At 40.7% G+C, this 72,089-nt stretch overlaps 1 protein-coding gene across 2 annotated transcripts; it reads left to right on the forward strand.

Annotated features, from left to right (window-relative positions):
• Positions 1–5,338: 5,338 nt before the first annotated feature.
• ZIC3 (Zic family member 3) lies at positions 5,339–16,257 on the forward strand (the record flags this gene model as incomplete). Of its 2 annotated transcripts, none has more annotated exons than XM_080653497.1 (3): positions 5,339–6,398; positions 7,479–7,642; positions 15,704–16,257. In XM_080653497.1, the coding sequence occupies 3 exons, from the start codon at positions 5,339–5,341 to the stop codon at positions 15,851–15,853; spliced, it is 1,374 nt and encodes a 457-aa protein (XP_080509623.1). The 2 variants fall into 2 exon arrangements, with proteins under 2 accessions (XP_080509623.1, XP_080509622.1); XM_080653496.1 differs by lacking the exon at positions 15,704–16,257 and adding an exon at positions 8,469–8,648.
• Between the last annotated feature and the right edge of the window lie 55,832 nt (positions 16,258–72,089).

Here is a 72,089-nt window from a genome sequence, read left to right on the forward strand (position 1 = left end):
ACTGCCAGTGTTCTTTAGACCCTGGAGGCTAACATCTAGGCACTCCCAAAGTAGTAAAGGTACCCACTAGTAGCAGGACCTGGCTGGCCAGGACCACACCTCACCATGAGCCTGGCACTCAGACTTGGCTGGTTACTGAGCTCTGTCCACCTCCTAGGGTTTCGCTCCATTTTCTGTGTTTCCAGGTTTCTCTTCATAATCCCAAACTGTATTCTGGTAACTCTAGTTCAACCCCTGCCTTTCTTCTCCAGATTTAACCTTATTTACTTCATATATATATATATATATATATATATATATATATATGTCTAAATATACACAGCCTTAATTGACAAGTACAATGAAAATGTCTCATTCCTATTCGGTTTGCATTTCATTACATTGGGCAGCGATATACCTTGGACTGCAGAAGACAAAGGCAAAACAGACTTTTAAAAAAATTATTTCAAGTATTACATGTCTCCTTTTTTTCCTGATTGACCCCCCAAAAACAGACTTTTTAAAAGAGTTGATTAACAATATCTATTTGTTTATTCTATATTGAATTTTAAAGGTATTTAGAACTTATAAAATATTTGTCAAATGATAGGGTTACGGTGAAAACTCTGATGTAGTAGATAAAGCCTAGAGCCCAAACGAGCGGTCGGCGAGTATGTTCCAAGGTCCCTGAGCTCCAGAGAGAGTTCAGCTCAGCCCCTGAAACCAATTAAGAGCTTTATCTTAGCATAAAAATAAAGAGGAGTTAAAAATGCATTCCTTTCCCAGTTTTCTTCCCCTTTCATTTTTTAATGCGATTTGCAGTTTTTCCTTTTAAAAAGGATCTGTGACTCTGAAGAGAGGGTGGGAATTTATGTAAAGAAAGTGTGGTTTATCATTTTAAAAGTTGGCAATAATGATGAGTTTCAAGGACCTGTTTCAACGAGAAACACTTTGTGCTACCCAAAGAGGAGGCAGGGGCACCAAATTCAGTGTATTGGAATAATTCCCTTCCTGGATTCAAAGATTCATTTATTGAAATAAATCAGGAAGCATTGGCAGAGCGGAAATCCGCTTGCTGGGTTTAAAGGGTCTTTAAAATGTTGCAAGTGTTAGATTGCAAGTCTTTTCTAAATACAAAACAGAAGAAAAGACCGCAGTGTTTCCCTTGGACTTAAAGAAAATTGCCAGGTCTCCGATTTAGAATAATTTCATGTCCGCCACAGAAAATGTGTTTAGAAAGAAATCCTGCATGATAACACAACGTGCTGAATGTGTTTTGGTTTTTCGGAGGCTGGAGTGAAGAGAAAAGTGATGCAGAGTGGGGTACTGTGTTATACAGAGAAACTGTCTCTCCTGCCGCTTTGGACGTTCTGCTTCCCTCCAGCTTCTCTAAGATTAATCTCAAAATTCGGGCTCAAAAGCTTTGCTTATTTGGCAATGATCAGTTTCTCTTATTTTATTTATTGCTTCAGATTTGGGTATGAAAATAAATCATTTTTTTCCTATTTACTGTTTGAACTCAGTGTGAGGGAAAGATCCCATTATATTTCCTATCCATACTGACATGTGGATATTTAGACCAGACCACATACAACTGAGGGATGCATAAAACAGATTTATTAGTTAATTTATCCTGCCTAATACACATGCAAACCCCAGTAAGCCAAAGCTGCCAAGAGAGTGTGGGTTATAGCATAAAATAAGAACCAGGACCCGGGGGTTCAAGCTGTCCAGCTCTGCCCAGCTCTGCCCAGCCCAGCCCAGTGAGTCTTTTCCCCACCTGAGAAACGAAGAAACTGGAGCGCTCTTCTGCCTTGCTCCAGCTTGTGTGCAGGAAAAACTTTTCTGTGCTCTCCTCTTTCAGGCACCAATCTGCTCTCAGATTCAGCTCCCTAAAGCCCCCCGTCCCCCGAAGTTGTTCCTAGGGTCTCTTCCGAAAATCGAGTAACGGGTGGGGGCTGCAGGTAATCAGGGAAACTTCCCATTGTTATTCTTGACTCACGGGAGTGGTTTGCGGGCAGCTGCTTTGTTTTCACACGTGATAACTTGCTGTATCTGGAGATATTTCGCTTTCTATCGTGTTTCAAGGGTCAGGGTTCTCCCTCCTCCAAAAGGAAATCTCCACCCAAACCAACCGAAATAGAATTCCAAATGGCCTGCCTCTGCCTAACTGTTCACAAAGCCACCCGACTCGTCCTTTTATGGGCATCTGGGGTCCCTGCGACCCACGGAACGATGACACCCCCTCAGGGTAGCAACCTCTGGCTGGGTCGGGCTGCCCCTGGAAGGGCTCCCCGCCCGGGGTTTTGGCTTGACTGAACTGCCTCAGATCGGCCCCTTAACAAGCATATCCCCTCCCCACTTCTCGGTTGATGATCTAATTGAATTATGCCTTTTTTGTTCCAGTGACTACAGAGCACGTGTTGGAGGCAATTAATTATCGGAATGTGGCCATATCAAAACGGACACTGGACAACCAGTAGGTCTGCGGCGGCAACATCCCCCTGCACAGCGCTCGGGACCCCTCCCCACAAAGGAGCAAACTGGGCTCCATGGGCCGCACTATTTCCTCAGTTCCCTCTTTTCTCGCCTGACTGCCCGCCCTGACTCCCAAAAGGCACAAGGCCCATGGTTCTCGGGATACCAGGCAGTGCTCCCCGGAAACCCTTGGGCCAGCTAGGACTCGACAGCCACCGCCTCCCCGCCCCGAGCCTTGAGAATCGCTGTCCTCAGGATTGGCACTGTGAGGAAATTCATACTTTTCAAACCAACCACCGTCCCAGGGTTCACGCGGGTAGATGGGAGGTGAAGAAAGGTAAAGGAAAGAAGATAAAGGGGGAAGTGAAAAGAAAGGAGAAAAAGAAAGAAAAGCGACTCTCCCTTTTTGTAAAACTGACTCCAGGGAATTCATTTGCATGATTTAAGCGTATTTGTTCTTCTGTGAACCCCACTCCCTCTCCCCACCCAAAAAACCCTCTGCTGAGCGGCACTGAAACCATTCTTGGTGAGCCAGTTCTCAGTAAACGTAATAATTTCAGTTAGCAGTGAACTCACCTTCCAACCTCAGGAGAGAGCTCTGGATGTAGAGGGAGAACTGGGGCGAGTTTGATGGGAGGGGGTTACTACGGTAAGTGTGCAACCAGCATGGTCTCCCCCAGCAAACGGGCTAAGAAAGGTAAAGTGTTGGCCGGGCCAGGCGGATTGGCAGGGGGGGGGGGACGGGGGGGGCAGGAAGTGAAAGGCTGCAGTTTATAAAGCGCTGCTTGAGGCGGCCTCTCCAAGCGCCTCTGAACTTGATCAGATGTTGTTTCCTACAGAGAGATGGCGGCCAGGCTGCGAGGCAACCTCAAGGTTCAGACTTTGGGGCTTGGCCCTGTTAGGGATGTGACAATCACAGCCATCGTTTTTTCGGCCTTTTCTTTCCACTCTCACTCTCCTGCATTCTTTGCAAATGCCCTGCGAGACCAAAAAAAAAAAAAAAAAAAAAGAGTGGATTTATAGCCTTGTCTGAACTGGTCATTATGTCCAGAAAGACCTTGCACCAGACAGAAGGGGGTAGTGATCCCACATACAACCCTGGAAAGTAAATCCCTAAAGGATAAGAAGTCCACTTGCTGCTCCGGGTAGAAGTAAAAGAGAGCAAAGTCTTAGCTCTTCCAAGTGGGTAAATTTTTACCTCACAGTCTTCATTCTGGCCCCCAACGTTTGCTTTTGAAAATGCTGAGAATTCGAAACTAATTAGTCCTGTGGTTTGAGAACTGCACGGATCCTGTTTGTGTTTAGTGATTTTGCAATGTGTGCATTTACTTTCTTGTGTGCATGTTTTGTGTACATCGGCTAAATGTATTCTGTGCATATTTAACATTTGTGTGTGCATTTGCTGTGTTAAATGCGTGTATTTACTTTGTTGTGTGTCTGTTTACTGTTTTGTGTGTAGCTTGTTTTACTGGGTTGTGAGCTTATTGTTTAGTTGTGTGTGTGTTTAGTGTGGTGTGTTCGTGTTTACTGTGTTGCGTGCATGTTTCTGGCTGTGTGCGTGTGTTTATTGTGTTATATGTGCTTGCTGTGTTTGTCTGGTGTCTCGTGGGGGGAAGGGGGGAAGCGGCAAATATAGCCATTACGCACAAACTAAAGACTCAACACTAGGTTCAGAGGGAAGAGAATCAGTTGTAATTGTAATCGTTTCTCCTTGTTTGGAGGCAACAGCAGCTTAGGGCACAGACGGCGAGCTGGACAGCCTCAGTCCGCAGTCTCCATCAAAGTCCATAGTGGCGTGTGGGGAGGGCGCAGCTAGTGGGCCTTGAGCCTGGAACTGCTGCGCTCGCTTCGGGATAGGCGCCCTGCGGCCTATGAGCAGACGCAATCTCGGGGTGGTGAGGGACCGCTCGGACGGAGAAACAATCCTCGAGGGGCAAAGAGTTCATTTGGTCAAAGCGGGTACAGCGCGCGAGAGGGGTGCTTGCCCGCTTCAGGACGGAGTGAAGAAGAGGAGAGGCCAGGCTCCGCCCCGCCGGTCGTCGGCTGGAGCCTGGTTCCAGTTCCCTACAGCAGCGCAAGCCTGGCCAAGCCCACTCGCGGGCGCCCGGTAGCAGCCGCCTCACCTGCCAAGCGCCGGGCCGTGGCCCAATCAGAGGCGGTCGCTTGGAGGAGGCTGCCATGTTCCCCACTCCGCGCTGCCAATCAGTGTGGCGGCGGCCAATGGGCTGCAGGGCCGGGGGTCAGGTGACCGGGAGCCAGCTGGTTCCCCATTGGCTCGCGCCTCGCGGTCTCCCGCTTGGTTTATGTGAAAGGAGTGAGTGATTGACTTTATCAGTCCAAGGACATTACTCTGGAGGCGAAGAGGCTGGGACTCGCGCAGCGAGCAGTGCGGACCGAGCCTGCCTCCTGCCCGCTGCCGCCCGCTGGCCGTGAGCCGGCTCTGCTATTTGGCGCAGCCCAGCCCGGAGGCCCGTGTGGAGGAAGCCTCCTGGCCCCTCGGTTGTGCTCTCCGGGAGAGGAGGGGTGCCTGGGACAGGATTAGAAAACTCCGCCCTCCACTTGTTATTTTGCTTATTTTTCTTTGTGCGCGCCTGTTAGTTTGTTAAACCAGATCTAGTCCCAGAATCTTTCTCCTCACTTCCCCTCCCCCTCTCTTCCCCACTCCAGCTCCCTCTACTTCCCTTCCTCCCTCCTATCCTTCTGCAGGAGACTCGCAGCGACGGAAAAGTTGCAGCCCCTGGTACTGCCTTGGGGGTCTCCCGGCTGTGTCCAACTGCCGCCACCCCTCTCCGACTACAGCACTTCGGAGATCTCCTCTGCCCGCCCCGTCGCTCATTGCAGCCGGATCGCCAGTGCCCAGAACGCCCCCCCCCCCCCACCCATGACGATGCTCCTGGACGGAGGCCCACAGTTCCCCGGTCTGGGAGTAGGCAGCTTCGGCGCGCCGCGCCACCACGAGATGCCCAACCGCGAGCCGGCGAGCATGGGGCTGAGTCCTTTCGGGGACTCTCCCCACGCCGCCGCCGCAGCCGCTGCTGCTGCCTTCAAACTGAGCCCCGCCGCGGCTCACGATCTATCTTCTGGCCAGAGTTCTGCATTCATGCCACAGGGTTCGGGTTACGCCAACGCCCTGAGCCATCACCACCACCACCACCACCATCACCATCACCACACCAGCCAGGTGCCCAGCTATGGGGGTGCCGCCTCCGCCGCCTTCAATTCCACGCGTGACTTTCTGTTCCGCCAGCGCAGCTCCGGGCTCGGCGAGGCTGCCTCGGGTGGCGGGCAGCACGCGCTCTTCGCTGGTTCGGCGAGTGGTCTGCACGCTCCAGCTGGCATTCCCGAACCACCAAGTTACCTGCTCTTTCCCGGGCTGCATGAGCAGACCACCGGGCACCCGTCGCCTACCGGGCACATGGACAACAATCAAGTACACCTGGGGCTGCGCGGGGAGCTGTTTGGCCGTGCGGACTCGTACCGCACGGTAGCCAGCCCGCGCACGGACCCCTACACGGCCGGCGCGCAGTTCCCTAACTACAGCCCCATGAACATGAACATGGGCGTGAACGTGGCGGCCCACCATGGGCCTGGCGCCTTCTTCCGTTATATGCGGCAGCCCATCAAGCAGGAGCTGTCGTGCAAGTGGGTCGACGAAGCTCAGCTAAACCGGCCCAAGAAGAGCTGCGACCGGACCTTCAGCACCATGCACGAGCTGGTGACACATGTCACCATGGAGCATGTGGGGGGCCCGGAGCAGAACAACCACATCTGCTACTGGGAGGAGTGTCCACGCGAGGGAAAGTCCTTCAAGGCGAAGTACAAACTGGTCAACCACATTCGAGTGCACACGGGCGAGAAGCCCTTCCCATGCCCCTTCCCGGGCTGCGGAAAAATCTTTGCCCGCTCCGAGAACCTCAAGATCCACAAGAGGACCCATACAGGTAAGGGTAAAGGGAGGCGGACGCAGGATTCATCGCCGCACTGTGCCATGGAGTCGATGTACAGCGAGAGGGGTGATGGCCAAATAGGGCCTTTGGGAAAGGAAGGGTTGTCAGTGTCCCTCCATCTCTCGCCTTTCACGCCCCACGGCGCTTTTGCCTACTTCTAACTTCCCGGGCAGACGGCTCTGTGGTCTTTGGAACTAATTGGAACCTTCTCGCGCCCAGGGACAAACTGGCGCCGCCTCTTTTTGTCTCCCTTTCTGGGTTACTAGGAAGGGACTACGAATGTGTTGAGAGCCTATTGCTTACAAGCAATTTAGCTTTCGGCACACATTCGGGAAAAGCAACCATAGAAATGCTAATGAAAGCTAACTTTCGGTTACTTCCGCTCTTTTTTACCCGTGATTGGCACATCTCCTAATTAAATGACTGATACTTTTGTCAAACTATTTTTATTTGGAGTTCCAGGTTCAATTAAGTCCTACGGGAGGAAACCTAACATAGAAAAGGCATCACGGTTTCGTGGCTTGCTCAGAACATCTTGTAAACTGTCTGGAGTCCCTGGATTTATATAGTTTTCTTTTTGAACGTTAAGTACGACGAACCAAGCTTTTTAATACTGAGTTTAGCAAAATCGCTGCATTTGAAAAAGGCAAATTAACAGGTACAAAGAAGGAACTGAATGGGATTGTCCGTCCTGGTTCATTGTCCCGCCCGGGATTGGTTACATCCACTAGGCAGTGGCAGAATTTGGCCGCGCGTTGGGAACCCTGGGCTGGGTAGGGTAGAACCACAACTTAGGGAAAACTTTGGAGGAGCCTGGTGCTTTCCTATCCTGAGAGAGAACAAAGGGATCCGCAAGTTCTGGGCCAGCCCTGCCCCACCCCGCGCACCACTCCCAAACCAGTAGGCTTAACCAGCACTCTCCGTTTTTCTCCAGGGAAAAGAGATGCTACAGCCTCCCCCAGTCGGCGCTCCCTCTCCTGGAAGATCGCGGGGCGCTCGGTCTCCTGCTGCTCCGCTCCAGGAAGCTCCTGGCCTGACCATATTCCCCCCCCTTTGCATTTTTGCCTTTTGCAGGTGAGAAACCTTTCAAATGTGAATTTGAAGGATGTGACAGGCGCTTTGCCAACAGCAGCGACCGCAAGAAGCACATGCACGTGCACACCTCGGACAAGCCCTATATCTGCAAAGTGTGCGACAAGTCCTACACGCACCCTAGCTCCCTGCGAAAGCACATGAAGGTAATTACCTCTTTATTAGCGGTCGGCGGTTTATAAACACTAGGCCCAACACCCTACCGCGGAATGGAAGCGCCCGCGCTGCCAACCCTGTATCCTCCACGTTAAATCCCGTTTGCTCCAGCGATGACACCTTGAACCCATATTTAGGAACCCGGAGTGGGCGGGGAAGAGCACTGTGGGGAGGAGGAGGGAGCGGGGCGGGGGGGGTGGACAATCAGTTGTTTACTGAGAAGCTCTAAACGAGCTCGCCAGGACTTGAGGTTGCGGCCGTCAGTCGCCTCTTCCCCGCTCAGCCCGCATTGGGAAACTAGAGTGGTAGAGTGCCGGCGCCGAACCCGGGGGTGGGTGGTTCATTGGCTTTCCATAAAACTATAGGGCTCAGAAGCAAGGTCTGATTTCTATGAAGTTGTTTGAGACCTTGCAGCGCCTAGGGCGCCTGTGCCACTTTTCTCTGTACCTGCTTTCCCAAGCCAAACTGGGCTTGGTGAAATCTGGGCCCGGAATATTTTTTGTGGCCCCCAAAGACCAAGTGCTTATCCCACTCCATCCGCGGAGAAAGCACTTTTGAAGGAGAGTAAATAATATAGAGCTTTGTCCCTTTTCCACATGCCAATATTAGGAATAAAACTGTTGGTGAACATCCCCGGGGTTTCTGGACATCGGTAATATGGAAATTAAAAACAAGCCAACGAAATCAGCAGCGTTTCTCTTTTAAGAGGGACACTGGGCGGTCTTGCTCTTACTGTGCTCGAATTCTGCTCTTGTATATGCTTGCACAATACCGGTTGGAATGATATTCATTGTAATATATACATGTTAATTTTAGGTTCATGAATCTCAAGGGTCAGATTCCTCCCCTGCTGCCAGTTCAGGCTATGAATCTTCCACTCCACCCGCTATAGCTTCTGCAAACAGTAAAGATACCACTAAACCCCCTTCTGCAGTTCAAACTAGCACCAGCCACAACCCTGGACTTCCTCCCAATTTTAACGAATGGTACGTCTGAGGACAAACACAAACCCTGTTAACCATAAAATGGACCAAATGAATTTTAAAAAGAAAACTGAGGCCAATCAAACGGAAATGGAGTTTTAAGGCAAGAGGCCATATATAAGGCAACATCTTGTTAATTGTAATTGTCTAGGAAGGTTTCTGGGTAAGATCCAAAAGTAGGCATGCCCTTTCTCAGGATTAGGAAATATGTTTTGGCATTTGAAAGATTAAAAAAATTTTTTTTCACTGCTTTTTCTCTCCTTTCTCTTGCTCTCTGCATACCCCATCCCTAAACTCTTTCAGTTCATTTTAACACTTGTCCTGTTTTTTGAGAGGAAGTTATAGAAGGCTTGGTAGTGGTGATGTTAAGCTGATTCTTCGCCTTAGTGGTGATTGTTTAAATTTTCACAGTCTTAAACTGTGCCAAAGTCCTGTTATGTCTTGAACTTTTTCTCAAAGCATTACTCTTGTGAATGTATTTTTGTCTAATGGGGTCAAAACTGTTGGTCAGTATTTTTTTCAGGCTGAGGATGTGATGTTACTCTACACAGTTGTGACATTTAGTATACAGTTGCCTTTTGTAATAACTTTTTTTTGTAAATACATACCCACTGATGCCATATTTATCGTTGTAATTTAATTATTGCTACAAGTGCCGGGAACTGAACAATATTTATGGATAAGTGTTTTCTAACAAATTCTGTACAGCTGTTGATTATAACTGCTTTAGCATTAAATTTTATTGTTTTGAAAGAAGAACAAAATTTACAATTTTTGAACCACTGACTCCTTTCTCTTGTTTTGTAACAGCCTCCTAAAAAGAGGAGATGCAAGCAAATTAATCTTGTCTGTTGGTATTTATAACTCAGATCCCTTTTTTAATTGTTAAATTATTTTTCTACTGCAGTATGGATTACTTACAGTGTCAGTTTCCATCTGGTAATATCGTCCTTTCTTTATCTCTAGCTCAGATGGTTCTTTAACTACGAGTTTAAATGTGCTTGTCCCCAATTTTCAGCATGCAAGTCAAATATTACTGATCAATTCAGTTAGTGGCCATGACATCTCAATCTTGTACTTCAAAGACTGAGAAGCTGGATTTAATCATCCCTGCCCTATATATGTAAACATGAGGTAACCTAATGAGTTTTATGTCCCTTACTTTTTTATTACCTTACATAAAAATGAACATCTCGGCAGGATGCATGTCCATCTATTCTATTGAGAGATTACCCATATACCTATATATGTTTGTATCTATGACTTACCTAATCTGCCTATCAAATCTATCTAGCTATCTATAAATTTTTAAAAGTAAGCACATCTGAAACAGTGGTGATGAGTAAGGCCAGTTGAGCCTGCTTACTTATGGTTAAAGTGCTTCTTAAAAAATAAACCATAGTCCATTTACAATTTGGGAAGGCAAAGTCTGATTTGTTTTGCTGTATATAGTTCAATTCATAATTTTCACAATTATTCATAACCTTTTTATAGTGGTATAATAATTGCAGCAGTTCTGAAATTATATTATGGAAAGAAAAATCATTTGCAAAATGTGTATTTTTAAAGTTCATGGTTTGTAGGCAAAGATGTTAAAAGCATTGTTACCATTAAAATCAATAATAATGAAAAATGGTTGTTTGCTTTGTAATAAAATATTAACAATCCATTTAATCTTTAGTGAAGCAACTCATTTGGACAATTTTCACAATTATATAAAAAGGAAACTGCTTACTATTTGGGGGGGGGGTTGGAGTGGGTAGAGAATTAAGACTTCTTTTACTAACTTAGGGGGCTGTTTAATATTGAGAGCCCAATCTCTGCAAGAATAACCAGCTTGCAAATCAGTAAATAGAATGGTGGAGATAAGGAATGGTAAAGAATTTAGAAATGTAATGAATAGGCTTAAGTACCCTCCTTCTCTTGAAGGGGAAATGATCTAGGTTTTTTGGTGGCAGTCAATTTGGTATTATACATAATCATTTTGAATTCTAGAATTTTGTTTATTGTTATTTTTAAAGAAATAAAGTCTTGGCACATCTTATTTATGTTATAACATTTTTGTATTTGGTGCCTGAATTTTTAAATGTTTAAATAAATTAACCTTAAATTGAAATGCTCAGAACTGATGATTAAAAGAAATTTTGATTCCCTGGATACAGGTTGAAGCAGTCTATTTTAAGTTATCTACTGATGTTTATCAACAGACAATTAATTATTCATAGTTTCTAATTGCAAATTGCTTTGGGTGTGATTTTTGTTTGTTTGTGGAAAGAAGGTTTTTTTTTTTTTTTTTTTTTTTTTTTTTTTTCACTTTCCTCCACCAGTAGAGAAGGCAAGGGCCTGAATGCCATGAACAGAGATTGGGATGACTTCACAAATAATGAGCAGGTAACCTGGTCAGTATACCATACAACTCCTACCCCAGACATTCCAGTCTTGACCTTGACATTGAGAGTGCTGGATCAAATTCCTATTTCAGGATTTTTCTTTTACTCCAAATCAAAGAGTGTGTTAAATGCTCAGCAAATTTTCAGAAAGTGTATATTCATAAGATTGAAAATATATTCAAACTGAAGTCTAAATAGTGTTTTTATTCTGAAATATTCAGTGAACTTTAACAGTTTACTGTTTTCTTCATGAATTACTTTTCTACCCTCACCCAAACTTAAACCTAATCTTAAATGGGAGTGGAGTGATGGGTTCAAATCAAGATTCTCTCAGAAACTAGCTTATTCTCCCTCCTTACATATATTAAATATCTCTTTAGGAGGCATACATAAGAGTTTCATCTTTCCTGAGTAAGCTTGAAATTATTCTACCAAAAACTTTACAATAAAGCATTGTGTTCTAAGTGAAAAAAATTGGCAATTAACAATGATGATAACCAATATTAAGATAATGTGAAAGTTTTACCCCTATACACAATTTCCTCTAATTTGGATATAGCATCATATTTGTCAAATAGTCTATGTCCTTTGCTCTTGTCATTTTTTGCAAAGAAAAGTTTATTTTAGTAGAAAACTTTTCAAAAATTTTCTTCCTATAATTTGACTCTGGGCATGCACATTTACACTCTTGAATTTTCAGGAAATATCTTTAAAGAATAAGCACCCCCTCCAAACAAAACCTTGCAACCTTAAAGATGGATCAGCTGGAAAACATGAATGTCATTAGGCCTCTAATTATTACATACCAATAATTTCATTCTTGTTATGGTAAGATCTTTGTTAAAAGTCCATTACCTTGCAAAATGGGTGGTTTAGCTTAAGATTTCCACTGTTGGGCCGGGAAGGGGGAAGTGTATGTTTCCACGCAAACAGAAAATTGGCCTTTATTCAGTTTGGAAGGTTAAAGATCAGGATCCAGGCTAAGCTAGGCAGGCAGTCTTAGCAACTTCGAGGGTTTGGGAGCCAGCGGGGACAGCCTCTGCTCACTAAGCCTTCCAGGAAAGTTGTGTTCAGGATTCCTTGCCCCTCCCCCCTTCTCGCTGCCTGCTGTCTTATCCCCTGGCTCCCTCTCCTCCCCCCCCCACACCCTCCCCCCAAACAAACAAAAAAAAGTCTAAGGGCCTCTTTCCACTTAAGTTTCTCAAAGAATCGCCACTGCCCTGTCCATCCCCTGAAGAGATGTTTTCTGTTTGGCAGCTAGGGTGGTTTTCTCTCGGGCTGTCTGACTGAAGGCTCAAGTCTCTAGTCGGGATTTGCCCCGCGATGAGACCAAGCGTTCTGGAAGTCGGAGCACCCAGGTTCCCTATCCGGACTAAGTTCTTGCAAATCCCAGCCGAAGCTCGGAGGGGCGGGGGGGGGGGGGGGAAGGGGACCTCATTTCCTCCGGTCAATTTTCTTGCGGTCTTGGCCCGCTGACCCTTTGACCTCCACCTACAGGGCCCTTGGCGGCCGTAAGCCGGCGGTCGCCCCGGCTTCGAGGACGCTTCGCGCCCCATCGCCTCCCGGCCTCATTAGGCTGACGGGGCTGTAAAGCAGGAATCAGTCGCTGCCTAATCCGGACCTGGGGTCAATACGAGCCCAAACAATGGTGAGCTCCGAAGGCCACTGCGTAGCGTTGGCCACAAACTTTGTGATCCATTGGTTTTCTTAAAGTGGGGGTGGGAGGCGGCGACAGAGGGAGGTACTTGTACACCCGAAAACTGCTGCTAGTTCCCTGGGCTCTTAAACGAATGTCCTCTCCCTTGGCCTTCCAATCTCTTAGCAGTGCTAGGGATTGGAAGGGGTGTAGAGGTCCGGTTCTGGTTGGCAGCCCGTACGAAGGGCTGTCCCCGCGCGGGGAACAGACTTTGAAGTGAGTTTTTAGCGCACACATGTGAGAGTCAGGCCAGGGCCGGAGCCAGGACCTGCTGGGAGGAAAGAGGAGGCTCAGCCCGGGCCCGGACCCCTCCCCCGCTCCCTGTCGCTCTTGCCTTTTCTAGCCGCTGCTGGGGGCCCGCCACCCCCTCACCACTCCCGGGCCCTCCCCCGGCGCAGGCGCATACTCCCCAGCCGTTAGGTTGGATTTTGCTGGGAGGTGATGGGGGCCAGAGTTGAAAGCGCATTTGCAGAGACGTGGCCTCCACTGACCCAGGAGGGAAGAGAAGAGAGGCGTGTGGGAAAAGGGGGATTGGTTTGGGGGCGGCTCTCGAGTCGTGAACGTGGCGGCCTTATGCGAGCCCCCGCGGAGCGCAGCAAAGCTCAGACTGCGGGCTGAAAAACTGTCTTCTGGTTTAAAATCCCTTGTTATTTCCCAGCTCTGAGGCCTCACGGGAGAATGTGGGTCGTGGCGGCCAAACGCAAAATTGTTAAAAAAAAAAAAAAAAAAAGAAGCAAAGAAGTTCTTCCAAGGCATTCTGGGAGGTAGAAGTTGGGAGCCTTCTGGGGGTTGGGTTTCCCAGGGAGACTTGGATGTGAAACCTGCCAGAGGTCGCCCCACCCTGCAGTCCCCACTTAAAAACCTCCGGACCCCCATGGGTGGGGGGATGCCATTTTGAGTTATAGTGCAAGGGTCGGGATTCCACAGCACCTTCCAGCCCCTAAAAATGTCAATGACTGGACAGACACTATGTTCTCTTCTAGGACAATGGAGAGGCCCATGAACGGATCACATAGGCACCTTTGCCAAAACCTGTTTTCTGCATATCTCATTTAAACGTGGGCCTATGAAAAATGGAACTGTCGAAGCTCATGTGTGTGCTCTAACAGCTGGTGGTCTTAACAAGAAAAATAAAGAGGCCACAATCCCGAAACTTTCATTCAACTTTGCTTAACTAACTGCCTTAATGCGAAGTGTGAAAGAACCTTTCTGATTGCTCTGGGATCTTGAGTTTATCTTTTCTCCGCAGAAAAATGCTGCAGATTCACTAAAATGTAGGATTAAAAATTGTAGGTATCAACCTTCTGGCTCCTCTAGGAAAATAAGAAGCACGAATTATTTCAGGTTGGGTGTTCTTGAAGGCCAGCAGCTACACGAAAAAGCAACCTTCTTGGGCTGATCCCTGTCAAGCTTTTGGGCTTCTGAAGGTGTGGGGCAGTTCCTGTAGGGCACTTTGGAGAGGACCCCAGGTGGGTGGGCAGGTCATTAGTAATGCTGGCCCAGATCTGGGGAAAATCTACAAAACAGTGCCTTTATCTCCAGAGAACAATTGATGGGGTTGTCTTTCCTCCTTTTCAGTGCACAAAGAATAAGGCTTTGGAGCAAGAATTTGGAATATGCATTTAAGTTGTCGTACTTTACTGGAAACCCATGGGCAATTAAAATAAGCATGCTCTGTAGTATTTTCTGCCCTTTTCTTATGTGTGATTCCTTCAAGTCAAGGGTGCTGCAGACAGTTTGGAAACTTGTTTTGAAATTGTCATCAAATAGATTTTACCCCTTTTCCCCCCTTGTGTAAAGTTTCCTTTCTGGTTTCAGCCACTCCCCTCAATTCCCTCAATGGACCATGGTACTGACATCTTGAGATCAAAGGAGGTAGATGGTGCTTGCTGTATACTTTATTTTTCCATGCTGTAGCTTGAACCCTGAGGTCTGAGATTTTTCCTGGTTAAAACTCTTGGTACCAAAAGTGTGAAAAGTGAAAAGTTCATTCACTTGAAAAAGCTTTAGCTAATGGTTAGGCAGTTTGTCTCTTTAAGAACTAAAATGCCAGATTGTCTCTTAAATTGACTTTAAAATCAAGCTAAGCCCTGGCCAGGTAGCTCAGTTGGTTAGAGCATCTTTCTGAAACACCAAGGTTTCAGGTCCCATCTCCTATCATGACACATAGAAGAAGCAACCAGTGAGTACATGGGTAGGTCATAATAGATTGATGCATCTCTCTCTCTCTTTCACCAATAAAAAAAAATAAAATCAAGCTAAAGATGCACTGGTGAACTGTCTCCCCTGGATTCCTGTGGTGTTCTTTGGATCATTTGATATGATAAAAGTCTGGTCAAATTTTAGAGGAGTTAATTGAATGGAATTTCTGCAAAACTGGATGAATGATAAGTTGGTAGAAATCATAGTAGTTTGAATGATTATTTCAAAGGGCACTGCTTTTCCCACTGAGGTTTGGTTTCTACAAAACTATTGAAATTTACATCTTGAAAAACACTTAGTTTGCAGAAAGCATTTAAATGAGCGAGTGTTCAGAGCATTTGAACTAATAGTAACTTAACACAAGATCAAAAATTCTTTGAATAAGATTAGAGAAATTCATGTTTTTAAAAAAATCTGTTAAAACTAAAGAAATATCTTTCTTTAAAAATCATCTACCAAAGCAAACAATTTTGTGATGGCAGTTCTACCTGTTTACAAATCTGATGAATGTGAGCTTTACAGCAACTATAAAAATAACCTTCACCAGATGGCAAGTTTATGATATTTGATCTTTAATAGAATGTTATCTAATGTGTTTTATTAAAACCCAGCCTATGAAAGACCATTTGAAATATAAAGTGTCAAAAATAACAGATTCCATCATGTTTTATTATAAACTACCATTTGAAACAACATCCAGTAACATTTTATTAAAATTTTTTAAGAGTAAATGTAGCCTGTTTTGAGCTATCTGCAGTTCACTTTTTGTTCTTTTGCCAGTGTTGTCCTGCTTGGTATCCGGGACAGTCTCTAATTCCTGATGAAGAACTTGATACTGATGTTGGCATGCAGCAGCCAGCCCTCCATAACACTACCTATGCTAAATGCAGGGTTAATGCCGAACCTACTGTGCAAGAAATGATTTACTGATGAGGTTTAAAAGAAAACCACATCAATTTGATTGTCTGTTACCTTGAAGTCATAATTTTAAGAGTAGTAGCTTCTTCCTTAGATATAAAAAGACTATTTTCTTCTTTTGGTATATTCAGTCTGTGTTGAGCAATCATTTGTGAAATGAAAAGCAAAACAGCCCCCACCCTGTATTATGAATTGGACAATGGAGTTGAAGACTGGTCTGTTTCATTACCCAGTATGTATTATCTCATGCATTGTGTTGACCTTGTTGAAATTCTCTCAAATAATCTGCACTCCACACATGTTGAAAACTAGCAATATGAATGCTTGTTTTATTAATTTAATATGTTTGTGTTCAAAAAGCAATACCCAGGATCCCTACAACTGTTGTTTGACCTAAATAAAACATTTAAATTATTTTTGTGATTATTGTTTTATTACAGTGACAATTATAGCTCCTAAATAACTTTGATTAATCTGTTGAATGACAACAATTTATATTTTATTCACATTTCTCATAATATAGCTGGGCTTTCACTGAGCAATAAACTTAGGGTGGGGGATAACCCACACATCAAATCCCAATCAACTGTTTTGAGCTCTCACTATTTTCCTGGAGGGACTCAACCAGGTGCTAGGGAAGTCAGGGGAAGAATTCAGAGTCAAGGATTGATTAGGGTGATTAGAAGGAAGAACTGGAGGAAAGAGTTTGGAGAGGAAAAAAACAACATTTAAACACCACTATTTGGGTGAGAAAGAGAGGGAAAGACAAAGATGAAGATTACCTCACAGGAGAAAGGAAGGCCTCTGGAGAGGAGATACATTGCAGCATAGCACATTAAATGTACATTATCCAGAAGCCTCAAAGTGGTTCATGGGGCAGACAACCTTCAACCATTGATTAGAACACTCATAAAATCATGGAATATAGGTGTTATTAAAACACAAGTTGTTATTAATTAACTGTAATGTTAGACAAGATGAAGACACTTCAGAGAGAAATTCTTGAAACACTAGATACTTGAGTTCTCGTTTTAAATTTAACATCTATAATCTAATCTAATCTGTGAGTGGCCATCATTGTATTTATTTGACATGATTATTCCATGATGAGTTATAAAATTGCAGCCTGATAGAATATATTGCGATTGATTCTTTTGATCCAGTTTTATTAAAATTTTTGCTAAGTAGACTGATGATACTGTAATTTTTAAGTAAAGGAAAAACTACTCATCTCCCTCTGATTTTTTATGTTAATTTATTTTGAGAGTATGAATACAGGCCAGTCAAGAAAGATTGTGATTCTTTGAGTCTTAGCTCCCTAAAACTTGACACTTTTGAATCCCCCATAACAATGTTCGTAGAATTTTTTGTTTTTAAGAAAAAGAACTAAAAACAAAACAAAACAAAAAAAAAACACAAAAACTGTTCTTTCAGACAGACAGTGTAGTATTGTAAAAGGATTATTTTTAAAGGTCCTTAAAAAAGTAAACTACAAATTTGTGTATGGGTCAGCTGCACCATGAAAATAATATCTCCTAGGTTTATTCTAAGAATAAACAAGAAAATGTCCATAAAGAGCCTGGTACAGAGTCAAATGTTAATTCCCTTCTTTTTTTCTTTCAGGTAGCTTTTGTTTTGTTGCTTTGGGGAAGTTTCTTAATTTTTATGTCATGGAACATTTTACTAAAAACATATAGTGATTTATACTGGGGTGCAAATTAATGCAGTTTTCAGAAAATGTATAGAGACTTAAGGACATATAAGAAATACAGCATTTCATAAGCATAATCACTAGATATGAGTATTTTAACAAAATTAAAATGTTATTAAATGCATGTTCATTATCTTCCATTGAATACACGTATTAGTAGATAAAAATAAGTTGTGTACTTAAAAATCTGTAAACAGTACTTTAATAGTTTACTTTTAATTGGATAAAACTTTTACTTTAGTCAACAGACTTATTCTTACTATATTTAAATTAGATGACAATTTTACAACATGAAAATTGGCATCTGCATTTAACAAAAAGATTAAGTTTTATGATATCTTAAATTATTCAATTTCCCACTACTAAATTTATGTTAGCATTAAGCAGGTGAGACCATAGAGTAATGAAACTGACTTTCTTGTGAGGCTTGGAAGCTAGTTCTTGAAAGCCATTCCCAAATAGAAGTCCCTGAAATGTTTTGACCAATGTCAGCATCTTTAGAATAAATTTATGGACTCCCTATGTGATTGCCTCACTTAAGATAAAAACCAGAACAAACAACAGCTAACAGTCTTATTACTTTATAACCATACTTTTGTTTTTATTATGTTTTAAAAGGATACCCTGATTATTTTCTCTATATATAAAAGCCTAAGCGACCTTTTGACCATTAGACTGTTTGACTGGTAGCTATGATGCACACTGACCACCAGGGGGCAGATGCTCAATGCACAAGCATGGAAACAGAACAGACTGATGAATCTCAGAGGGAAGAGGGTAGGGGGGGAGGGTGGGAAGAGATTAACCAAAGATCTTATACGCATACTAGAGGCCCATGTACTTGCAAAGTCCCTCGGCCTGGCCTGCGGGGATGGGGCCAAATCCGTGCACCAGGCCTCCGACATCCCCTGAGGGGTCCTGGTTTGCGAGAGGGCGCAGGCATGGGGCTTCTAGTATGTTAATAAAATTGAGGCTTCACTGAAAGTATAGAAATGATGTATTACAGCATTATGAAATGTATTTTTTTTCAGTTATAGGCATATTTATGTAGTAAAACAAAACAAAAACAGCAACACACTAAGTGGAGAGCATTTCTTTCCTTCCCACTGACTTTTGGGACCTGGAGTTTCCCAGAGTCTATATTGCTGAACGATAATGACTTTTGTACAGAGGAGACTTTTTTTTCATTATTCCTTTCTTCACTGGTTTATCACCTTTATCTTTCTGATCCTACCCTATTAAATGTGGGAGCCAGCTGTATTAAACTTAAATTTTTATTATTGATTGTTTGTTACCTACTAAAGTAAACTTGGTTAAGCAAGGTTATATTAAATGACCAATTTTAAAATTGATGTCTAGTGCAGTGCTGTAGTGCCTCCCATGGCCATATTCTCATTCTATAGTCCAAAGGATCAAGTCAGTAAGCACAGTTTTCCCATAGAACAGGTAGGGGGATTTGGGGTGGGGACAGAAGAGATTTGTAGATTCTCAGAGAAGTCTTCCTGCTCCTGTTGCTTTTTATTTAACTTTCTGTAAGGGAAAAATACTTTTTTTTTTTTTTTTAATCAGGTAATCAGGAACTTCCTTCTGTAAATGGCCCAGAGTCAATAATAGGAGGCTATTTGTGGTACAGATAAATAAATGCATTTTAACATTTTGATGTAAATCTAGTGCATAAAAGTCATTTACAAATAATTCATTAATTTTACCCAGTCGGAACGTACACAGAAAAACTACACTCATATTTTTGCATCAAATCATCAATAAAATTTGTAATTGATTGGCCAGCTGATAACATTTCTTTGAAGACTTCAGTATTCTTTACAAAAAATATTTAGCCAGGGTATCCACTGAGATGTGACATCTTATTGGTTGTGATAAGCCCAAACAGAAGGTGTTTCATTAACTTCTGACCAATGACATATTAAATGAAGATGTTCAGTTGTGCAACATCAGTAATTTCAATTGAGTCATCAATCACCAGTATCTAGCAGCCATCATGTTTCACTTTGCTAACAAGCTGATATCCCACATCTGATGCCAACAACCCTGTTCTTTCAAACAAATGACATGTTTGATAAAGAAATCTTTTCAGAATCATTATGCACTTCAGCATTTGTCTTTTCTTCCAGCACAACATCTGTGCATCTGCTCCATCACATGTCTATTCCTTGATCATTTCTGAACCTTCCATGGTTTTTGAAACTGATTTGTGGGTATATCAAGGATATGAAATGGAGCTTCATCTATTGAATGTTATGTTATTGAACACTGAAACTCAATGTTTATGTCCAAGGCACTAGATTTAATCTTGTGAATGAGACTGCCAGGAAGTGTTCTCACAAAACTTTCTGGTAAGACTTTATTTTGAAAGAAATTGAATGGGGGAGGAAAAAGAAGCTCTAATTAAGGAAAACCTTAAGGACATCTTTTTTGGGGGGTTGTTGTCTTTGCTATGGGTACTTGAACTCACACCACCTTTACAGTGCTGAAAAGTTTCAGAGCTTTAAGGCATCTCTCTGAACTGTTGAAATAAAAATTCACTAGTCCAACTGGTTTAAAATGCTCCAGTGGGGTCCCTCAGCCTGGCAATTCATACTTTAGTGAGCCCTGTTTAACTGGATAATTTGCTTATAAACATAAAACTGAGGAAGTCCTAATCTCTAGTTTGCATATGTCTGGATTGCTTGCATCTGGTTCCAGTAGATTTCCTGTAATTGCACATTGACTAATTGCATAATACAGCTATTTGAACACTGAATTTAAGTACCAATGCTTCTATTAACACTGTAATCACTTTGGATAAGTGAGTGAATATTTGGAATATAGTACTTGAAAATCAGAACACAGTGAAATAAGCACTTCCTTATTTTAAAAAACAAAAATCTAGAAAAAAAACTTTGAATTTATAATTAACCAGTATGGTTTTCTATTGGGCAAATATTAAATCAGAAAATCAATTGGTAGTTGATAAATGCAAAAACTTGATACACAATAAATATTTTATTAATTCTTCTACACTTGCTTCTTTTAAGTGTTTTAAATTGAACATCTATATAACATAAATATGTTAATTAAGATTAAATTATTTTGAAAGGGTAATTATGCATTTGTTTTCAATTTGCAGTCATTTCTTAAAATGTGTGGCCTCAGGCATTTTTTGTTGGGGTGGGGAAAGATTACTTCTGTAAATTGAAATGTATTTGATGCATATGTGGTGTTTAATAAAAGAATCATGGCTATGTGTACACACATATATATTCATTTGGATTAAAAGTATGTGTTCACAGTAGTTTGGTGTTCAAAACTGAAATTCCTGGTAGAATCAGAAGAGATCAGTGTATAAAATAGATGATATAACTCATTTCTTCAGTGCTATAAAAACATTACAATTGCTGTGCTAACTGTAAACTGAGTGGCTTGAATATTTATGTTTGATTTTTAAATGTATTGTCTAGAATGAAAGAAGTGGGGAACCTCACTGATCCTCAGGTTGAGCATTAACCTCAAGCATATGTTGTGTGTCTCAATCTTTTCCCCTTCTTCTTCTTCTTCTTCTTCTTCTTCTTCTTCTTCTTCTTCTTCTTCTTCTTTTTTTTTTTTTTGTTAATCCTCACCCAAGATACTTTTCCCATTGATTTTTTGAGAGAGTGGAAGAGATGGGGAGAGACAGAGAGAGAAACATTGATGTGAGAGAGACATATCAATTAGTTGCCTCCCACACAGGCCAACCAGGGGAATGAGCCTACAACTGAGGTATGTGACCTTGACTGGAATCAAACCCTAGACCCATCAGTCAGAGGGACCATGCTTTATCTAATGATTCAAACTGGCTAGGGCTTCCCCCACCTTAAATGGTTAAATTCAAGACACAATCTGAGGATCACTTCAGGAACTTTTCTACTTTAAGCATTCTAAAGTGCAGAGAGTGGCTGTATCTAACTGAAACCAAAATTTCAGTTTTTTAAAAATATATTCAATATTAATTGTGAAGTTATTGTGTTTATTTAAATTGGTTGATTCATTAAATCAACTGGATGTTCTAGAGTTGTGCAGGGACAACTGTGTTTATACAAACAAAATGACATGGAAAGTCAGGAAATTATATATAGATAGCTGAGTGTTAAAGAAACTGACTTTTGTTCCTACCATGTCCCTGGCTTGGCACAGTGTCCACCAATAAATGAGCATTGGATAACTAAAAGTTTGTTTACATGATTTAATCAACATTTTATTTTTTTTTGTTTATTTACATATTTCCACAGAATCATAGGATAAAGAGGCTACCTGGTGTGTGGCTTGTGAGTCACTGGTATTAGCATTTCTCAGACCCAACTCAGATAAACGTAATCAAACTTATCAATGTCAGAATCTGGGGTTATGCCTTTGAAACAAGTGTTCTAGGTGAATCTGATATATATGGAAGTTTTAGAATTTCAGAGAATTTCAAAACTGTTTTACAGAGATTGTCAAAGCTCTCTATTACCAATTTATCTACTTGTTCCCCGGTGGTTTTTAAGAGTCAGTATATCAAAATGGCCTGCTTAATTAATAAACTTCAAAATGACTTTTGTCTGAGGCAATATTTTCCCAGTGTGGACAATTGTCTCAATTCTCTCTTTTTCATTTTGCCAACATAGAACTGCCAACCATTCAGAGATAGAGATGTAGCTCTGAGGACAAATAGGTATCTAAAAGCAGGGGGTAGATTCCGCAGCATGTCTTTGTTTGATTTAATGTTTAATTTAAATGCCAAACTCAAGTCTTTTTGTATTTCTGATCATTTCCTGTACTTTATGCAAAAAATCCTCCTCCAGATTTCTGCAACTTTGTATGTCAATTATCATGATATATTAAAAATGGTAACCATATAAGTACTGTGCTGTCTTAAGAATTCTAGCACTTCCTAAATAGGAAATTAATGCCTTTGCTTTTTCTGTAATGAATAAGAACAATAATTTTTTCCTTTTTATTAAATTTATTGGGGTGACACTGGTTAATAAAATTATACAGGTTTCAATTCCACAACACTTCATCTATACACTGTATTGTGTGTTCATCACCCCAAGTCTCCTTCCATCATCATTTATGCTCCCTATACCCTTCTCCACCTCCCTCCCAATCACCACACTGTTGTCTCTGTCCTTGAGTATTTTCTTTTTGCTCAATCTTTCCCCAACCCAGGCTCCCAACCACCTCCCACAGCTGTCAGCCTGCTCTACATCTATGAGTCCAAAGAACAATAATTCTTTCACCTTCCCTATACTTCTATTAGACAGACATTACAACAGTTTTAGTTGGAAGGAAACACTAACTATAAGTTAACTTTTATCATTATGGATGCTAAAGGATTTTTTTTTCATTATAGAAAAGAAAATACCTGTTTGAATAAAGCAAGTAGAGGCATTTAGCTTATCTACATTTTTAAAAAAATATATATTTTTATTGATGTTTTACAGAGAGGAAGGGAGAGGGATAGAGAGTTAAAAACATCGATGAGAGAGAAACATCGATCAGCTTGCCTCCTGCACACCCCCTACTGGGGGTGTGCCCGCAACCAAGGTACATGCCCTTGACCTGAATAAAACCTGGGACCCTTCAGTCTGTAGGCGGAAGCTCTATCCACTGAGCCAAACCGGTTAGGGTTTATCTACATTTTTTTAAGCCACAGAGTGCTCTCCACTGAGTCTTTTTAATACAGGCAGTTCCAACAAATAATAAGTTATGTTCCAAAATTTGCTTTTGAAGTTTTGAGTTATTTTAAACTCACAATTTATTTCTACCTACAATCACTGATAGAGTCCCTGCACTACCTCACAGATTCTTAAAAAAATTTCTTCAACTTGAACATTAACTCACAATGGAACCGTAATAGTTAATGCTTGGTGACTCAACTACAGATGTCAAAGGCACCCTTTTGCTCTCCTTCCCAAGCTGCCTAGATGAAATGGGGGCAGTAATGGTGGAGGTAGGAAAAGAGGAGAGCATTATTTTCTTTTGTATCATTCCCTTGTGGTTTGGGTAGGGCTGAGGAAAGTTCTAGAACTGGAGTGTGCATTGAACTGGGTTTCTGATGTAGGATCCAGCCTTTAACTGCAGATAAGGAATGGACAATGGGAACAAATTGGAATTTGCAAAGCAGGCGCTTTGTAAGGCAGCATCTTCCCTTTTTTTAGAACCACCCCTTCACAGCTACCCTCCCACCCCCAACCCCTGCTCTTTTTCCTATTCTGCTTTGCAAAGCTCTCCTTTATCTCGGTTAAAAGGTTTGGTTTCCAGTCAGAGGAAAAGTAAACTAACTAACTGAATCTACCCAAATGAGAGAAAAAATGAAAGAATGAAGGAAAATGACTTTAGCAGTAATAGATTATTTTTCACCTCAAAAAAGCACTGTACCCTTGATTTAACTTTAATATTTTTGTTTTATCAGTAAACAATTATTTCTCATTCCAAAAACAAAATCACATTTTCAACTTTGTGTGTGTCTTTTTTTGTCTCATGTGCTCTCAAAACATGCACATATCCTCAAAACAGTACATTAATTCATATCAAGCCTCTTATATCTTGAGGACAAACTACAATAATGTTTATATAAATAGTGTTTGCAGAAAAGGATTGTATAAAATCAGAAAAAAGCCATATTTTTGTCTGTGGCTTCTGAATTGTTTTTAGCTTTTTTCCCCCTAAGTTACAATTTCCTGCGAACTTTTTGAGTGCACTATTTACTTAAATGTCAAGTTTGCTAAATTCAACTTATCTTAAAAAATAAAGTAGCTCAACCTGTAAAATTTTGGTTGGGTGGTTCCTAATTTTATGCTAATTTGTAATCCAATTCCTTACATTTTTAGTAATGATTTTTTTTTATTTTCAATGTCAAATTTTCTGCTAAAGGTGTAGAACAATTTTTAGTGAGACAAATAATGAAATAGATGTAATTAATTTAAAATAAGTTGCAATAAATGTTTGTCATTTAACTCCAACCTGATATTAAAAAGAACCCAAGTATGATAAACCAGGATAATTCTAGCTTTGGAACTCATCTCTAAATTCCTACATATTAAGAAATGTAATTGAAAAGGCGTCCTTACAGCACTCTTATGAAATGTCCTTATTCTTTCTTATCCCTTGGATTCTGGAGAGGATTAGGGAGGTAGCTGATTGCTAATGTTGTATACTCAGTAAAGGGCTCCCTTCTTGGTGGTGCTGCCTCCAAGTAGTTTTCATTGGCAGTTTGTGAACTTCCCTGGATTTTTAAAGACTCTCCTTATTGTACCATAAAATGCAATTTCCTTTGTCTTTTCAGTTCCATTTCTAGTTTTTTGAATAGGGCTTAAAAGTAAGATAACAGGCCTGATACTTACCATCATAAAAAGTTGTAATGGCAGGTCTCACTAATTAAACTGTAACAATGGGAAGATTAGCCTTTCAGTTAGCTTTGTGTTGAATATATACAGTATTGTCAAAAGCCTTAACTCAGAACACATTAGAGCACATCTTTAAAATATAAACACTCTCATATGGATTTTATTATAATATGCACACCAAATAGTGGCACAGGACAGTAAAGCTTTCAGAATGCAGTAAATAAGAGAACTTCCCATTTTGGTGTAAACCTTTTTGGTACTAACCATTCTACTACTAAAATGAGAAAGACCATTGGGAGAGTTGGAGGGGCACACTGTGGAGCAAGGCTGTGTGCTAATTTTGTAAGATGAGGTTTCTTCTGGATTCCTTGGTATCAGAGAGGTTGAGCATATGTTCTTTTTACTGTGTGTTTCCTTCCCTCAATGAATGAGCACATCTTCAACCCTGTATTAATAAAGTAATCCTTTCTTGTGGCTTCAGTACCACCACAATGTGCCTAATGTATTATTGCAACATCAGTAATCCCAAATATTTGAAGCTAAGGAAAGATATTTGATGCATAAAACATGGTGCACAGTGGGTCACCATCATTGTGGGTAATAGGATAATATTTGTCTGAGTAGCATCTAACCATGTACTTTTCTGGAGATATAAAAATAAAATAATCAAAAGAGATACAGAAAAATCCTATTGAAGAAGGTCTGATAGGAAAGGTCAGAAAGTAAGTAGGAGAAAAAAAATAATGTTTACATCAGGCTTTGAAAAAAGTTTAATTTAGTTTTTTTTTAATCTTTATTGTTGACCTCTTCTGGACACCCCCCCCCACCCCACCCCCGCCCTAGTCCCTGCCTTAGGCCTTCATCACCCTATTGTCAGTGTTCATGTGTTATGCATATTCTCTTTAAATATTTTTAAAATTAGTAATTAGGTCCTCATTAACAAAAAACATACATGTAATTTTAAGCTTCTAGAGTTGATACAAATTCCTGACTTTAATACAAGTTAATATTGCTTGTTTTCTATAACATACTGTTTTAAATAGAGGCTCCTGATTTACACTTTTGTGCCGCGCCAGCACAGCCAAGGGTTCGGCGAGCCTGAGGGAGGGCCGGTGAAGGATGAAGAAAAAGACAGACAAAGAGAATAAGCTGGGTCCAGGGGGATCTTCTGTGCCTTGCTGAGGCCACAGAACAGATCCAGACTGCAAAGCTGATGCTTTATTTATAGTCAGGGGCAAACAAGGTAATTTACAATGTTCTTGTAAGTTTCACTTGTTTTGGCAGCACTTGCTGCCCCTCCCACAGCCCATTAGCTACCCAGGAAAGATCTAGGGAGCAGTCATAAGATCAAGCTTAATTATGCTTAGAGGACTGTGCCCTCCAAGCTGGGACTTGTTTGCGACTTTGCCAGCAGGTCAGTCCGAGGCTTAACCCTATAACTGCTCCCTACATCTCGCCCTTCTTTTAATTTTAAGCTACTAATAATGGAAGTAGAACTTAAACATCAAGAACAAAGTTCTGACTATCAAAACATTAACAAAACAATGCTAATGAAAAACCCAGACATGGCTATTAATAAAACAATGCCAATGCAACACAACAATAATAGAGAAATCAAACTACAGTAACATTTTTCTACTAAATGAAAGTTTCTTTTGCTGATTTACTCAAGAGTCCTCGGACTTGGCTGCACAAGAGTTTGCAGAAGACTGGCAGCTAACCAATGCTAGCATGGCCAGAAACATGGCTGAGGGAGTAGCTTCCACTTCTTGCTTTTCTGCCATCTGCTGGGCCTCAGTTGTTAACTTCTTCAGCTGACCCCATGTTGGCACCTCGGTCTCTTGCATAGCCTTCATCATCTTCTTTTTCTGCTTTGCTGTCATTGGGGCAACACTCAGTCTTTTGAACGATGGGACAAGGAACTTCTCTGGGTTCATTGTGGTGATGTACGTAATGCTCTGGCACCCAAATTGGCTGTGCTGCTCCTTCTGGAAAGATACAAACACAACATCTTCCCCACATCATTACTGGATCTGGTCCAAACCACTGTCCAGTTTGTGCATCCTTCCATCGGTCTAACCCCGCGGATGCTATTGTACAAGAGGCTCGATGACTTTAGGCTGCTGTATGACCCTCTGCATCGCAATTCAAAAAATTTAAAGTATAAAGAACATGACTGAGTTTGTTCTGAGGTGACACACATCTGTCTCCCCCTTTCTGTTTTAGTAATTGCATTTTAAGAGTACGATTTGCTCTTTCCACTATTGCTTGACCTTGAGGGTTGTAAGGGATACCAGTTTTATGACAAATTTGATATTGCTGACAAAAATGTTGAAAAGCAGAACTAGTGTATGTGGTTCCATTGTCTGTCTTTAGCTCTAAGGGAGGACCTAGTACCGCAAAGGCAGCTAGGCAATGATTAATTACATGCTTGGCACTCTCTCCTGTTTGGGGAGTCGCAAAGATAAAGAGCGAGCAAGTATCTACATTAACATGTACCCATCTATGCTTATTTAAATGTTAAATATATTTTAACAGTTAAAATATATTTATTAATTTTTATTTGATAAGGCTTTCCATGCAATTTCAAGTATATTAGATCTGTTAAATTTAAAAAGATTTCCTTTAAGAAAAGAGAATAAATTTCTTGTATTACTCCGGGCCCTTGGAACTTTCCAAGAATCATCTCTGTTAAAGCCTTGAAATTTTAACATGGGAAAAAACCATCAAACAAATATCTATATATGATTTAAATATTATAATACTTTTTATAATTACCTTAAGATATCAATTAGATTCTAAACTAGTTTTTGCAAAGAAAAATTTTGGTTAGGATCACAGAATTAATCCTCTTTTTTAATTAGACCAATAATAAGCAACTTATCTTGCCTAATTATTAGAGAAAACACAACATTTTATTTTCTCAAAAATAAGTTCTTATACTTTAGGCATTTAATTACCACAACTATAATTTCTCCCAATTTAATTTGCACTTTGAACTTTTAAAGCTGGCATGTCAAATATATTTAGCATTTCCTAGATTAATAACACTACATTTCGAAGAAAAATACAAGACATAATCAATTAATAGCTTCAATTCTGTCCTCTAGGTTTTTTATGAGGCAAATTTAAACTTTAATTTTTATTTGCCAGTGGCTCTGGAAAACCAGGTTTGGTTTATTCGAATATAAATTACCTCATTTTTCAAAGATGGTTCCTGGCAGGAAACTAGATTACCTGTCTGCTGGGGGAAGGGCATCTACCCCTTCCTCCATTAACAAAGGGCGTAGCCAGTTACCTGGGCTATTTAGATCTTTATAATTAATACATTTTTTGTCTATATTTCAACAATTTCTTGAGATTCAAATCCAATTCCAATTATTTTAAGGCATTTACTTTGGATAAATTCTATAACAGACAAATTTACTTATTTTCTTGAAGGCCTTAAAAATTAACTTTTTTAACAAGTTTCATTAGCATTTTGAAAACTACTCTTTATTATGGAAATGTGAATCCTGTTGCTGGAATTAGCTTGAATTTCTTTCAAGAAGACTTTTTCGCCGTTTTTCTTAGGAAAAAGAACCAGTTCTGGGTTTCTCATTTTCTACGGCTTTTGCAGAGAGATTCCAGCTGAAGACAATCTAAATGTCTGAAATCAAACCATGCGCGCATTCTGTCTTACAGCTAGGTTCTCTCCCCATGAGCACAGAAATTCCAGATACATTTCTAAATTTTTAAGACTTTTTAATGGCGAGAAAGGAAACTTTAAATTAGCATACTGGGAGAGTGGGCTTCCATATTGGCTCTCCATATGTTTCCCTTCCCCCACATCCTGCTTACTTCGGGGGAAGTTTCAGCAACAGATCTGGCTGAATTTCTTTTCATGCTTAATAGATAAAGACAGATCTTAAATTTTGTCTTTCTTTTTCGCTTTCCAAAGTAATAACTAACACCCAATTTGGCCACTAACACCCAATTTGGCCAAGATTTGCATTTCCCTGCCACATTCCTCCACTCCTCTTCTGGAGTGGGCTCTAGGCAGTCCCAAATCAGGGACCACAGACTGAAAGTAGAGGCAGGCATTTCCTCTGGACCTTCAGCTATATAATGATCATGAAGTTGTTTTTCTACCTTCTCCCATGCCTCTATATTTACCTTTTCTTCCTCAGAAAACCATGGGCAGGTTTTACTCACAAAATCCAAAAACTCGAAAAGCTGTTCATACCTCACAGAACAGCTGCTTGCTTGGAGCATAGCCTTAAGCATGGATATGCATACATTCTTTCCCTGCGATCCTGAATTTCCCATGTTTTACACCTAGCTAGTACTACACCCCTACCTTACTTACTGCGTGCACACGCCTTGGGGCCTCCTTTCACCTGACAATTGCAGTTCCCTCACACTCAGGTCCGCATTGAGTGCCACTTGGGCCAAACTCAGCCCCGTGTTGGGTGCCACTTGAGCCACGTCAGCACAGCCAAGGGTTCAGTGAGCCTGAGGGAGGGCTGGTGAAGGATGAAGAAAAAGACAAACAAAGAGAATAAGGTGGATCTTCTGTGCCTTGCTGAGGCCACAGAACAGATCCAGACTGCAAAGCTGATGCTTTATTTATAGTCAGGGGCAAACAAGGTAATCCTATAATAAAAGAGCAATATGCAAATTAACCATCACTCTGCTACACCCACCAGCCATGCCCACAAGCCAATGAGAAGCGAATATGCAAATAAACCCAACCAAGATGGCTACAGCCACAGAGAGCAGGAGGGAGGCTTGGGTTTCCCTGGCAATGGAGGAAGCCAAGCTTTCCGCCTGCCCTTGCCGGCCTAGGCCTCCACTCAAGGCTACAAAGTTTCAATGATAGAAGATACATAAACCCAAACAGAAATGGCGGCAACCACGGAGCTGGAAAGAACAGGAGGCTAGGGTTGCCTCTGGCGATGGAGGAAGCCAAGCTTTCCACACACCCTGGCTGGCCCAGGCCTCCGCTTAAGGCTACAAAGTTTTAATTATAGAAGATACATAAATCCCCCCCAAAATGGCCGCCCCCACAGAGCAAGCAGAAGGCTTGGCTCCACTCCAGGCTACAAAGTTTCAATTGTAGAAGATAAATAAACCCCAGATACCAGGGCCTCCGCTTGGATCACCAGGGGGCATGGCCAGCCTGCAAACCACCACAGGCCCCTTGCCCAGGCCGCCCCATGCCCCAAGGGAACCCCCACCCTGATCCAGGACACCCTTCAGGGCAAACCAGCTGGCCCCCACCCGTGCACCAGGCCTCTATCTTATCTAATAAAAGAGTAATATGCAGATTGACCATCACTCCAGCATACAAGATGGCTGCCCCCATGTGGTCAAAGATCCTGCCCCCATGTGGACACAAGATGGCCACCACAAGATGGCCAGCAGGGGAGGGGAGTTGGGAGGGACCAGGCCTGCAGGGGAGAGCAGTTGGGGGAGACCAGGCCTGCAGGGGAGAGCAGTTGGGGGGGACCAGGCCTGCAGGGGAGGGCAGTTAGGGGTGACCAGGCTTGCAGGGGAGGGCAGTTAGGGGCAAACAGGCTGGCAGTGGAGCAGTTAGGCATCAATCAGGCTGGCAGGGGAGTGGTTAGGGGGTGATCAGGCTGGCAGGCAGAAGCGGTTAGGGACAATCAGGAAGGCAGGCAGGCGAGCAGTTGGGAGCCAGCAGTCCTGGATTGTGAGAGGGATGTCCAACTGCCTGTTTAAGCCCGTTCCCTGTGGGATCAGGCTTAAACAGGCCGTCAGACATCCCTTGAGGGGTCCCAGATTGGAGAAGGTGCAGGCTGGACTGAGGGACATCCTCCTCCCCCGTGCACGAATTTCGTGCACTGGGCCTCTAGTTTACAATATTCTTGTAAGTTTCACTTGTTTTGGCAGCACTTGCTGCCCCTCCCATAGCCCATTAGTTACCCAGAAAAGATCTAGGGAGCAGTCACAAGATCAAGCTTAATTATGCTTAGAGGACTGTGCCCTCCAAGCTGGGACTTGTTTGCGACTTTGCCAGCAGGTCAGTCCGAGGCTTAACCCTATAACCGCTCCCTACACACTTTGTCATCTTTAATTTCAATGTGTTAGTCTGAAACATTATTCAAGCTGAAGTGTCTGAATCAGGCACAAACACTGAGCATATTTTAATACATTTCTGCCCTGAAGATTTAATATTGTGGCTCTGCTCCAAGGTGGAATAATCACAATTCTAACTTTTAAATCTTTGTGTTCCTTAGAAATATTTATGTCCCCAGTAAGGTGACTGTAGCCAAATTACAAGGCAAGAAAGGAGACAAGAATCACAACAGACAAGAGAAAAGGGGTGTCAAATAAAACTAGGCTTATTTTGTATAATATTGAGAGATTGCCCTTTTCTTTACTTCTTTGGTTATAGAAACATTCCTTCTTAATGTTTTATTTATTTTATTTTATTTATTAAATTGATTGGGGTGACATTGGTCAAAATGAACATATAAGTTTCATGTGTGGGTTTCCATGTTACTATCTGTATATTACACCGTGTGCCCACCACCCAAAGTCAAATCTTCTCCTGTCACCTTTTATAATCATCCCCTCTGTCTTGCACATTTACCTTCTTCCTTCAAGTTCTAATTGCTCTTTCACTTGGACTATTGCCTTTACTTACTAACTGGTCTTCCCCCTTCAGATTCTCACCACTCTCATTTTACACCCTACTGTCAGATTGATCTTCCTAATACCTAACACTGATCCTGTCATTTCTGTGTTCAAGAGCCTTAAATAGCACCCCATTGCTTATCAAACTAAATACAGATTTCACAGCCTAACCTTTTTTTTTTTTTTTTTTCAAATTTTTATTAAGGTATTATATGTGTACATATCTTACCATTGCCCCCCACCCCCACCTCACTCCCATACATGCCCTCACCCCCCAATGTTTTGCATCCGTTGGTTACTCTTATATACATGCATATAAGTCCTTCAGTTGATCTCTTATTTCCCCCACCTCTCCCTAACCTTACCACTGTAATTTGACAGTCTGTTTGATGCTTTACTGCCTCTGTAACTATCTTTTTGTTCATCAGTTTATAATGTTTTTCATTATCCCCAAATGAGTGGGATCATGTGGTATTTTTCTTTCATTGACTGGCTTATTTCACTTAGCATAATGTTCTCTAATTCCATCCAAGTGCCTACAAATGGTAGTAATTCCTTGTTTTTTACGGCAGCATAGTATTCCATTGTGTAGATGTACCATAGTTTTCTGATCCAGTCATCTGCTGATGGGCACCTAGGCTGTTTCCAAATCTTAGCTATTGTAAATTGTGCTGCTATGAACATACGGGTGCATATATCCTTTCTGATTGGTGTTTCTGGTTTCTTAGGATATATTCCTAGGAGTGGGATTACTGGGTCAAATGGGAGTTCCATTTTCAGTTTTTTGAGGAAACTCCATACTGTTCTCCACAGTGGCTGCACCAGTCTGCATTCCCACCAGCAGTGCACGAGGGTTCCTTTTTCTCCGCATCCTCGCCAACACTTGTCGTTTGTTGATTTGTTGATGATAGCCATTCTGACAGGTGTGAGATGGTATCGCATTGTTGTTTTGATTTGCATCTCTCGGATAATTAGTGACTTTGAGCATGTTTTCATGTGTCTCTTGGCCTTCCTTCTGTCTTCTTTCGAAAAGCTTCTATTTAGGTCCGTTGCCCATTTTTTTATTGGATCATTTATCTTCCTTTTATTAAGTTGTATAAGCTGCCTGTAGATGTTGGAAATTAAACCTTTATCAGTGATACCATTTGCAAATATGTTCTCCCATACAGTGGGGTTTCTTGTTGTTTTGTTGATGGTTTCTTTTGCTGTGCAAAAGCTTTTTATTTTGATGTAGTCCCATTTGTTTATTTTCTGTTTGGCTTCCATTGCCCTAGGGGCAGTATCACTGAAAAAGTTCTTTTGGCATATGTCTGAGATTTTGCTGCCTGTGGATTCCTCTAGTATTTTTATGGTTTCCCGTCTTATATTTAAGTCCTGTACCCATTTTGAGTTTATTTTTGTGTATGGTGTAAGTTGGTGATCTAGTTTCATTTTTTTGCATGTATCTGTCCAATTTTCCCAACACCATTTATTAAAGAGACTGTCTTGACTCCATTGTATGTTCATGCCTCCTTTGTCAAATATTAAATGCGCATATTGGTTTGGGTCGATATCTGGATTCTCTATTCTGTTCCATTGATCTATATGTCTGTTCTTGTGCCAGTACCAGGCTGTTTTGATGACAGTGGCTTTGTAATACAGCTTGAAATCTGGTATTGAGATCCCTCCTACTTTATTCTTCTTTCTCAGGATTGCTGTGGCTATTCGGGGTCTTTTTTTATTCCAGATGAATTTTTGGAGAGTTCTTTCTAGGTCTGTGAAATACGCCGTTGGTATTTTAATATGGAGTGCATTGAATCTATAGATTGCTTTGGGTAGTATGGACATTTTAATGATGTTGATTCTACCAATCCATGAACATGGTATGTTCTTCCATCTGTTTACATCTTCCTCTATCTCTTTTTTCAGTGTCCTGTAGTTTTCCGCATATAGGTCTTTTACCTCCTTGGTTAGGTTTATTCCTAAGTATCTTAATTTTTTTGGTGCGATGGAAAATGGGATTGCTTTTTTAGTCTCTCTTTCTGTAAGTTCATTGTTGGTGTATAGAAATGCCATAGATTTCTTGGTGTTAATTTTGTATCCTGCTACATTGCCGAATTCATTTATTAAGTCTGTTAGTTTTTTGATGGAGTCTTTCGGGTTTTTTATGTACAATATCATGTCATCTGCAAATAAGGACAGCTTTACTTCTTCTTTTCCAATTTGGATGCCTTTTATTTCTTCTTCTTGTCTATTTGCAGTGGCTAATACTTCCAGTACTATGTCAAACAGGAGTGGTGAGAGTGGGCATCCCTGTCTTGTTCCTGTTCTTAGGGGAAATGGTTTTAGTTTTTGCCCATTGAGTATGATGTTAGCTGTGGGTTTATCATATATAGCTTTTATGATGTTGAGGTATGATCCTTCTATTCCCACCTTGTTGAGAGTTTTTATCAAGAAAGGGTGTTGGATTTTGTCAAATGCTTTTTCTGCATCAATTGATATGACTATGTGATTTTTATCTCTCAATTTGTTTATGTGATGTATCACATTTATTGATTTGCGGATATTGAACCATCCTTGCATTCCTGGGATAAACCCTACTTGGTCATGGTGTATGATCTTTCTGATGTACTGCTGGATCCTATTTGCTAGAATTTTGTTGAGGATTTTGGCATCTACATTCATGAGGGATATTGGCCTGTAATTCTCTTTCATTGTGTTGTCTTTATCTGGTTTTGGTATTAAGGTGATGCTGGCTTCATAGAAGGAGCTTGGAAGTGTTCCTTCCTCTTGAATTTTTTGGAATAGTCTGAGGAGGATAGGTTTTAGTTCTTCCTTGAATGTTTGGTAGAACTCTCCTGTGAAGCCGTCTGGCCCCGGGCTTTTGTTTGCCGGAAGCTCTTTGATGACTGCTTCAATTTCTTCCATAGTTACTGGCATGTTGAGCTGTTTAGATTCTTCCTGATTGAGTTTTGGAAGGTTATATTTTTCTAGGAATATGTCCATTTCCTCCAGGTTGTCCAGTTTGTTGGAATAGAGTTGTTCATAGTATTTTTTAACAATCCTTTGTATTTCGGCGGGATCTGTTGTTATTTCACCTCTTTCATTTCTGATCTTGTTTATTTGGGTCCTCTCCCTTTGCTTCTTGGTGAGCCTGGCTAGAGGTTCATCAATCTTGTTTATCCTTTCAAAGAACCAGCTCTTGGTTTTGTTGATCTTTTGTATTGTTTCTTTGGTCTCTATGTCGTTTATCTGTGCTCTGATCTTTATTATTTCCTTCCTTCTGCTTACACTGGGCTTTTCTTGTTGCTCTTTTTCTAACTCTTTGAGTTGTTGGGTTAGGTAATTTATTACCCCTGTTTCTTGTTTTTTGCAGTAGGCTTGTAGAGCTATGAACTTCCCTCTCAAGACTGCTTTCGCTGTGTCCCATAGATTTTGGATTGTAGTGTTTTCATTGTCATTTGTTGTCATGATGTTTTTTATTTCTTCTTTGATCTCTCTGGTAACCCAGTCATGGTTTAATAGCATGCTGTTTAGTCTCCATGTGTTTGATTTCTTTGGGTTGTTTTTATTGTAGTTGATTTCCAGTTTTATGCCACTGTGGTCTGAGAAGATGCTTGATATGATTTCTATCTTCTTGAATTTGAAGAGACTTTGCCTATGTCCCAACATATGGTCTATCTTTGAAAATGACCCATGTGCGCTTGAGAAGAATGTATATTCTGTGGCTTTGGGGTGAAATGTTCTGAAGATGTCAATTAATTCCATCTGGTCTAGTGAGTCATTTAGGATTGATGTTTCTTTGCTGATGTTTTGTTTAGAGGATTTGTCCAATGGTGATAGTGGGGTATTAAAGTCTCCTACTATGATTGTATTGCTGTCAATGCCTCCCTTGATATCTTCCAGGAGTTTTTTTATGTATTTGGGTGCTCCTGTATTGGGTGCATATATGTTTACCAGAGTTATTTCTTCTTGTTGGATTGCTCCCTTTAGTATTATGAAATGGCCTTCCTTATCTCTTGTTATGTCCTTCAGTTTGAGATCTAATTTGTCAGAAATAAGTATTGCTACCCCAGCTTTTTTTTCAGTTCCATTTGCCTGGAAAACCTTTTTCCATCCCTTCACCCTCAGTCTGTGTGCGTCTTTTTTTCTGAGGTGGGTTTCTTGTAGACAGCAGATATATGGGTCGTGTTTTCTTATCCAATCTGTTACCCTATGTCTTTTGATTGGGGCATTTAATCCATTTACATTTAAAGTTATTATTGATAGGTACTTATTTGTCGCCATTCCTATTCTTTACCCCTGTGTTACTTCTTCGCTTCCTGTTTCTTTCTTTTTTTTTTTTTTTTTTTTTACAGTAGACCCTTTAGCATTTCTTGCATTGCTGGTTTGGTGGTAATAAATTCCCTTAGTCCTTTTTTGTCTGTGAAGCTCCTGATTTCACCTTCAATTTTGATTGATAGCCTTGCTGGGTACAGTATTCTTGGATTCAGCCCCTTCCTTTGCATGACTTTGTATATTTCATTCCATTCCCTTCTGGCCTGATGAGTTTCTGTTGAGAAATCAGTTGCTAGTCTGATGGGGGTTCCTTTGTATGTAACTTTCTGTCTCTCTCTTGCTGCTTTTAAGATTCTTACTTTGTCGTTGGTGTTTGCCAATTTAATTATAATGTGCCTTGGCGTCGGTCTTTTGGGGTTCATTTTGCTTGGGACTCTGTGAGCTTCTTGGATTTGTGTGGGTTTTTTCTTCCCTATATCTGGGAAATTTTCTGTCATTATTTCTTCAAAGAGGTTTTCTATTCCTTGCTCAGCTTCCTTTCCTTCTGGAACCCCTATTATGCGGATGTTGTTTTGTTTCGTGTTGTCCCAAAGTTCCCTTAGACTCTCCTCCTGCCTTTTAATTTTTTTTTCTAGAAGTTGCTTTTCTTGGGTATTTTTTTCCATCTTGTCTTCTAGCTCACTGATGCGGTCCTCTGCTTCTTCTAGTCTACTCTTGATGCTTTCTATTGAGTTCTTTACAGCAGCGATGTCATTTTTCATTTCTTCTTGGTTCTTCTTCATTTCTTCTTGGTTCTTGCTCATATTGTCGAATTTGTCTTCCATTCTTTTCAGCCACCTTATGACCATTTCTCTGAATTCTTTTTCTGGAAGGTTGCTTGCCTCCATTTCGTTTACTTCCTTTTCTGGTGATGCCTGCTTTTCTTTCATATGCGGGCTGCTTCTTTGTCTCCCCATGGTCTCTCTTCTCTGGGTGTCTGGTTATGTAGTTCTCTCTCTCCTGGGTTGATTTAAAGGCACAAAATACAGCACTACCAGGTACAACTCACAAGGCACTGAACAGGAATGTATTCACGATATTAATAACCTCCAATAAAGGTGACCACCAGAGAAAGGCAAATTAGGTGATAGAAGAGAATCACAGCCTAACCTTAATTTATCATATGCATTCCCATACATCCAGTCAAAATAAAATTCTGTGGAAGCAGTTTAAAATAATACTTAGGAAAACATTTTTGGGATATCAGGTCAGAATTATTTCTGTGTAATTCAGCAATGTGACCCCAGGACATCTGTTTAACTTTCTGAATCTCAGTTTTCTCATTCATGTAATGTGAACAATGCCAACATCTGCCATATAGGGTTCTTGTGAGGACTGAATAATTATATAAACTTCATAAACATATTTTGGAGCAGCAGGATATTTTCAATTATTTATTTCAACTACTCAATGGTTACTTGTGTGACAAGAACAGACAAGAGCTAGTCCTGGAATGGAATATAGAACTGGCTCTGAGATAGTCTAAAGAAGCCTGGGGAGATGCTCATATTGACACTCTTAAGTAGCTCATGATCAAATGAGGATGGTGGTGGTGGTGACAGATATTTATACCCAAAGTGAAATGATAAAATAACTCAAATGTTTAGGGAAGTATTACAAGAATAGTCTCAAGACTATGTGTGAACAATTGCTAGGTAAACAGGACAAATTGTCATGATTCATTGGAAGGCGACATGCTGGTGGTCCAGTATGGTCAGGGAAGGCTTCCAGGAAGAAGAGGGATTTGAGCTAAATAGGTTTTAGACAGGAGGAAAAGTGTAAGGGAGTTGGAAGTGACACAGTTCAAGGGTAGCAGGTCCTGGCTTTGTTTGGGGGAGTTCCGCCTCAATGAGCTTCTTTTGTCATAAAAACCTACAGTTTTTGTTCAGAAGGGACCTTACTTCAGAGTGAGATGCTAATCAATCTGTTTGGTGATGTAAATTGTGTTTCAACAAACTATTCTCCAATAGAGTTAGAGAATTTCCCTTTTTCTAAAGATGGATTAAGCTTGGATTTCCCCACAAATGGATGTGGCTTTTGCTCAGGGATTCCACCCCCCCCCCATCCAAAGATTTGGAATTGAGATTAGTCTGTGGCCAAAGAGGTGTTCAGGTTTGATTTTTCCTTACCTTAAAAGGCTGTGACAAGTAACTGAGTTAGACCTTGCTATACTAGATGAAAGATGGGCTCACTTGGTGTTATTTGAGACTAAATATGACAGTCTTTGGGAAATGGAATGTGGATTCCTGATTATCTGTCAGGGTCATGATATCTGGAGATGAGGAATAGTATTTCTCCAGGAGGAAATGAAGCATCGCAGTGTCAACCACTTTGGGGTGGAAAAGTGAGCCAATGATCTTAGATGCAGGACAAGAGTTTCTGGAGCCAAGGGGAACTAGAGTTGGAATACTACTCAAGGGAATTCCTGAAGATTCCTATTTGTGTGGATTTTGAGCTGGCACCTGCTTTGAGGATACTGCCAAAAAGTAGGCTGGAAATTGAATGTGGATTGTAAAACATAAGCTGATAGTTGTAAGGTACTACCTTGGGTGTCTCTATGTCACTCTTCATGCATTCTGTAATGTAAAGTTCTGTTAAATATTACAGTCTGGATTGAAGGAATTAGGGAAAGCAGAGTCCTTTCCTTGAGGTAGGAACAGGGGTGCCATCTGAAATAGGCTCTCCCAAAGTTTCTTACTGCCAGAGATTCTGATTCAGTAAGTCTGGAATGGGTTTTAGGAATCCTTAGTTTTAGTTAACTCAGGTAATTCTGATGCACAGTCAGATTTGGTGTCCACTTCTCTAAGCTGAAAACATTACCACCAGTCCTTAGTGGGTTTTTATATGAAATGTTAGAATACTATTAACTTGATGGAGAGAAGTTATGAAAGTCATGTGCAGTAAAGAAAGTTCCATGTTAGATGTTGAATTATTTTGATATTTTAGAATAATAATTCTGTAATAAAAAATACAATAAAGATGAAACAAAATATAGGTGGGAAATTCTGCTCTGGCCCCCTTCCTCATAGGGCTGCCAGAACCAAATGAGGGGTGGATGGGAGGGGCAAGGTTTGAAAAGCACAAACTTTCATACAAATCTCAAGTGCTCTTTAGTGATGACCATTACCTTTATAATCAGAAAAGAATATGAAAGCAGATTTTAAGAAAAATAAAACCATAAAAAAGAAAAGTTATGATAAAATATATTTTTGTAAATCTCATATTACTCTATAGAGGACGAAGGTCCTTTAGTCAGAGAAGTAATCACCCCTTGTTTCTCCTGTGTGTAAATACAAAATTATTTATGGTATTATCCTTGAAATAGACCCATATAAGAGAGAATGTCCTGGAAATTCCAAAAATGTTTATATAAAAAGAGTTTGAGAAAATTTGAGATTCTTTAATGTGCCCTGATGGGGGATTGAATGGCATATTGAGATGACGTTCTGATCAGCTGAGCTACAATGGCCAGGGCTTCAGACCAATATGTCACATCATATAAATGACTAGATGTTACAAGAAGTTACTAACCTATTTTATATGATTTGAAAGTGTTTCTTTTACTAAGATTATTGAAGAATTTGCAGTTACCTTTTGCCTTTTATAAAGTTACAGTGCTTCTATATTTTTTCAGGTATTTTAAAATGAAAGCCAAGATAAATTTCCTACCATTTGTGTCTCTATTGTGAACCTTTCATACCACCAGGTTTACTTGACCTTGAGTCTAGTAGATAGAAACCCTAAATGTGAACATTTTCCCACGCCCCCCACCCCCAAGGAGTTTTCATTTCAAAGCCTCTAGGAACCATGTGAATGGTAATATTGTTAAACACTGACAAACAAACAATCATAAACTGTCTTCTGACCATCCTTCCACCACACTTTTGCATGCAGAGCATTTGTTCATTCATTCCTAGCTGCACTTCCCTGTGCCACTTCAGGTGGAGAAAGCATTTCTTTGTTTTACTTCCCTAATTCTCCCCTTGTGAGAACTGCATTAGGGAGCTCTCTATTTTGCCTAGCAGATGGGCACAAAGAAACTTTATTTGAGGTATGAGCTGACCTTTCTTGAAATTTGAGATAAAATCATACTTGGATTTGAACTTGAAGACCCAGAGATAGGAAGTTTCCATATAAGGATCTAAACACTTCAGAGTAGGATAGATTGATTTGGGCTGGCAACCATGGCAGGTAGGATTATTTTGCTCAACAGCTCAGAACGGTGTACCCCGATCCCTGAAAAGCACCTCACAAATGTCTGCTGATGGGTCCCAATGGTGACTGGAGAGAGTGTAAGGATAAAACAATGCAACCTATCTCCACCACTGGAAAAGCAAATCAAAGCATGTCCTAGTTAATATCCTTCATTCAACAGCAATGGCTGTGAGAGACTGTTAATTCACAGCAGTGCAGCAAGCACAAGGAAATATAATTGTAGTGGTGACTGCAGGAGGCTGGTGCCTAGTGAACACAGTGGTATCCCTCAAAAACAGCTGTGGTGCCCAGTGGGGAACACTGGTGCCTGGCAGAGGTTGGGATCAGGAAATGAGGAAAGAAATTGTGGATGTTATATGGTAGTGGACCTGGACGACTGACAGGGGCTTGATCATGAGCAAAGGTGAGATTCTAATGTCTAGTCCCAGAAGTACTTGAAGGGCTCTCTGCAGGAGGACACATTCTTACATAAGCAGTAGTATATATTCTTGTGACTGTATTGTATTTACAGACTGGAAAAGCATGAGGAAATTCAGGTTATGTAATCTATTAATTAGTGCAAGAGACATGGTTTCCATTCTTGAGGAGATTCTGTGCACATTTTAAGGATTTACACAGATGGCAATAAAAGAAAGGTTATAAGAAGTGACAACTGAGGAGTTTGGTTAGGAAGGCATTGCTGAGGCCCATAAAAATAAGTCGGTTATTTTTTCTGCATGTACCTGTCCAATTTTCCCAACACCATTTATTGAAAAGATTCCATTGTACGCTCTTGCTTCCTTTGTCAAATATTTTTTTTTAAATATATTTTATTGATATTTCACAGAGAGGAAGGGAGAGGGATAGAGAGCCAGAAACATCGATGAGAAAGAAACATCGATCAGCTGCCTCCTGCACACCTCCCACTGAGGATGTGCCCACAACCAAGGTACATGCCCTTGACCGGAATCGAACCCGGGACCCTTGAGTCCGCAGGCCGACGCTCTATCCACTGAGCCAAACCGGTTTCGGCCCTTTGTCAAATATTAATTGAGCATAATGGCTTGAGTCGATTTCTGGGTTCTCTGTTCTGTTCCATTGATCTAAATGTCTGTTCTTGTGCCAGTATCAGGCTGTTTTGAGAACAGTGGCTTTGTAGTATAACTTGATATCTGGTATTTGATTCCTCCAACTTTGTTCTCCTTTCTCAAGATTGCTTTGGCTTTTTGGGGTCTTTTTTGGTTCCATATAAATTTTTGGAGTGCTTGTTCTAGATTTGTTAAATATGCCATTGGTATTTTTAAAAATATACTTTTATTGATCTCTGAGAAGAAGAGAGAGGGAGAGAGAGATAGAAACATCAATGATGAGAGAGAATCACTGATTGGCTGCCTCCTGCATGCCCCCCATTGGGGATCAAGCCCACAACCCTGGGCACGTGCCCTTGACTGGAATTGAACCCAGGACCTTTCAGTCCACAGGCCGATGCTCTATCCACTGAGCAAAACCAGCCAGGGCTGCCATTGGTATTTTAATAGGGATTGCATTGAATCTATAGATTGCTTTGGCTAGTATGGACATTTTAATAATGTGGATTCTACCAATCCATAAACACGGTATATTCTTCCACTTGTTTATATCTTTGTCTCTTTATTCAACATCCTATAGTTTTCCAAGTACAGGTCGTTTACCATCTTGGTTAAGTTTATTCCTAAGTATCTTAATGTTTTTTGTTGCAATAGTAATGGGATTGTTTTTTAGTTTTGCTTTCTGAAATTTCATTACTGGTGTATAAAAATGCCATACATTTCTGGGTGTTAATTTTGTATACTGCTACATTGCTGACTTCATTTATTAAATCTAGTAGTTCTTTTATGGAGTATTTAGGGTTTTCTATGTACAATATCATATCATCTGGGAGTAATTGCAGTTTTACTTTATCCTTTCCAATTTGGATGCCTTTTATTTTTTTCTTCTTGTCTGATCACTATGGCTAGGACTTCCAGTACTATGCTGAACAAAAGTGGTGAAGGCTTGTTCCTGTTCTTAGGGGAAATGGTCTTAGTTTTTGCCCATTGGGTATGATGTTGGCTGTAAATTCGTCTTATATGGCCTTTATTATGTTGAGGTATGATCTCTCTATTCCCATTTTGCTGAGAGTATTTATAAAAAAAAAGGGTGTTGATTTTATTTAATGCTTTTTCTGCATCAATTGATATGATCATGTGATTTTTGTCTTGCAATTTATTTATGGCTGTATCACGTTAATTGGTTTATGAATATTGTAACAGCCTTGCATCACTGGAATAAATCGCACTTGGTCATGATGTATGATCTTTTTAATGTATTGCTAGATACAATTTGCTAATATTTTGTTGAGGATTTTAACATCTATGTTCATCAGGGATATTGGCCTGTAATTCTATTTTTTTGTAGTGTCCTTATCTGGTTTTGGAATTAGAGTAATTCTGGCCTCATAGAAAGAGTTTGGAAGTGTTTCTTCCTCTTCAATTTTTGGTAATAGTTTTAGAAGGATAGGTGTTAGTTCTTCTTTGAATGTTTGGTAAAACTCCCCTGTGAAACCGTCTTACACCATATACAAGAATAAACTCAAAATGGATAACAGACTGAAATGTAAGTCATGAAACCATAAAAATCTTAGATGAAACCATTGGTGGGAAAAATCTCAGACATCTCTCATAGCAATATGTTTACTGATACATCTCCTAAGACAAAGGAAACTAAGGAGAAAATAAACAAATGAGACTACATCAAAATGAAAAGCTTCTGCACAGCAAAAGAAAGCATTAATGAAATGAAAAGAGAGCCCACTTCATAGGAGAACATAATTGCCAATGATGCATCCAATTAGGAGTTAATTTCAAAAGTATATAAGGAACTCATACAACTTAACAAAAGGAAGACAAACAATCCAATTAAAAAATGGGCAAAGGACTTAAATAGACACTTCTTCAAAGTGGACATATGAAAATATGCCCAAATCACTAATCATCATCTGAGAAATGCAAATTAAAATGACAATGAGGTGTCACCTCACACCTGTCAGAATGGCTATCATCAACAAATCAACAAATAACAAATGTTGGTGAGGATGTGGAGAAAAGGGAATCCTTGTACACTGCTGGTGGGAATGCAGACTGGTGTAACTATTGTGGAAAACATTGTGGAGTTACTTCAAAAAGTTAAAAATGGAACTCCCATTTGACCCAGTAATCCCACTTGTAGGAATATATCCCAAGAAATCAGAAACACCAATCAGAAAGAATATATTCACCCCTATGTTCACAATTTACAATAGCTAAGATTTGGAAACAGTCTGAGTGTCCATCAGCAGATGAGTGGATAAAAATACTGGTACATTTACATGATGGAATACTACACAGCTATAAAAAAGAAGGTATTGGGAAACCTGGAGAGTATTATGCAATGTGAAATAAGTTAGTCAGAGAATGATAAGTATCACATGATATGTCGAATCTAATGAACAAAATAAACTGATGAATAAAATTGATCATGGAAGCATGGAACAGACTGATGAATCCCCATTGGAAGGAATTGCATTAGTCAAATAACTTATTTGCATGACCCATGAACACAGCCAATATAGTGGTGAAGGCCTTGTAGGGGCGGGTATGGGGTGGAGGGTGTCAATGGGAAAAAACCCACAAACAAACAAAGGGGACATCTGTAACACTTGTAGCAATAAAGGTAAACTTACAAACTAAGTGGGTTCTTATAGTGGTGCTCGTGGGTACTGAAGAATACATGGTATTCAGAGAGCTGAAAGATAGGAAAGGCCTGTCAGATAGGGATCCTCATAACCAGAGAAGTTGAGCCCATCACCATGTGTGGTCCTGGGAGTTACACCTAAAACTATAGACTGGGCCATGCTGTGGGTGGGTGCCCAATTGCCCAGCCTTCCTCTGAAGTTGCAAAGTGTGTCAATAGTAAGCACTGAAGGCTTTGGATTTGCCCACTGCTGCGGATTAGGAGGACGCTGTATAGGACAGAGGAAGGGTTTATGGATTTAGGAAAAAAACTATAGGCTGGGAAATCTGCTAGGAGTCACCTGCAATAATTGAGGAGTCAAGTGTTAAATGCCTGGACATCAAGTCAGAGAAAGTGGAAATGAAAAGAAATGAAGAGAAAACCAAGGAATTTGGGGAGGTAGTATTGATAAGACTAACCAGAATTGACAGACTAGGAACTGGCTCCCAAGAAAGGTCAGTCAGAAAGAATGGAGATTTGAGCCTGACCAACTGGGAGACAGATTGATAGGAAAAGGCAGGAGCTCCTTAGAACTACATTTTAAAAGTAAGATTAATAACACATTTGGTTGTCAGACTCCTAAATATAGCCCAGTCTTCCCTTGTACCTTCCTTTTTTCTCCCTTCTCCCTCAAACACCACAACTTTGGTCTTGGTTAAATTTCTACAATTTTTAAACAAATGTTGGTGTGTGTGTGTGTGTGTGTGTGTGTGTGTGTGTGTGTTTTAACACAAACGGGAGCATGACATACATATTATCCTGCAATTTCTTTGACTAACAATATATAACATGGATATCTTTCAGTGTTATTGCATACTGATTTTTCTCAGTCTTTCTAACAGCTATGTAGCAGTCCACTGTATGACTGTGTCATTGTTTATTTTACCAATGCTCCATTAATACAAATTTATGTTGTTTCCAAAAATATATTCTTATAACTAATGCTTTAATTAATGTCATGTTCATATATTTGTGCAAGTGTTGAGGATAAATTCATAGAATAGAAATTGCTGGGTAAAAGGATATGCACAATTTAACATCCTTTGATACATTTTGCGAAATTGCTCTCCAGAACCTTTATCTGATTTAATTCTTCCACTAACAGGTTAATCAAGACCTCTTTGTGGATGTCTGTGGCAATTTGTCAACCTGCTCTTCCTACAACTGCAATAAATACTAGTTTTCCCCATTGGAAGCGATTGTATTAGTAAACAGAATTCTAATGAATGAAAGGTTTCTTAATTAAAATAACCAGAAAGTCATTACTTGTAAATATATAAACAAGTTGATTATAGCAAGAGGCAGAATACTTCTAATAAGCATGTGTGGATATTAAATTAACCATGGTTCACAAACCATCCATGGATGCATAGTTGATTGGAAAGAACCACTTCAGAGTGGTTACTGATTCCTCTTTTCTAACTGCCAAATGATATTACTTTGTTTGATTATTATGGTTTGACATAACTTATGGTACTCCCAAACACATATATGTGTCAAGTAAAAGGGTGGGTTTCTTTTTAGTGCATATTTAAGAAATTGAAATATTCAATGGAAGATTAGGAAACTAGCTTTCTTTTCCTTCCTTCCTTCCTTCCTTCCTTCCTTCCTTCCTTCCTTCCTTCCTTCCTTCCTTCCTTCTTTCCTTCCTTCCTTCCTTTCCTTCTTTCTTTCCTTCTCTCTTTTTTTTTTTGTTTTTTGCTTCAACCGATATTTGTTCAGTGTGTACAATATACTAGGGAGGTACCTTATTAATTGTTTTAGAGAATACATTGATGAGTAAAACCTGGTTCTTTTCCTCAAAATACTCATAGAGACATAGGATGACTATAAAAATAAACAGAAAAGTGGCTATAAAAGCAAGGCAGAATAAGAAAAATGCTTAAAGAGAAGCACAAGGAAACTATGAAAATTTGAAAGAGAGCAAACACATCTGGTTAAGAGGGCTGTAGGGAAAGGTTCATATTGGGAAGATGCATTTGAGAGGGGCTTTCAAGAATTGGTAGGACTTTATTTTCTGAGACAGTCACTTTTGGAACCTCAAGGGCACCATGCTGTGGGAAGCCAAGGCCACATAGGGATACCATGTATAGCTGTTTCTGTCAACAGCCCAGTTCAGTGAAATTTTCTAGTTTACCCAGTCCTAGTGCCAGATGTGAGTGAAATTTCTATTAGGGTAATTTCCAGTGAGTGAAGATACATTTCCAGCCCTTAACCATTGAGGCATGCAAGCCATTCAAGTCTTCTGAGGTCCCTTACATTGTAGAGCAGAGATAAGTCATGCCTGCTGTGCCCTGTGTACATTTCTGCCTCATAGAATTCATGAGCATTAAAAATGATTGTTACAGACTCAATCTCTCTCTCTCTCTCTCTCTCTCTCTCTCTCTCTCTCTCACACACACACACACACACACACACACACACACACACACACACACACACAAACACACTCCTGGATAGGATTCCATGGGTAAGCTGGAGATAGGTAGATGATTTGCAGCAAAGGAAGCCATATAAACAGAATCTCTATTCTATGAGAGCATGACTGTCCACAGAAAAAAGAATAGTCCAAAACAGTCCAGATAGGTTGGCATCAAGGGTTTGAAGAGGAGAATGGGAGTAGATCAGACTAGGTCTGAAAATGGAGAAGATCAAATAGCAAGCAAAAGTATCATATTCAGTTGGCAAGAGCTAACCAACAAAAGTTGAGCATCAAGGTGTTTTTTGAGCCAGGAAGAGAAAAATATTAATGAATGCTTGACAAACATTAAATTCCACATTACCTTTTTTTGTAATTAATCTTTTATTCTTTATTGCTTAAGGTATACATATATGTGCTTATCCCCTCATTGCCCCCGCTCCCCCCGCTCATGCCCTCACACCCCTGGTGTCTGTGTCTATTGGTTATGCTTATATTCATGCATACAAGTACTTTGGTTGATCTCTCCCCCTTACCCCCACCCTCCCCTACTTTCCCTCTGAGGTTTGACATTCTGATCGATGATTCTCTGTCTCTGGATCTGTTATTGTTCATCAGTTTATGTTGTTCATTATATTCCACAAATGAGTGAGATCATGTGATATTTCTCTTTCTCTGACTGACTTATTTCGCTTAGCATAATGCTCTCCAGGTCCATCCATGCTGTTGCAAATGGTAGGAGTTCCTTCCTTTTTATAGCAGCATAATATTCCATTGTGTAGATGTTCCACAGTTTTTTAATCCACTCATCTGCTGATGGGCACTTAAGCTATTTCCAAAACGTAACTTTTGTAAATTGTGCCCCTATGAATATAGGGCTGCTTATATCCTTTCTGATTGGTGTTTCTAGTTTCTTGGGATATATTCCTAGAAGTGGGATCACTGGGTCATATGGAAGCTCCATTTTTAGTTTTTTGAGGAAACTCCATACTGTTCTCCACAGTGGCTGCACCAGTCTGCATTCCCACCAGCAGTGCACAAGGGTTCCTTTGTCTCCACATCTTCTCCAGCACTTGTCATTTGTTGATTTGTTGATAGCCAATCTGACAGGTGTGAGATGGTACATCATTGTTGTTCTGATTTGCATCTCTTGGATGATTAGTGACTTTGAGCATGTTTTCATATGTCTCTTGGCCTTCCTTATGTCCTCTTTCAAAAAGTATCTATTTAGGTCCATTGCCCATTTTTAAAAAGTATATGTTATTGATTTTTACAGAGAGGAAGGGAAAGGGAAAGAGTTACAAATATCAATGAGAGAGAAACATTGATCAGCTGCCTCCTGCACATCCCCTTCTGGGGATGTGCCTGCAACCAAGGTACATGCCCTTGACCAGAATCGAACCTGGCACTCTTCAGTCCGCAGGCTGATGCTGTATCCAGTGAACCAAACTGGTTAGGGCCCATTGCCCATTTTTGATTGGGTTGTTTATCTTCCTTTTCTTAAGTTTTATGAGTTCCCTGTAAATGTTGGAGATTAAACCCTTATCGGTGATAACATTGGCAAATATATTATCCCATGCAATGGGCTTTCTTGTTATTTTGTTGATGGTTTCTTTTGCTGTGCAGATGTAATTAATCTTTTAAAAATTAATAAAATATGCAACCTGTCATTTATTCAACAAATATGTTTAATGGTTCTGTAAATGTAAAATTACTAAATATGTTTAAATTACCTTTTAGGTTTAAATAAGTTGTTTCCTATCTCTAACATTAACTTGTGTGATGCCTACCATGAAAATGGTTTTTTGTCTTCTATGTAGTTTTGTAGATGAAAAAATGGTTATATCATTGGAACTGTGGGTAGGTTCTGTCCATGACACAAGTGAAGCCCTTGTTAGTAGAAATAAAAATACTATTGTATAAAAATGAATTATTTATTTTTTAGTTCATTTTTTGTGGAGTCAGATTTCTCTATATTGGGACTAAAACATGCAATATAACTAATTTTCAAATGTGGCAATGTGGAAGTGCTTTGGAAATTATAAAAAGAACATTCAAATGCAAGTTATTATTACTCTTACTGAGTTGAATTTCTTTTCTTTTCTTTTTTTTAAATAAACCTTTATTGTTCACATTATTACAGATATTCCTCTTCCCCCCCATAGCTCCCCTCCACCTGATTCCCCGCTCCCTCCCCATACCCTTTCCCCCCGCCACTGTCCTCATCCACAGATGTAAGATTTTTGTCCAATCTCTTCCCGCACTCCTCACACCCCCTTCCCCCTGAGAATTGTCAGTCCACTCCCTTTCTATGCCTCTGATTCTATTATATTCACCAGTTTATTCTGTTCATCAGATTTTTTATTCACTTGATTTTTAGATTCACTTGTTGATAGATATGTATTTGTTGTCACTTTGTTGATCATAATTTTTATCTTTACCTTTTTCTTCTTCTTCCTCTTCTTAAAGAATACCCTTCAGCATTTCATATAATCCTGGTTTGGCGGTGATGAACTCCTTTAGCTTTTTCTTGTCTGTGAAGCTCTTTATCTAACCTTCAATTCTAAATGATAGCTTTGTTGGGTAAAGTAATCTTGGTTGTAGGTTCTTGCTGTTCATCACTTTGAATATTTCTTGCCACCCCCTTCTGGCCTGCATAGTTTCTGTTGAGAAATCAGCTGACAGTTGTATGGGTACTCCCTTGTAGGTAACTAACTGTTTTTCTCTTGCTGCTTTCAAGATTCTCTCTTTGTCTTTTGCCCTTGGCATTTTAATTATGATGTGTCTTGGTGTGGTCCTTTTTGGATTCCTCTTGTATGGGGTTCTGTGTTCTTCCTGGACTTGTAAGTCTATTTCTTTCACCAGGTAGGGAAAGTTTTCTGTCATTATTTCTTCTAATAGGTTTTCAATATTTTGCTCTCTCTCTTCTTCTGGCACCCCCATAATTCGTATGTTGGTATGCTTGAAGTTGTCCCAAAGGCTCCTTACACTATCTTCATATTTTTGGATTCTTTTTTCTTTTTGTTTTTCTGGTTGGGTGTTTTTTGTTTCTTTATATTTCAAATATTTGGTTTGATTCTTGGGGTCCTCTAGTCTACTGTTGGATTTCTATATATTATTCTTTATTGCAGACAGTGTATGCTTAATTTCTGACTGGTCCTTTTCCATTTTTTGGCATTCTCATTAAGATCCTTGAAGATCTCACTAAGTTTCTCAGAGGTCTCACTAAGTTTCTTGGTGGTTTCTAGAAGATTCTTGAGTAACCTTATAACTGTGGTTTTGAACTCTATATCCAGTAGTTTGTTTTCCTCCATTTCTTTCATTCGTGACATGTTTCTTTGTCTCTGCATTCTGGTTGCTTCCCTGTGTTGATGGAGTGGCTTTGTGTGGTAGGTGACCTATCGGGCCCAGTGGCTCAGCCTCCCCAATCACCAGAGGTAGACACTCTTGGTGCACCTCTTTGTGGGCTGGCTGCGCAGTCTTGTTGTAGTTAAGCCTTGATTGCTGTTAGTACACTGGGAAAAATTGACCTCCAGGCCAATTGGCTGTGAGGATCGGCTGTGTCTATAATGAAAGAATTGCTGTGCTGGAGACATCCTTATGGGGCAGGAGTTGCTTCAGTGGGGCTTTGGTGCTCACTGAGTCTGCCTCTTGAGTGTGTCACTTATGTATGTGAGGAGTTGAAATCTGGTGTTGTCTCACACTGACCTCTAGGTACACTGAGTATGATGGCTGTGGGTTTATCATATATGGCTTTTATTATGTTGAGGTATGATCCTTCTATTCCCACCTTGCTGAGAGTTTGTTTGTTTGTTTGTTTGTTTTTATCAAGAAAGGGTGTTGGATTTTGTCAAATGCTTTTTCTGCATCAATGGATATGATTATATGGTTTTTATCTCTCAGTTTCTTTATGTGGTGTATCATGTTTATTGATTTGCAGATATTGTACCATCCTTGCATCCCTGGAATTAATCCCACTTGGTCATGGTGTATGATCTTTCTAATGTAATGCTGGATTCAATTTGCTAGAATTTTGTTGATAATTTTGACGTCTATGTTCATGAGTGATATGGGCCTGTAATTCTCTTTCTTTGTATTTTCTTTATGTGGTTTTGGGATTAGGGTACTGCTGACTTAGTAGAATGAGTTTGGAAGTGTTTCTTCCTCTTGAATTTTTTGGAATCACCTGAGGAAGATAGGTTTAATTTTTCTTTGAATGTTTTATAAAACTCCACTGTGAAGCCGTCTTGTCCAGGGCTTTTGTTTGTTAGAAGTTTTTTGATTACTGCCTCAATTTCTTCCATAGATATTGGCCTATTCAGATTTTTTGATTCCTACTGGTTGAGTTTTGGAAGGCCATATTTTTCCAGGAATATGTCCATTTCTTTTAGGTTGACCAGTTTGTTGGAATAGAGTTACTCATAGTATTTTTTTCTTCGATTATTTGTATTTCTGTGGGGTCTGTTGTTATTTCGCATATTTCCTTTCTGATTTTGTTTATTTGGGTCCTCTCTCTTTCCTTCTTGGTGAGCCTGGCTAGAGATTCATCAATCTTGTTTATCCTTTCAGAGAACCAGCTTTTGGTTTCATTGATCTTTTAGATAGTTTTTTGGTCTCTATTTATTTCCGCTCTTATGTTTATTATTTTCTTCCTCTGCTCACTCTGGGTTTTTCTTGTTGCTCTTTTTCTAATTCTTCAAGTTGCACGTTTATATGGTTTATTACCAGTTTTTCTTGTTTCTTTGAGGTGGGCCTGTAATGCTAAGAACTTCCCTTTCAGGAATGCTTTCACTATGTCCTAAAGATTTTGGATTGTTGTGTTCTTATTGTCATTTGTTTTTTTATTTTTTTATTTTTTTTTAAATTCTTTATTGATTAAGGTGTTACATATGTATCTTTCTTCCCCCATTAACAACCCCCCCCCCATTCCAGGATATGTTTTATTTCTTCTTTGATCTCTTTGGTAACCCACTCATCTACACTAATGAAAGAGAGAGAAACATGCAAATAGACCGTCACTCTGCTATGCCAACCAGCCAATCAGGAGTGAGTATGCAAATTAACACAACAAAGATGATGGCAGCCATGGAGCTGGAGTGAGCAGGTGGCTTCGGTTGCCCCCAGTGGTGGAGGGTGCCAAGCTTCCCACCAGCCCCGGCTGCTGCTGAAGGATGCGGTGGGAGCCAGGGTCCCAGGGGGTGTGGCCAGCCTGAAAACAGCCCTCAGCCCCTTACCCAGGCTGGCCATGCCCCCATGGAGTAAGAGTCCCCACTGGGGGGCGTGGCCAGCCTGAAAACAGCCATCAGCCCCTCACCCAGGCTGGCCAGGCACCCCAGCAGGGACCCCCACCCTGAAGGGGGTGTGGCCAGCCTGAAAACAGCCCTCAGCCCTTCACCCAGGCTGGCCAGGCACCCCAGCGGGGACCCTCACCCCATGGGGGCATGGCCAGCCTGCAAACCAACACAGGCCCCTCTACCAGGCCACCCCATGTCCCCAGGGAAACCCCACCCTTATCTGGGACACCCTTCAGGGCAAACCAGCTGGCCCCGACCTGTGCACCAGGCCTCTATATTAATAAAAGGGTAATATAGTAATTAGTCTGGGAGACCTTCCAGGAGACCTTCTGGACATTCTTCTGGACAAAGCCATGGTGGTAGGTCCGAGGTAGAGGCGATTAGAGGCCAAGAGGTGAGGGCAGTTGTGGGTAATCAGGCTAGGATAGGACGGCAGTTGTGGGTGATCAGGCCAGTGGGGGGGTCATTGTGGGTGATCAGGATGGGGGGGCAGTTTGGGGTGAGCAAGCCAGCAGGAGGGCAGTTGGGGGTGAGTAGGCGAGTGGGGAGGGAATGTGGGGGCGAGCAGGCCAGCAGCAGGGGGCAGTTGGGGTGAGCAGGCCAGCATGCAGAGTGGTTAGGGGCAATCAGGCAGGCAGGCAGGTGAGCAGTTAGGAGCTAGCAGTCTCGGATTGCGAGAGGGATGTCTGACTGCCAATTTAGGCCCTATCCCTCTAAACTGGCAGTAGGACATCCTTTGAGGGGTCCCAGATTGGAGAGGGTGCAGGCTGGGCTGAGGGACACACCCCCCCATGCACGAATTTCATGCACCGGGCCACTAGTTGTTTAATAGTATGCTATTCAGCCTCCAAGTGTTTGAATTTTTGTGATTGTTTTTATTGTAGTTGATTTCTACTTTAATGTCATTGTGATCTGGGAAGATGCTTGATATGATTTCAATCTTCTTAAATTTGGAGAGACTTTGCCTGTGTCCCAATGTGGTCTATCTTTGAAAATGTCCCATGTGCGCTTGAGACATTGGCCCAATAACATGCTTTAAAAATGGGAATATTGGTATTTCGCCACAGATTCAAAGGGAATTCCATGTGAAACAACTCAACAAGCCACAGAGATTAGTTTTTTTTTGTAAAGTAATTACTAAATTAAATAGAAACCTACTTCATAAAAAGCCATTTCCTTTATTTTGATGAAACATATGGAATAATTTAGATCAGTTCATTCGCGTCTGAAAGAAGTCGATTTAAATATGTGGGAAGGACTCATATCTACTTAAAATCCACATAATACATCAATTCCTCAGCAATATTTTATTATTCATGATTATAGTAGTAGACAGAAGAAGCTACTAGTTATTGAGTACTATTATGTGCCATGCACTGGGCTTGTTGTTTTCTTTCAATTCTCACAACAACTATATGAAGGAAGTGTTTCCTTTATCTCTTATTTTACAGATAAATAAAATGAGTCTCAGAATTTAAGAAACTTGCCCAGGTAGTAAATGGAAACAGAATTTGAACTTGGTCAATCTGCCTCTGGAATTATGCTTCTTTACTACTATATTCTGTCTTCTGTTTCTACTGCTTTTTTTTTTTAAGCCTTAAGCTTTTCATTTATATTATTTCATATATTATCTTTTCCATTGAGATGGTTCTTCATTCCCATTTCATGCCTAAGGAAAGTTGGCCAAAAGTTTATTAAATGAATGGCTTCCACTGTTAATTGTAACATGCTTGACACACCCTTCTGCTGCTGACTTCTAAAAGTCCAATTTTGAATTCTCTTAAGAATTGACCAGATGGGTTATGACCACAAAGTCTTAAGATTCATCTATAAATGTGGCTTAAAGAAGGTAATCTTGTAATACCTGTTGTCATTTTCCATATTGTATACAATCTCTTACACAATGCTATTTTCTGAATGAAAGCATTCTTATTGCTACATTGTTATCAGAAATCGTTTCTATTTAGTGTCAGTTTTACAAAAACATGTTATTCCCTACTTGTCCCCAAAGGAAAGTATTTCATCATTTATTCTTTTGAGTATTGACATAACTGCATGCACATTTTTAATTATTTTTCTCTTTCTTATAGAATGGTCCTTTAACTTCTGGAGGCACAGGTTCTTTTTCTCCTAGTAACTGATATTTTTCAGTAAAATTACTGAAAGGATTATCTTCTTATGTACTTGTCTTCCTGACATTTCCTTAATCAATTTTGATGTTTTCTCTCTTGTCCTGATAATGTATAAGGGTGTAACATAAATGTTTATATGATGTTTATATGAAATACAATTACTGTGTGTGTGTGTGTGTGTGTGTGTGTGTGTGTGTGTGTGTGTTATTTTCTGTGAATGATCTGTTCAATGCTGATTAGTCACCCTGGATATTGCCATCACACAGCTGTTTTGTTATCCAACACAATAAATTTTAGAGAACTGAAAACCAGTTGGAAAATGCTTTTCTACATTAAAAATTAGTTTTCTGAAATATATGCTTTTCAATTACTATGCCTTTTTTTTAAGAGGAAGGAAATATGCTGACTTGCTTTAGAATGGCTTCCATCTACATTGTATAGCCTTACATCTTTCCTGAATCTTGGTGTATTTTTAATATGTCAAAATGATGGCAAAATAACATTATTAAGTGTTATCAGGAGAAAAATCTAATGCTAGGATAGCATGAGAATTATGTTCTCTGCTTTCTACAGTTTAATTTATTCACTCCTTTATTCATTCATTATTTATTCAGTGTTTATCACATGCAAGGGCCTGTATAGGCCCCAGGGAAGATATAAAAATACACAAGACAAAAAAATGGGCAAATGACCTAAATAGACACTTTTCAAAAGAGGACATAAAGAAAGCCAAGAGACACATGAAAACATGCTCAAAGTCACTAATCATCTGAGAGATGCAAATCAAAACAACAATGAGGTACTAACTCACACCTGTCAGAATGGCTATCATCAACAAATCAACAAATAGCAAGTGCTGGGGAAGATGCCTAGAAAAAGGAACCCTTGTGCACTGCTGATGGGAATGCAGACTGGTGCAACCACTGTGGAAAACAGTATGGCACTTCCTCCAAAAAATTAAAAATGGAACCGCCATTTGATCCAGTAATACCACTTCTAAGAATATATCCTAAGAAAAGAGAAACACCAACCAGAAAGCATATATGCACACCTATGTTCATAGCAGCACAATTTACAATAGCTAATATTTGGAAACAGCCTAAATGCCCATCAGCAGATGAGTAGATTAGAAAACTATGGTACGTCTACACAATGGAATACTACGCTGCTATAAAAAAGAAGGAATTCTTACCATTTACAACAGCATGGATGGAACTGGAGAGCATTATGCTAAGTGAAATAAGCCAGTTAGTGAAAGAAAAATACCACATGATCTCATTCATTTATGGATAATAAAAACCATTATGAACTGATGAACAAAAATAGATACAGAGGCAGAGAAGCATTGAACAGACTGTCAAACTACAGCAGAAAGGCTGGGGACTGTTGAGGGGTGGAGGGAAGAGATCAGCTGAAGGACTTGTATGCATGCATATAAGCATAACCAACGGACACAAGACACTAGGAGGGGGGTGAGGGCATGTGCCAGGGGGTTAGGGAGGCTGGGGGAAGGTCAATTGAAAAAAAAAAAGGAGACATATGTACTACTATTTGTAATACTTTAAACGATAAAAATATGCAAAAAATTACACAAGACAAAAATAAATAATCCGCACTTTTAAAATAGACTCAAATGCACTGAAACACATCAGTGGAACCTATATTATGAATCCACTTATATTCTTGGGTTTAGCAAATTATGGTTGTTGAACTTACAGCAGGAGTCTTTCCCTTATTCTATCTGCTGCTTATGTTGTCTCATGCTGCATGAGGAATAAAGTAATTGAAACAAGAATTTCTGGGATAGGTACTTTTAATAGTACAGCATAATTAAACCATAGAGGGCACATAACTTACTATATTTCCTATATTGTGGGTATTTATTGTAGGACTAGAGGCCTGTTGCAAGAAGATTCCTGCAATAAGGCTTCCTGCACTGGTCTGCTTCCCTCCCTTCTCCACAGGCCCGCCTGCTTCCCTCCCTTCTCCACAGCCCCACTTGCTTGCTTCTCCGCAGCTTTGCTCCCTTCTGCAATGCTTGGCTTCCTTCTACGCTGTCTTCAGTCTTCACTCTACTCCTGGATATACAAATTAACTGCCATCTTGGTTGGGTTAATTTGCATACTTGCTCATGAATGGCTGGTGGGCATGGCTGGTGGGTGTAGCGGAGTTATTGTTAATTTGCATATTACTCTTTTATTAGATAGGATAATAATATGCATTTACATATTTAATGTTGTCTGTACTATATCATGCTAGAAATTATGTTGAATGATATATTTCTCATTATATTTGTTCATTTTCTCTCCATGTTTTATTTTTTAAGTGTACAATTGGTTTTATTTTTATTTTTTATTTTTTTATTGTTATCTTAGTTCCTTTGATGCCATGGGAACATTATTCTTTTTTTTTTTAATTTTATTTTATTGTTTAAAGTATTACATGTAGTAGTACATATATCTCCTTTTTTTCCCCATAGATCTTCCCCCAGCCTCCCGTACCCCCTGTGACATACCCTCATCCCACCCCCGCAGTGTCTTGTGTCCATTGGTGTGCTTATATGCATGCATACAAGTCCTTTGTTTGACCTCTTTCTCCCCAACACTCCCCAGCCTTTTGCTGTAATTTGACAGTCTATTCGGTGTTTTACTGCATCTGTGTCTATCTTTTTGTTCATCAGGTAATAATGTTCTTTATTGTCCATAAATGAGTGAGATCATGTGATATTTTTCTTTCATTGCCTGGCTTATTTCACTTAACATAATGCTCTCCAGGTCCATCCATGTTGTTGCAAATGGTAAGAATTCCTTCTTTTTCATAGCAGCATAGTATTCCATTGTGTAGATGTACCATAGCTTTCTAATCCACTCGTCTGCTGATGGGCATTTAGGCTGTTTCCAAATCTTAGCTATGGTGAATTGTGCTGCTGTGAACATAGGGGTGCATATATCCTTTCTGATTGGTGTTTCTAGTTTCTTGGGATATATTCCTAGGAGTGGGATTACTGGGTCAAATGAGAGTTCCATTTTTAGTTTTTTGAGGAAACTCCATACTGTTCTGCACAGTGGCTGCTCCAGTCTGCATTCCCACCAGCAGTGCACAAAGGTTCCATTTTCTCCCCATCCTCATCAGCACTTGTCTTTTGTTGATTTGTTGATGATTGCCATTCTGACAGGTGTGAGATGGTACCACATTGGTGTTTTGATTTGCATCTCTCAGATAATTAGTGACTTTGAGCATGTTTTCATATGCCTCTTGGCTTTCCTTCTGTCTTATTTAGAAAAGATTCTATTTAGGTCTATTGCCCATTTTTTTTAATTGGATCATTTATCTTCCTTTTATTAAGTTGTATAAGTTGCCTGTAGATGTTGGAGATTAAATCTTTATCAGTGATAACATTTTTATTATGTTCTCCCATACAGTGGGCTTTCTTGTTGTTTTGTTGATAGTTTCTTTTGCTGTACAAAAGCTTTTTATTTTGATGTAGTCCCATTTGTTTATTTTCTCTTTAGTTTCCATTGCCCTCGGAGAGGTATTGGTGAAGAAAATGCTTCGGCATATGTCTGAGATTTCTCTGCCTGTGGATTCCTCTAGTATTTTTATGGTTTCCCATCTTATGTTTAAGTCCTTTATTCATTTTGAGTTTATTTTTGTGTATGGTGTAAGTTGGTGGTCTAGTTTAATTTTTTTGCATGTATCTGTCGAATTTTCCCAACACCATTTATTGAAGAGACTGTCTTGACTCCATTGTATGTTCATGCCTCCTTTGTCAAATATTAATTGAGCATAGTGGTTTGTGTTGATTTCTGGGTTCTCTATTCTATTCCATTGGTCGATATGTCTGTTCTTGTGCCAGTACCAGGCAGTTTTGAGAACAGTGGCTTTGTAATACAGCTTGAAATCTGGTATTGCGATCCCACCTACTTTGTTTTTCTTCCTCAGGATTGCTGTGGCTATTCAGGGTCTATTTTTAATTCCAGATGAATTTTTGGAGAGTTATTTCTAGGTCTATGAAATATGCCATTGGTATTTTAATGGGGATTGCATTGAATCTGTAGATTGCTTTGGGTAGTATGGACATATTAATGATGTTGATTCTACCAATCCATGAACATGGTATGTTCTTCCATCTGTTTATGTCTTCCTCTATCTCTTTTTTAAGTGTCCTGTAGTTTTCCGCGTATAGGTCTTTTACCTCCTTAGTTAAGTTTATTCCTAGATATCAGTTTTTTTGGTGCAATGGTAAATGGGATTGCTTTTTTAGTCTCTCTTTCTGTAAGTTCACTATTGGTGTATAGAAATGTCATAGATTTCTTGGTGTTAATTTTGTATCCTGCTACATTGCTGAATTCATTTATTAAGTCTAATAGTTTTTTGTTGGAGTCTTTTGGGTTTTTTATGTACAATATCATGTCATCTGCAAATAAGGACAGCTTTACTTCTTCTTTTCCAATTTGGATGCCTTTTATTTCTTCTTCTTGTCTAATTGCAATGGCGAATATTTCCAATACTATGTCGAACAGGAGTGGTGAGAGTGGGCATCCCTGTCTTGTTCCTGTTCTTAGGGGAAATGGTTTTAGTTTTGCCCACTGAGTATGATGTTGGCTGTGGGTTTATCATATATGGCTTTTATTATGTTGAGGCATGATCCTTTTACCACCTTGCTGAGAGTTTTTATCAGGAAAGGGTGTTGCATTTTGTCAAATGCTTTTTCTTCATCAATTGCTATTACTATGTGATTTTTATCTCTCAATTTGTTTATGTGATGTATCACGTTTATTTGCAGATATAGTACCATCCTTGCATGCCTGGGATAAATCCTACTTGGTCATGGTGTCTGATCTTTCTAATGTATGCTGGATCCAATTTGCTAGAATTTTGTTGAGGATTGTGGCATCTATGTTCATGAGGGATATTGGCCTGTAATTCTCTTTTATTGTGTTGTCTTTATCTGGTTTTGGTATTAGGGTGATGCTGGCTTCATAGAAGGAACTTGGAAGTGTTCCTTCTTCTTGAGTTTTTTGGAATAGACTGAGGAGAATAGGTTTTAGTTCTTTCTTGAATGTTTGGTAAAACTCCCCTGTGAAGCCATCTGGCCCCGGGCTTTTGTTTGCTGGAAGCTTTTTGATGACTGCTTCAATTTCTTCCATAGTTATTGGCCTATAATTGAGATGTTTAGAATCTTCCTGATTGAGTTTTGGAAGGTTGTATTTTTCTAGGAATATGTCCATTTCCTCCAGGTTGTCCAGTTTGTTGGAATAGAGTTGTTCTAGTATTTTTAAACAATCTTTTATATTTCTGTGGGGTCTGTTGTTATTTCACCTCTATCATTTCTGATTTTGTTTATTTGGGTCCCCTCTCTTTGCTTCTTGGTGAGCCTGGCTTGAGGTTCATCAATCTTGCTTATCCTTTCAGAGAACCAGCTCTTGGTTTTGTTCATCTTTTGTATTGTTTTTTTTTTTGGTCTCTATGTCTTTTATGTCATCTCCGATCTTTATTATTTCCTTCCTTCTGCTTACACTGCGATTTTCTTGTTGATCTCTTTCTAACTCTTTGAGTTCTAGGGTTAGGTAATTTATTACCATTGTTTCTTGTTTTTTGCAGTAGACTTGTAGAGATATGAACTTCACTCTCAAGACTGCTTTTGTCATGTCCAATAGACTTTGGATTGTTGTGTTTTTTTATTATGGTTTGTTGCCATGATGTTTTTTATTTCTTCTTTGATCTCTCTGGTAACCCAGTCATTGTTTAATAGCATGCTATTTAGTCTCCATGTGTTTGATTTTTTTTGGCTTGTTTTTATTGTAGTTGATTTTCAGTTTTATGCCATTGTGATCTGAGAAGATGCTTGATATGATTTCTATCTTTTGAATTTGAAGAGACTTTGCCTGTGACCCAATATATGGTCTATCTTTTTTTTTAATTTAATAAATCTTTATTTTTCAGATTATTACAATTGTTTCTCCTTTTTCCCCCCATAGCTCCCCTCCACCCGGTTCCCACCCCACCCTTTGCCCTTACCTCCCCACACACTGTCCTCATCCATAGGTGTATGATTTTTGTGCAGTCTTTTTTTTCACCCCCCATACCCCTTTCCCCATGAGAATTATCAGTCCACTCCCTTTCTATGCCCCTGATTCTATTATATTCACCAGTTTATTCTGTTCCTCAGATTTTTAATTCACTTGATTTTTAGGTTCACTTATTGATAGATATGTATGTGTTGTTCATAATTTTTCTCTTTACTTTTTTCTTCTTCCTCTTCTTAAAGAATCCTTTCAGCATTTCATATAATACTGATTTGGTGGTGATGAACTCCTTTAGCTTTTTCTTATCTGTGAAGCTCTTTATCTGACCTTCCATTCTGAATATTAGCTTTGCTGGGTAGAGTAGTCTTGGTTGTAGGTTCTTGCTGTTCATCACTTTGAATATTTCTTGCCACTCCTGTCTGGCCTGCATAGTTTCTGTTGAGAAATCAGCTGACAATCGTATGGGTGCTCCCTTGTAGGTAACTAACTGTTTTTCTCTTGTTGCTTTTAATATTCTCTCTTTGTCTTTTGCTCCTGGCATTTTAATTATGATGTGTCTTGGTGTGGTCCTCTTTGGATTCCTTTTGTTTGGGGTTCTGTGGGCTTCCTGGACTTGTAAGTCTATTTCTTTCACCAGGTCGGGGAATTTTTCTGTCATTATTTCTTCAAATAGGTTTTCAGTATCTTGCTCTCTCTCTTGTTCTGGCACCCCCATAATTCTCATGTTGGTACGCTTGAGGTTGTCCCAGAGGCTCCTTACACTATCTTCAACTTCTTGAATTCTTTTTTCTTTTTTTTGCTTTTCCAGTTGAGTGTTTTCTGCTTCTTTGTATTTCAAATATTTGACTTGATTCTTGCGTTCCTCTAGTCTGCTGTTGGGTCTCTGTATAATATTTTTTATTTCAGTCAGTGTATGTTTAATTTCTAGTTGGTCCTTTTTCATATCTTCGAGGGATTTCATTATATTTATTGGCCTTTTCTTGGATATTCTTGAAGAGCCTTATAACCGTGGTTTTGAATTCTATATCCAGTCGTTTGTTTTCCTCCATTTCTTTCCTTTGTGATCTGTTTCTTCATCTCCCCATTTTTCACTGCTTTGCTGAGTTGGTAGAGTAGCTTTGTATGTTAGGTTTCCTATATGTCTCAGTGGGTTGGCTTCCCCAGTTAACCTGAGGTGGAAATTCTTGGTGCACCCCTTTGTGGACTGTGTGTACAGCCTTGTTGTAGTTAAGTCTTGATTGTTGTTGGTATCACTGGGAGGAATTGACCTGCAGGCCAGTTGGCTGTGAGGATCAGCTGTGTCTACACTGGGAGATTTTCGGTGCTGGAGACAGCCTTATAGTTTTAGCCTTGCCATATTGCAAAAGCCTCTGTGCTCAGCTTGGAAGGGGTAGAGTCTCAGGGCGGGGCAGACAGTCTTGGCTTCCTGTCAGCCCTGCCCTTGCGCGAGTCTCCAGACCTCTGCCTTCCGCGGTTCCCGAGTTTCTGCCTTACAGTCCAGATTTCTCCGGTAAAAGCATGGGTCGCCAGGGGCTCGCCCGGAACTGCGGTTCAGTGCAGTCGGAACTGGGGTTCAGTGCAGTCAGGAGCTTCTGACTCCCTTCCTCTAGGGATAGCCTGTGGTAACCTTTGCAGTCAGTCTTTGTGCACACTCGAGCCTCCAGACCCCTGCTGCTGTGGCTCCTCTGAGTCTCCGAGTCTCCGTGTGCCTTTCTCTCTACCTGACAGTCCAAACTCCCCCTGTATGAGCCTGGGTCCACAGGGTTTTGCCCGGAACTGAGGTTCAGTGCAGTCGGAACTGGGGTTCAGTGCAGTCGGGGGCTTCTTTCCCCCTCCCGCCAGAGAAAGCCAGCCAGGCACTCCGCTGCCCTTCCTCTCTTCTCGGGCGTGTCTCCATACCTCAGCTCTTTGCCGCTCCTTCTCCGTGAGATTTCCTCTTTCCTTATAGTTGTAGAATTTCCACTCAGCCAGCTTTCCTGTGGTTCTGGATGGTGTCCGTTCTATCTTTTAGTTGCAGTTTTGAAATTGTTCTGCGGGGCAGCAGTTTAGGTGCTTACCTATGCCGCCATCTTGGTTTCTCTCTATGGGTTATCTTTGAAAATGACCCATGTGCACTGGAGAAGAATGTATATTGTGTGGCTTTGGGGGGAAATGTTCTGAAGATGTTAATTAATTCCATCTGGTCTAGTTAGTCATTTAGGATTGATCTATCTTTACTGATTTTTTGTTTAGAGGATTTGTCCAATGATGATAGTGGGGTATTGAAGTCCTCTACTATGATTGTATTGCTGTCAATCTCTCCCTTGATATCCTCCAGGAGTTTTTTTTTTATGTATTTGGGTGCTCCTGTATTGGGTGCGTATATGTTTACCAGTTATTTCTTCTTGTTGGATTGCTCCCTTTTGTATTATGAAGTGGCCTTCCTTATCTCTTTTTATGTCCTTCACTTTGAGATCTCATTTGTCAGATATTAGTATTGCTACCCCAGCTTTTTTTCATTTCCATTTGCCTGAAAAACCTTTTTCTATCCCTTCTCCATCAGTCTGTGTGCATCTTTTTTCCTGAAGTGGGTTTCCTGTAGACAGCAGATATATTGGTCATGTTTTCTTATCCACTCAGTTACCCTATGTCTTTTGATTGGGGCATTTAATCCATTTACATTTAAAGTTATTATTGATAGGTACTTGTTTGTCACTATTTTTATTCTTTACCCCTGTGTTCCTTCTTCACTTCCTATTTCTTCTTTTTACAGCAGACACTTCAGCATTTCTTGTATTGCTGGTTTGGTGGTAATAAACTCCCTTCATCCTTTTTTTGTCTGTGAATTTCCTGATTCCACCTTCAATTTTGAATGATAGCCTTGCTGGGTATAGTATTCTTGGATTCAGTCCCTTGCTTTGCATCACTTTGTATATTTCATTCCAATCCCTTCTGGCCTGGTGTGTTTCTGTTGAGAAATCCATTGATATTCTAATAAGAAATCCCTTGTAGATAACTTTCTGTCTCTCTTTGGCAGTCTTTAAGATTCTTATTTTGTCCTTGGTGTTCGCCAATTTAATTATGATGTGTCTTGGTGTCGGTCTTTTGGGGTTCAACTTGTTTGGGACTCTATGTACTTCTTGGACTTGCATAGTTTTTTTCTTGCCAATATCAGGGAAGTTTTCTGTCATTATTTCTTCAAACAGTTTTTTTATTCCTTGTTTCTCTTCCTCTCCTGCTGGTACCCCTATTATGTGAATATTGTTTCATTTTGTGTTGTCCCAAAGCTCCCCTAGGCTCTCTTCTTGCTTTTAAAGTCTTCTTTTCAGTTGCTGCTGTGTTTGTGTGCTTTTTCCTACCTTGTCTTCTAATTTGCTGTTGTGGTCCTCAGCCTCTTCTAGTCTACTGTTTAAGCCTTCCATTGTGTTCTTTTTTGCTACTATGTTGCTCTTCATCTCCTCTTGGTTCCTTTTCATGTTGGTGACATTCTCATTCAGCTCCTTATAGTTCTAATTGAGTTGTGTGTATTTGTCATTGAGTTGTGTGTATTTGTCATCAAGCTGTTTAAACATCCTTATAACCATTACTCTGAATTTTTTGTTTGATATGCTGCTAGCCTCAATTTCATTTAACTCCCTTTCTGGTGATTCCTCTTTTTCTTTCCTTTGGGGGTTGCTTTTTTGTCTTCCTGTGTTTTGCTGTAACGTTTTAATTGTAGGTTCGTTTGGTTTGATACTCAAGTTCTTTTGGGGATGGTGCTACTGGTGTGATCTCTCAGGTCTCCTGGGCTTGGTGATCTAGTGTAGCTCCCTACTTGAGCTATTTGGGTTCTCTTGATGTAGGCCTATGAGCTGGAAAGGTACAACTGAGGTGTCTAGAAGTCAGCAGCCGTGGTGGGGGTGTGTCCCAATTTTTGCTGTCTTGCACCCTTGTTTGAATTCGCACGTGTGCAGTGGGGACTCACAGTGGCACCCAAGAACCATCTGTTGGGGTGATGGGTCTCAGGAGTCCTGTGTTCAGGAAAGGCGTGACCGTGGTGTCCAGAGTTCTGTAGTTGTGGGGTGGGAAGACTCAGATTTTGCTGCTGCACCTGTGGTGGATAGGTGCATTCTCCCAGTGGAGGATCATAGGGGCACCCGCAGTGCATTTGCTGGCAAGGGACACTGAAGCACTCTAAGGGGCCATGGCACTGAAGCCTCATAATTGAGGCGTCTGTGTGCAGGTATCCAGGATGAGTGAATTCAAAATTTCTACTGCCAGAGGGAGTGCGTCCCTGTTTGTCCAAGATCACACCCAGCCAGGACTTACAGATGCTCCCACAAGCGCCCTGTGGATAGATTGGCTCAGGATGCCTGCCCGTTGGAAATGTGCGTGTCCTGGTGGTCTGTTTGCCTGCACAAAGCTCTGACACACTTTGAGGGGCCCTGGTGCTGAAGTTAAGCAGCTGGGGTGTATGTGGGCAGTTATTCAGGAGAAAGGAGTTCAGAATTTCTACTGTGGGGCAGTGAGTCCTTGTCTGTACAGAATCACACCCAGCAGGGGCTCAAAGCAGGTCCGCAGAGGACCCTGTGGATATATGGGCTCATGGTACCTGCCCTTTGGAAATGTGTGCATTTGTGGTGGTGAGTTTGCTGGCACAGAGCTCTGACGCACTTTGAGGGGCCCTGGCACTGAAGTTACACTGCTGGGCTGTCTGTGCAGGTGTCCAGGATGAGTGAATTCAGAATTTCTACTGCTGGGCAGCATGCCCTTGTCTGTACAGAATCAGACCAGCAGGGGTCCCAGTGTCTCCCAGGCGCTGCCTACCGAGTGGTGTGCCCTGGATGCCTGCATGGCTGGAAACGTGAGACAGAAAGTGGTGTCTGGAGTTCTGCCACTGGGTATGGGGAAGATGCACTTACTGCTGTGGGAAAGCTGCACCTTTGGTGGTGGAGGTCCCAGGGTCTGTGGGTCTGCAGCTGGGGTAGCAGGATTTTGGCTGGAGTGGCTGCTGGGTCGCGGGCAGTGTCAAAGTCCTGTCTGGGTGGTGGTGCTGATGAGTTCCTAAAAAAGGCCGTTCTCCCCTTCAAGATGGCGTGGGCTCTATGCCTGAGTCCTGCAATCCAGGTAGTGCCCACAACGGTAGTAGTCTCTCCTTGTCCAAGGTAGCCTGTCTTCCAGCCCCTGCTGTTCCTGAGAGATTTAACTGTACCTTACTCACTCACACACACACCACACACATCCATGCACTCTCCTTTCATACCCTCACTCACTCACTTCCTCTCCTTCACCTCTGTCCTGCCAGCCACCATCTTTTTTCAACCCGTTTCTCTCCATGATTTAGAACCCAAAATTTGAACAATTAATCCTCTCATGTTTGAAGTCTTCAACACCATAATCATCAACTGTTGTGGAAGGTACAGCCATTCTTGAAAAGCTCAGATCCTTTCTCCTTCTTGGTGGGTCCCCTGTTTTGTGTCCATGTTCTCTTTCCCATATGCTCACAACTCCTTTCTTACATCCAAAGGGGTAACTCATGACCTGTCCTAATCTATCATGTTTATTCCTCCCCCCACACCACCACCACCTATCCATTGGTCTAGGTATGTGCATTAAGCTGACACATTACAAACACTGAGTAAATCTCATTTTCAAAAATTGATTTTAGAGAGTGGGAGAGAGATGGGGGGAGAGAGACATGAATCTGCCACCTCCAGGGAATCAAACCCCACAACCTGGGGTATGTGCCCTGACAAAGAATTGAACCCACCACTTTTTTGTGTATGGGACAACACTCCAACCAACTAAGCCACACAGGCCAGGACTGAGTGAATCTCATTTTAAAGGCACCATATTGTGACATTTTGGACAAAAAAACATCACTGTTCTATCAAGGGGTTTATTACATAATTGGTAGATGGAATATGTACATGAAAAAAAAAAGTCAGTAATAATGCTAAGTACCAAATAAGCCTTATAAACAATAAGGTCCATAGAAATGAAAAGGAGGAAGAGACTACTAATCTCTACCTTGGAGGTCCCCTGTGAAAATATGTTGTTGATAATGGAAATAATTATTTTTATCTCTACTGATAGAATGAATTTAATAGTATTCAAATGGTGTGAGCAAAAAATTATAGTTATGGAATAAATAGTCTCTGAATTTTTGAAGAGAGCTGAAAATATAAATCACTACTTCCTATCAGCAACACCAAAGGGTTCCATGGAGGCTCTGATAGCAATTGTTTGTCAAAAAGTAACCTGGCCATAAACACATAGCTGTTTTCTCTATGATGTAAAACAACAACAACAACAATATATTTAGAATTTAATTTTCCATTTAACGAAAATGCATACACTTTAAGGAAAATTAGAAATGGAAAATTGAGATAAAAGGCTTTCATATTCCCAATCTTAGCATTTTCATATCTATTCTAGTTTATTATGTCTCTCTGTGTGTATTTCTTTATTTTTCTTCTGAACATGCTTTGTGTGATCAGTGTACCATGTTTTAAACCACATTGTTTAGTAAGCTAACTGTCCAGCACTGTTTTGTAAGAAACAAGTCCTATTACCTCATCCCTTGGATCTTTTTTGAGCATCTTGGCCCTCTCCTAAATATCCAAGGAATACAGTGCAATGGAGATGAGAACAGGGCCACCTAATGAGATTTTAAAAGAATGTAATATGACATCTGGTTGCCAGAGTTTTAGCATGCAAAACTATCCTGAAGGAAATGAACATTTGAGTTAGGTACTTTAAAATACAAAGTGCTAAATACACTAATAATAGTAATTTAGTATCTGACAAACCTAAATGGATTTCTTGTTGTGTACCCTCACACAAATATACTTAGTCATTCCTCTCTCAAGGGGACATTGCTCTCTAAGCTGCAGAAGGATATGATAAGTATGGGAAACATTTGTCAGGTAATTAAAACTGCCTGTGGGAGGGACTTCACAGCTAACTGGCTTTTAAATTTTTCTTTTCAAATTGAAAAAAACAAAACACCTGTGAGGTCAAATTAAATAAAAATGGTTTCAAAACAGTGTTAAATGAGCATCCAAAACACTTAAAAGTCAGGAAGTTCCCAAACGTAGTGTGAACTTGGCTGTTTTCTTTGTGAGTTTTAGCTGTTAAAGAAATAATTTGCAAACTGCCACATAGACAGGGTAGGCCAAAGGGTTGCATAGCTGAAAATTCAATTGCTTTGAAACAGACATACTTGCTGAACATCATTATGAAGCTGAAATGCTGCTCATACAGATCCATGTGTGAAAAATCAGTGTATACATAACCACACACAATGCTTCTGTTTTATTTACAAAAAAATTCATTATGAATTTTTCATTCCCTTTTTCATTAGCATTTTATTTAGGGAAGAGTAATTAGTTCTGATAAATCTTATGTAAACATTTTGTTTAGCAACTTTGCATTTTGAATTCCAAAAGAAAGTTAATAAGAGCTAGCATGGGCTTTGCTTTGTGTTAATAGGTTCTTGTGGTATGTTCTTCTGACACATTTCAAGCAGGCATTCATCAGATAAAATATATGATTTAGTTTGGAAAGGTGGCCACTCTTTTAGTTACAAATTCTAGCAATTTGACTTGATTTTAAAATGCTAGGGTTTTTAGTAATATCCTGAAATAAAATATCTTACAATTCTAGGGACACAGCCCTAAACAGTTAGGCTCAGTTGGTAGAGTGTTGGCCTGTGGATTGAAGGGTCCTGGGTTCAATTCTGGTCAAGAGCATATACCTCGGTTGCAGGCTCAATCCCTGGCTCTGGTTGGAGCATGTGTGGGAGACAACCAATGGATGTGTCTCTCTCACATCGATGTTTCTTTGTCTCTCCCCCTCTCTTCCACTCTCTTTAAAAATCAATGAAAAACATATCCTCAAGTGAGGATAAACTAAAAAAAAGATTCTAGGAATACAGAGATGAAATAAAAATCCTTCACCATGTAAAGATTTTATCATTCAAGATTACTGGATAATTTAAGAAAATTACCTGAGCCACACTTCTCAGCACAAGTAAACAGTTCATCATTCATGTTCTCTTTAATTTTTTAATCAAATGAAACAACTTGAGATAGTGTTCTTTTTCATATTGTAATGTGTATTTTGTATGTGACCACTTTCTTTAAAAACATGCATGCTTGGGACTTTATGAGAATGCTGTCTTCTCCCCACTTATCTTTGTTACTTGTCTACCCCAAGTGAAACACTAAGTATAACACTGAGCACTACAAAGGTGTTTTTAAATCAGTGCCCTGGCTTTTTCCTTTAAAAACACAGCATTAAATAACATTCAAATGTCTGACTGTATCTGCAGGCTTGGAAGATTAAAGATATTTTCTAAGACCATGTGAAATGTAGGGAATCAATTAAAGATGGAGGGAAAAAATGGATCAAGTTAGCATAGTCAAACCCAGGAAAAAATCCTTAAATAAGATGTCTTGAACAAATGGAAATTGCTTTGCTCCAACGCATAATAATCTGAACGCATAATAATCTGGCCACTCAGTGTATATCCTATATAATAAAAGGCTAATATGCAAATTGTCCCCTTGACCAGGCTGGCCAATCGCCCATGTCCCCTACCCCTGGCCAGGCTGGCTGGACCCCACCCATGTACGAATTCATGCACCGGGCCCCTAATATATATATATATATATATATATATATATATATATATATATATATACACCCACACACACACACACATACATACACTGAGTGGCCAGATTATTATGTGTTCAGAGATCATAATAATCTGGCCACTCAGTGTATATGTGTGTGTAATATGCTAATTAGACTGGATGTCCTTCCAGACAACCTTCCAGATGTAGCCGGGGCTGCGAGAGAAGCCCGGGTCCTGGGTGCCAGAGGGAAGCCGGTGCTGGCAGCTGGGGGAAGGAAGGCCTATTCTTGCATGATATCTATATATCAGAGGCCCAGGGCATGAAATTTGTGCACGGGTACAATCCTTAGTCCTGGCCTGCAATCAGGGCCATCTTCCCCGGCTGTCGGCAGCTGGCCCCACCCCCCCACCACCACCCAAACTCGGTTCCTCATTCACCATTGAGCGATCAGAGCCTGATAGCCAGGGGGAGGGACCGGCCCTGCCCCCCCGCCTCCACCCACCCCTGGTTCCCCATTTGCCATTGGGCAATGGGAGCCTGCTGGCCAGGGAAAGGGACCGATAGGTGGTCAGTGTGCCTCATAGTGACTGGTCGAGTGGTCATTCTGGTCGTTCCACTGTTAGGGTCAATTTGCATATTACCCTTTTATTATATAGGATACCAGAGACCTAGTGCATGAATTCGTGCACCAGTGGGGTCCCTCAGCCTGGCCTGTGGGATTAGGCCAAAACCAGCTCTCCAACATCCCCTGAGGGGCCCCAGATTGTGAGAAGGTGCAAGGCAGAGGGACCCCACTGGTGCACAATTGGGGCCGGGGAGGGATGTGGGAGGTTGGCTAGCCAGGGAGGAACTGGGAGAGGGCTCCAGGGCATGTCCAGCCCATATCGCTCAGTCCTGATTGGCCGGACCCCAGCAGCAAGCTAACCTACTGGTTGGATGTCTGCCCCCTGGTGGTCAGTGCATATCATAGTGACTAATTGACCAGTCGACTGTCTGTCCCTTGGTGGTCAGTGCACATCATAGTGAGCAGTTGAGTGGCCTTAGCATATCATTAGCATATTACGCTTTGATTGGTTGAATAGCCTGCTAGACAACCAGACACTTCACATATTAAGCTTTTGTTACATAGGATATGTAATTTAAACTTAATCCTCACCAGAGGACATGCAGGTGAGCAGTTAGGGGTGATCAGGCAGGCAGGCAGAGGGGTTAGGGGTGATCAGGCAGGCAGACAAGTGGTGATCAGGCAGGGGTCCCAGATTGCAAGAGGGTGCAGGCCAAGCTGAGGGACACCCCCACCCATGCACAAATTTTGTACACCGGATCTCTAATATATATATATCCTATATATAATAAAAGAGTAATATGAAAATTAACCATCACTCCGCTACACCCACAAGCCATACCCACAAGCCACGCCCACCAGCCAATCAGGAGCGAACACGCAAATAAACCCAACCAAGATGGCTCGGCCACAGAGAGCAGGAGGGAGGCTTGGGTTTACCCGGTAATGCATGAAGCCAAGCTTTCCACCTGCGCTTGCCGGCCTAGGCCTCTACTAAGGCTACAAAGTTTCAATGATAGAAGATACATAAAACCAAATAGAAATGGCAGCAGCCACTGAGCTGGAAAGAGCAGGAGGCTAGGGTTGCCACCGGTGATGGAGGAAGCCAAGCTTTCCACACACCCTGGCCGGCCCAGGCCTCCGATTAAGGCTACAAAGTTTCAATTATAGAAGATACATAAACCCCAACAGAAATGGCTGCCACCACGGAGCAAGCAGAAGGCTTGGCTCCGCTCCAGGCTACAAAGTTTCAATTGTAGAAGATAAATAAACCCCAGATACCAGGGCCTCCGCTTGGGTCGCCAGGGGGCATGGCCAGCCTGCAAACCATCACGGGCCCCTCTCCCAGGCCTCCCCACGCCCCAAGGGAACCCCCTCCCTGATCTGGGACACCCTTCAGAGCAAACCAGCTGGCTCCCACCTGTGCACCAGGCCTCTATCCTATCTAATAAAAGAGTAATATGCAGATTGACTATCACTCCAACACACAAGATAGCTGCCCCCATGTGGTCAAAGTTCCTGCCCCCATGTGGACACAAGATGGGTGCCACAAGATGGCCAGCAGGGGATGGCAGTTGGGAGGGACCAGGCCTGCAAGAGAAAGCAGTTGGGGGCGATCAAGCCTGCAGGGGAGGGCAGTTAGGGGTGACCAAGCCGGCAGAGGAGGGAAGTTGGGGGCGACCAGGCCTGCAGGGAAAGGCAGTTGGGAGGGACCCAGGCCTGCAGGGGAGAGCAGTTGGGGGAGACCAGGCCTGCAGGGGAGGGCAGTTAGGGGCAAACAGGCTGGCAGGGGAGCAGTTAGGCATCAATCAGGCTGGCAGGGGAGTGGTTAGGGGGTGATCAGGCTGGCAGGCAGAAGCGATTAGGGGCAATCAGGAAGGGAGGCAGACGAGCAGTTGGGAGCCAGCAGTCCTGGATTGTGAGAGGGATGTCCGACTGCCCTTTTAGGCCCGATCCCACTGAGATCGGGCTTAAACAGGCAGTCGGACATCCCTTGAGGGGTCCCAGATTGGAGAGGGTGCAGGCTGGGCTGAGTGACACCCCCTTCCCCTGTGCACGAATTTCGTGCACCAGGCCTCTAGTATATATATATATATACTGAGTGGCCAGATTATTAGGATTAGTGTATGATCTCTGAACGCATAATAATCTGGCCACTCAGTGTGTGTGTGTGTGTGTGTGTGTGTGTGTGTGTGTGTGTGTGTGTATTATATATGTTAGAGTATTAGAGGCCAGTGTATAAATTCGTGCATGGGTTGGGTCTGGCCAGCTTGGCCAGGGGGAAGGGACATGGGCAGTTAGCCGGCCTGCCTGCCAGTGGAACTCCTGGTAGAGGGGACAATTTGCATATTACCCTTTTATTATATAGGACATACACTGAGTGGCCAGATTATTATGCATTCAGAGATCATAATAATCTGGCCACTCAGTATATATATATATATATATATATATATATATATATATATATATATGTATACAGTAAAATTCACCCTTTTTTGTATATAGTTCTGAGTTTTGACAAGTGCCTAATTACCAGCCAAATTAAGATACAAAGTACTTCCATCATCCCCCAGAATTCCCCCATATCCTTATGAAGTCAGTTTACACTCTCTCCACCCAATCTGTGGTAACCACTGATCTGCTTTCTACCCTATAGTTTTGCCCTTTCTACAATTACATGTAAATGTAATTTAAAAATCGGTGGCCATTTGAGTCTAGCTCATTTCACTTAACATAATATTTGAATGAATTTCATCTATATTGTTTTCTTTCTTATTGCTGAGCAGTATTCCCTTTTATGGATATGGTCATACTACCACAGTTTGTTTTATCCTTTCATGAGTTAAAGTACTATCAGTAAGTTTTTAATTAAATATGTAACTTTGTGATGACTAAAGAGAAGGATTATATTTTATGTTTTTTTTGTAAGAGTAGGTATTGAGAGAATTAAAGACTAATATTTGAAAGTTTTACAATCATTAATTTAATAGTTTATCTTTTAAGGATTAAATTCCAGAGACTCTTGGTTTAAGAAAAATGGAATATCTGAAAAACATTTCAGAATAAAGTGTGTATTTTCAATTAGGCTTTCCCTAGTTTGTCTTGCTATTTAAGAATATATTATTTCTTTAGTATATTTCTGAACAAGTGTGTTGCATGATTTGGAGCCTTCATAAGGCACAGACATTATTACTTCAGTTAGTGCAG

The sequence above is a fragment of the Plecotus auritus genome (genome assembly GCF_963455305.1).
Source record: "Plecotus auritus genome assembly, chromosome: X".
Classification (NCBI taxonomy): Eukaryota; Metazoa; Chordata; class Mammalia; order Chiroptera; family Vespertilionidae; genus Plecotus; species Plecotus auritus.